This window comes from Cryptomeria japonica, chromosome 3, assembly GCF_030272615.1.
Source record: "Cryptomeria japonica chromosome 3, Sugi_1.0, whole genome shotgun sequence".
NCBI classification, from domain to species: Eukaryota; Viridiplantae; Streptophyta; class Pinopsida; order Cupressales; family Cupressaceae; genus Cryptomeria; species Cryptomeria japonica.
Window position 1 is genome coordinate 655,794,510 of NC_081407.1, and position 72,089 is coordinate 655,866,598.

A 72,089-nucleotide genomic window follows, 5' to 3' on the forward strand; every position below is an offset into this window, starting at 1 on the left:
TGCGGGTGCCTACCCCTATACCTGCCCCTATACCTGTACTGGTGCCTGAATGGGTACCTGTCTCGGTACATGCCTAGGTCCCTGTACCTGTCTCTGTCCCTGTGCCTATACTGGCACCTGTCCCTGTCTCTGTCCCTATGCTCTAGGACCCTATGCTGTTGGTACCTGCAGGGGCACTCCACCGCGACCCCTCACCACCTGGGCCTGTCCCTCCTGTCCACCCTCTCTCCGAGGTGCCACCCTCCTCTCCCCAACTACTCCCCTCCGTCTCCGTCGGCGTCGGCGTCGGCCTCCATCACCCCCACCATCCTCATCATCATCTCCTCCTCCATCGCCCTCCAGTAGCTTTCCTGGATCTGTCAGTCGAGGGAATGGATGCTCGGCCCAATATGCTGAATACTCTGCATCCATCCCGGCATCCTCGATCTTCGGCCACATATCCCAAGGTAGGGGCACCATCTCTGCCAGCTGTGTGACTGCCTGATCATATGACAATAAAGGCCCAAACTGTGCCTGATCCCTAACTGTACGGGCATACATACCCGAGCCTCATGGCATCCTCTGGATCCTGCCATACTGCCTGCATACTCTATCCACTAGCTGCCTCTCCAGTATATAGGGCGTCCGCCCAATCAAATACCTGCTCCGGAAGGTGTAAGGCAGCTCCACTGCGTTATCCTCCCACTCCTCACATCCCAGATACGGCCTCCAGATGACTATGTCAATGTCATCTATCACTTGCCGCCAATGCTCTAGCCTGCCAATCTGAGGCTGAGAAGTGATCATGTCATACAGATGAACAAAGCTCCGTCCATGACCTCTCCCTCTGAAGTGTATCGGTCGCGTGATAGGCAGATGCTCGTACGCCCAAACCTGCAATAGTGTCACTCCACAACCCAGTCCCACTGATCCATGGTAGACAAACTGGTGAAGCTCATAATATAGGTGGGCCAACACACATGGACCCCACGCATATCTGGTGTGCTGCGTCACCAATATCTCCAGTGTTCCTCCCCAGCCCACTGCCAACCCCCGTGTCGCTCTGTCTGGACATAGGAACCCACTGATAGCTCCTCCAATCACAGCTGGCAAGGCTAACCCTGTCGCAGTCATGGTATCCCATGCCACATGTCCTGCTCTCATCTCTAGGCTGGGATCCTGAAACACCCGTCTCAAAGCCTCTCTGTCTCCGTCGCGATCGTATGGAATCAGCTCTCCATCGATCGGCACCCGCAGAATCCTATTAACATCCTCAAGGGTGACTGTCATCTCACCCATCGGCAAATGAAATGTGCATGTCTCTGAATGCCATCTCTCGGCCAGCGCAGTCAGCAAACCCATGTTTGCCCGAAACTCAGGCACATACAATACGTGTCTCAAACCCATCTCCTCGATGGCAGCTCTATCCTGAAAAGACAACTCCGGTCGCAACCTCTGTGTGGACGGGAATCTCTCCCGTGACTCTAGCATCGGCAAATACTTTTGCAGTCAAACAAATCAATCATGTCAGTTATAGTGGCATTCACTGTTTATCACAAAATGCTACTTTTTATCTAAATGCATAAGGCTATCTATCCTAGCGGTACTCCCTGTTCATCACAAAGTACTACGTGTGTGACATTCCCTATTCATCACAAAGTGTTACTCACATTCGCACTCCCTGTTCATCACAAAGTGCTGCTCATATTTTAATACTCCCTGTTCATCACAAAGTACTCTATCTTGGTACTCACTGTTCATCACAAAGTGCCTTGATCTATCCTAGTCTTCCTAGAGGACCTGCTTGAGTGTATCCTCTCAGCAGCTTATCCAATCGACAGAGTATGTTTATCACAGAACTGTCGATTTGACCTAGAAGACCAAAACCTTGCATTTTCAGACATAAACGCGTTTCTACCTCACAAACGCGCCTATTGACTGCACAAGCGCGCCTAAACAACGCAGACGCGCCTGTTTGACATAAACGTGCCTACATTTGTCACAAACACGACTTTGCAACATAAACGCCCCTGAAAGACGTAAACGCACCCACATTCAACACAAACGCGGTTCCAGACACAGACGTGCCTAGCACCGACACAGATGCGCCTGTCCGACACAGACGCGCCTGGCACTGACGCAGACGCAATTTCACATTTTTGCACTTTTTTGTACACTATTCCTAGGCGCATTTATTGCTCTATTCGACATGCATTAATGACAAAAGCCAATGCGTCAAAGTACGTGGAGGTTTGGTGGTACTCACCAGCTCTCCTGCCTCTGCTGGCCTCTCAAATCGGCGAACGCAGTCGAATCTGTGAATGAAAGCCATCGCTACTGACTGCTGCTACTCTTTTCTCTCTTTGCACTCTAATCTCGTGGATGTGTAGATGACAATGAGGATGTATTTTCCCTCGTGGTCTATCTTATAGATTACCCTAGCCCTAGCCCTCGCATTCATTTCCCGAGTCAGTCTTCGTTATCCCGTGACTTTGTCACTTTATCCGGTCAATCCATTCTAGCCTTTCTTTCTTATCGAGAGATTGTCTGCAATCTTTTCAAACATTTTCATCCAATCTCTCGAGGGGGCATATCATTCCCATTCTGGGGCAACTCTGTATCAGTTCATCTTATCTTCTTTGAAACAACGCGACAAGCCGCATTGTCTCAAAGAGGGGCAAAATGTAGACACCTAAAATTGTCATGTCTAATTAAATAAATATTTTATTTATTTAATTATCTAAGCTTAATTCTTCTATTAATTAAATAAATCCTTATTTATTTAATTAATTCATTTATCCTCTTCTAGCCTTATTTCTCATTTAAATAAATACATTTATTTATTTAAATTATCATTTTCCTAAATTAAATAAATATCTTATTTATTTAATTGATCCCACTTCTTCTATTAATTAAATAAATCTTTATTTATTTAATCAATTCATTAGCCTTTTCTACCTATGACACATGTCATTCATCTCTTAATTCATACACTACCTACCCCTCTCATTATTTTATTATTTCCTTTACCTACCCTCTAATCCTAGCCGACCTCCTTTTTACACCTCTCAATCTTATCCCTCCATTTCATATTGTGTCTTCTATTTAAGGAGATGCCTTCTTCATTATCAAACCCTAACAACTTGATCAATTGGCTACACTACGATCCTACTTGCAACCACATTCCGTTCTTTGTTGAGCTCTTGTGCACATAAAATCTGAGAGCAAATATATCAAGCAAGATCAATGGAGATAGGAAGAATGGAGATCAAAACCCTATTGGACATGTGATGGTATAATCTTTGTGATTTCTGGTGATTTGCATTGTCTTAGGTAATCTTCATATGTTATGGTGGATCTTTGTTGTTGTTAGGCTAGGGTTTTGTGGTTGAATTCATTTAGCCTTTCAATATTGTTATTTTTGTATCCATTTTCACCATATACACCGACCATAAATTATTTGGGTTTTGACTCTAATCCTCCCCAAATTTGAATCATAGATACCCATTTGGTTGTTTTATAAGATGGAATGCCTCCAAAAAACCTATTTTTAGTGAATTTATGGATTTTTGAGGTATGAATAACTAACTAAGGACATGGGAGAAACACATAGCGAATAACATATATTGACTTCATGACCCTTATGAACTATCTCAGATTGGTTATTTATGAAGGATTGTGCAATTGCAACTTCAAGGGGAAGGGACTTAAGAAAAAAGGGACATGTAAATTTGAGTCCCAACAAGATCACTATATGAAGCTTGTATATGTATTAAGGAATTGGTGAATATGTACGACATGAGATTATAATAATTATAAGAAGAATATTGAATCTATTGCATATATGAATGGTGTGAGTGTGAGTGTGAATTCTTTTTTTTATATTTTGTGCATAAATCTAACAACTTATTTTGATCATTTTTCTTGTGTATCACACTAGAGTATAAAAGTACAACATTAAAGTGAATTAGCTTAGAATTGTGCAATCTATACTTCCTCTTGTCAATAGTGTGTAACCTCTAGTTTAAAAATCCATTAGATTGTTGGTGTGAATAAGATTTTTTCCTATCAAATTTATCCCTTTCTAGTTTGAGCCCTATCTCTTTCACCTCTCTACCTCCCTCCCCTCTCCCTCCCTTCCTCTCTCACCTTTCTACCTCACTAACTCCATCCCCTCTTTACCTCCTTCCCTCTCCCTCTCCCTATCTATCTCTCTCACCTCTCTACCTACCTACCTCCCTCCCTCCTTTCCTCCCCCTCTCTACCTCCCTCCCTCCCTCCCTCTCTCTCCCTCCCATTTCTACCTCTATCCCCACTCTTTAGTTTTATAACTTTATTATGGTCAAATACCATAACATGAGTGTACTATAACATGTTTGCATTATGGTTGGAATTGACCACAATGTGAGTGCAATATAACACACTTGATTATGGTTTGAATTTACCAAGATTGAGGCTTGATCACTCTAAAGCATAACAAAAACACATTATAATGTGAGCATGTTATGGTCTCTAGGGGGGCAAAAAGTGGGTTGGACACTTTTTGGACTCCCATCTCTGTGCACTTACTCTTCTCCAAGACTTTAGACCTTAGTCCGGCTTGATCTAGGATATATAATATTCCTTCAAATATTAATAGACCATCCACCTCAACCCTATATCCCTCAAATTGAGGGTGAGTGGAATTTTCATCTAAAGCTATTTTGACTCTAATATGGTGTTCATCATTTTGAATTTGATCAATTACGTATTGCCTAAAAGTTGAAAGCAAAGTTATGATAATATAAATATTCCTTCTTCTGCTATTTGTATCAACAACTCTATTTTCCTTTCCATAGATCTAATCAATGTCAAATTTATATTCTCTCAAAAACTCTAACCATCATCTTTTTTGATGAGTATTGTGGTTGGGTTCAATGAAGATGTATTTGAGACCCATGTGACCCATCTTGAGTTCAAAAGGTCTTCTTATGAGGCAATGTCTCCACTTTTGTAGAGAATGAACAATAAATGCTATCTCTAAGTCATAGGGTGCATAATTTAATTCATAGGATTTTAATTTAATAGATTCATATACCACAGTTGCCCATTTTTCATTAATATCCCACCCAATATTCACCTAAATCATCAATGATAATAGAGAACCTACCATTTGGATCAGATATAATTAAAATCGGTGCAGTTATAAGTTTTTGCTTCAATAATTGAAATTATTGCTCATATTTATATATCTATTAAAAAAAAATGCCCCTTTTTCTATAGATTGGTGATGGGTTTATTGTAGTGTCCACCCTTGATTTGACTTGTTTTGACTAGATTTGACTTTTATATTATGCTTGATAGACTTATCTAGACTATATTCCAATGATTTGGATGATGATTACTCATGTGCCTCAGTGACTTATGATTGATGTTAGACACTATTGGACATATGCTATTTTGATTATCTATATGGATGTTGGTACTATCATGATTGATCATGTGATTTGATGATATATGTACTCGATGGATTTTATATGCTCACTATGTGATGGATTATTAAAAGATTATATTTATCATGGTTTTGATGATGATTATGATTACGCTAACCCTACTTCACGATTACATATGATGAGATGTTTATGAGATGTGTTTGACTATTGTTTGATTGTCCTCGTGATAGAGACGATTCCACATCACTCATTGCGAGCGGGATGTGTTGTCGTGATTCTCTATCGCTTGCTTGTTCTATATATGTACATGTATATGTGGTATTGTCGTTTTGTGGTTGCAGGATTTTGCAAGTACTAGACATCGACTCCACCTGGCTTCACAGGTCTGAGCGTGTCTTTAGTTCCAATGGCTTATGTGGTTCAGAGATGGCATGAGTTTCCCCTCACATACTCTAGGTCTAAGTTGTTCACCATGAGTAGTCAGTGTCTTGGCATAATTCGCCACGTCAGTTAGTAAGCTTGGTCTTTTGGTACGGCGAGTTCAGTTTATGTCGGTTGATTTACTTGTTTATGTTAGAGTAATTGTGGCTCTGGATGTGTAATTTTATATTTGGCAACATTTATTTTAAAAGTATTTAATTTATAAGTTTTGAGTATTTAATTATTTGGTATTTATATTTATTTGATAATTAACGTTTATTGATTTTATGATTATTTAATGATTGATGAGCTTTATTGTTGTTTAATATTTGTTTAATATTTGTGATTTAATCTTTAAGGGTATTTGATTATTTAATTATTTATTTGACTTTCTATGGTTTAATATCTTAATTGATATCTTACATTTATTTGGTTCTTTAATTTATTTTATTAGCTTTTGGTTTATTTGATTTTAATCCCCATTTGGCTTATTTATTTACAACTTATATTTATTTAATAGTTTGACTTTTATTCCTAAGTGGGGTGTATGAACACATTAAATTAAATAAAGAAATAAAACAATTCCACTTAGTTGGATAAGTATATTTTATTTACTTTACCTACCCTTCACTCTCATTGGTTAAATTCAAAATGGGTGAATAAATTATGTTATATGGTGGGTTGGTAAAATATACTCCAAAATGGAATATTTTGATTGGCCTAAATTGAGGCTAGGGTTTTTGGATTATTGTTGCTTTTTATTTTCTTTCCTGTGAGGTTTTTCGGGTTGGTTGGCTCTTCTCTAGAAAATTTCTCCAACAAGTTTTCTTCTTGGTTTTGGATTTCTTCTCTCTTGGATTTGGCTGGAGCTTGGATTGGATTTGGTTTGGCTTGTGAGAGCTCTTCTTCAGCTTCAAACCATTACTTCAAGTTGCAGGTTGGAGTTCTTTACTTTGCATTTTGGTTTTCAATGGCTTCTCTGTGTATGCATTGTGTCTGCATCATTTTTGGGTATTGGGTTGAAATATTATTTATTCTATAGTTTTTAATATTGTTGAAGGTTAATATTTGGGGAGGAAACATTATATTATTTGGGTTTTGTATAGTTGTTGGAAAATATATGAGTTTGGTATTACCTGTATATGTCGTTCCTGGTTCTGTGAAAACTCTTGTGAAGACATTTGATTTAATCTTATTTTTTAGTCTGAGTTGATTTATTTCATTTATACTTATGTATTCCTTGTTTCTAGGTGTCTCTTTCCATATGTTTTTCGAGCCCTTTCATTGAGTCTGGATTTTATTATTTTACCCAAAAAATTTCTAAGTTTTTCATAAGTTCTAGGCAAAAGTGTTGTTCCTGCAAAAGCGTTGTTCTGTATTGCATTTGCGCTGCTTTGCGCACCATAAGCATTGTTTTAGGATGCATATGCGCGATTTTGGAATGCATAAGCGTTGTTCTTCTTGACAGAAGCGTTGTTCTTTTTGGCAAAAGCGCTAACCTGCAAAGTAAAAGCACTAACCTGTCTGTGTTTTGTATTTTCTCAGTTCTGGTCATTTTTGAGTTATTTTTCCGAATTGATTTTTGTACCAGAGGCTTTATTTGAGGTCTATTAATATTTCCCAGTTTTGGGTTTGATCAGTTTTGATGCATTTTGATGGTTTGAGTTTTTTTTTTTCTCTATCTATTGTGTATATTTTAGATTCTCTTCCATGTGGATAGGCCATGGATGATTGAGATGATTTCTATGTTGTTTTGGACCAGCAAGTGAGTAGGCCTTGCTGTGATGTTATTCTTTATTTGATGGGAGCATTTGATGGCTTGATATGTCTTTGTTATTGCTAGCCAAGAGGCTCATTTCGCTATATTGATGTTGTATATGTTGTTGTAGCCTTGTTTATGTTGTAAGAGTATGTGTGGAAGTTGTTGGCTGCTTTGAGTATTATTTTTATGTAATTATGTTGGTAGAGCCTCTTGTGATTTATTGTTGGGCCATGTTAGGAGGAGTGGGCTTCCTTGTGATGACCGGGGTCATGAGAGATAGGCTTGCATGAGGTTCCTTCTAAGGATGCATGAAGCCTAGACCACCAGGGCACATTGGAGTTTTCCGTGATTTGTAAATAAGTGATAACCTAATAATTGATGGGTTGGGTAGTTAGATTAATTAATAAGATGATAAATTGATTTGTGCCTCATGAATTAGTCCTAGGGAGGATGTTTTAGGATAAGCATGAGAAGGTCATGAAGACGGTAAGCTAATCTCCCTTATTCTCTCATAGGTTGAGATGGCTCCACATGTTCATCAGGCTAGTGCCTTGTGTTATTATGTTATTATGTTATGAGGATGGCATGTGATGACACTCCACTCCTACATGTGTTTTCCCTTTATGATTTATGATTATTCTTATTGGATGCATTTATGTGTTGATGAGTTTTATGCCTCTGGGAGTTCATTCTTGTTGTATGTGTGAGTTCTTGCTTGAGAGTCCTTGTGTGGTTAGTCTCCTTGGTTATAGGTGTCAGCTTAAGTTTAGAATGTGTGTTGGGACCTTGTGTCGTCTCCTAGCACGGGGGGTGGTTCCTTTGGTTCCACATGGTTGGGAGGTTGGTGCTTTTTAGCCATTGGGATGTTCTCTTGGATTCTTCTTGCATGGATGTGGATTCTTCTTCATGATGTACTATGGATGTACCTTGTAGCAGATCTATGTAATGGATAAGATGGAATGTATGTAATGTAATATCTTTGTATATAGTAGATGGATTCTTGTAGTAGAAAGAGCTATGTTCATGTTGTATTTAATGCACTCGTATTTGTAAGATGAATTGTAGTTGGAGATTGGAATTTAGAGATATTATATTTGTACTATTGTAGAGATGTGATTTTATGAATCATGGAAATAAAGTGGATTATAGTTAGAATAGAATGGAATTGATTTATGGATTAATTGTATTATTTCATAGAATGTTTAGAGGCTAGTTAGAATGTTAAATAATCTTGAAAGAGGAATATTCATAGATTAATAAGTGAATATGTTAGAAGATGTTAATTGGATCTAGTAAATAGGAATGATTCACATAGATGCATTGGTAGAAAGGAAATTATGCATATCATGAGGAATAAGTAATGTTGTAGGTTTCATATCTCATGGTTAAAGAATTATAATATGATGCATTAATGAAGGTGAAATATACCTATCGTGTGTGTAGTATGTTATTGTGGAAATGAATTAAGTAATGATGTTAAAGTACCCTAAAGAAAGATTATTAATGTTGTGTTATTTCAGCTTGTGTTATTTGATGAAATGAGCAATGATGTATGTTCATATTGGTTAATTGGTTAATGAATGTAAAAAGATGGAGACGTTATATGTTACATTAGTTGTTATTAGATGTTAAATAAATAAAAATATCTCCATTTGTATATTATTGTTTAGTTTCTTTAGGGTATTTTGGCGGGCATTACATTTATAATGTTTGAAAAATAATCCATAGGCATGCTATAAGAACCTACTAGACCTATGAAGCTATGGAAATCTTAAAAATTTCTTGGATTTTGCCATTTCATGATGGCTTTGATATTATATAGGTCTATTGAAATCCCTTCAACTAAAATAATATGTCTTAGATAATGCACCTTCCTTTGGTAAAAAGAGCATTTGCAAACCTTTTCATAGAATTGATGCATATGCAAACATCACAACACTATTCTCAAATTTTCTTCATAGTCCTTTTTATTTTTGAAATAGATTATATGCCATCAATAAAAACTATGACAAAGTCATCTAAGTATTCCTTGAATATACTATTCATCAAATTCATGAAGGCTTCCACTACATTTGTGAGCCCAAGGAAGTATGGTTAAATCACAATGCCCATATTAGAATCTAAAAGTAGTTTTTGGAATACCATATTCCTTAATGCTTAACTAAAGATATATTGATCTCAAGTCAATCTTAGAGAAGACCGCTACTCCTTTCATTAGATTAAAGAGGTCATTAATCCTAGGCAGTGGATATCTATTCTTTATGGCCACCTTATTAAGCATATTGTAGTAAATGCACATGCAAAGTGTGTCATCTTTAATCTTTACAAAAATTACTAGTGCTCCCCGTGGTGACACAGTTGGCCCAATTAGACCCTTGTCTAACAACTCTTGCAATTATACTTTCAACTCATAGAAGTCAATGGTGGTCATTTTATATGGAACATTGGATTGTGGCTTAGTACTAGGTAATATGTTGATAGAAAAAAAATTCTCTTTCTAGTTGTAGTGCTCGAAATTATTTAGGAAATACATCTCAAAATTACTGAAGAATGCGATAATCTTCAATTGTTGGCACCTTATCATTTCCAATGTATATCAACAATAATTGAATACAAAGTGCATCATTTTAGTTGTTCCCTTTTCACTTACATAAAATATGTTTTCCTAAGACTCATGAGTTTTTGAATACCATAAATCTTAGTTGGAATTCCATATTTATCCAAATAGGTTACTATTTTCTCTGTCTATTTAACTATGACATTAGTTTGAATTCAAAATGGGAGGTTTTTTACTCGAAAAATATGTAATAGGCTTATGTATACCTTCATTTTATTGAAAGGGGGGAATTATTACATGGAAATTTATCATCCTCACATGTTTTTTATATTTTAAAAATATTAATTTTTCTTTTCTTAAGAAATACTTAGACATGGTTGCAATTAATGATAAAATCATTGGGACCAATGTTGGTGCAGTTGGTGTTATTAAATTCAAAGACCTTTCTCTTGATGACTATGAAGATTACAATCAACTGGACACATACAAGAACTTGTTTATTTGGTGCAAGACTTTCTATCTTCCTCATGTTTATTATTCTATAATTGGATCACAAGAACGAATTGTTACCATGATCATAGGAGAAGAATAAATGTGTCAAGGTGTGATTTCAATGGTACATCACACTAGATTATAAAAAATGAATTTGAAATAAATAGATAATTCAAATAAATTGGTTCTTGACTTGATGTGTCTCATGTTGTGTACTTATGTGTTGATGAAGATTGTATTAGCACACGTGAAAGTAGTGTATGTTGGCTACCTATTTTCCTAATGTTAATAAAAGATATTACTAATTATGAGGATTTCCTTTTCAAAGGTCAAGCTTCAATTGTTTTAGATAATAATGTGTCTAAATTAGCATCCTTTTTGTGTGTCCAACATATGAGTGATGGTGAGGTTGACTAGAAACACATGTGCCAAGTTGATGATCAACATGTTTCCAGCCAACTTGAAATTGTCCCAAAGATTGAGGTACTCCAATTTGGAGTGCAAGAAGATTATTTCTTTGTGTTGAGAAATTTTACACTTAGCTATAAATTTCTTTATATCTTGTGAAGTAGTTTACTTATTTTAAATAGAGAGGTTAATATATATAGTAAGGTTGAATAATTAGATCATGTATGTTTCTTTTCATCTACATATGATGTTCACTTAGCTTTAAGTTGTATACCCCTTATTGCCATGGACATGATGGTTGTATTGTGGAACTGGTCATGCACCTAGTACTTATGGTTTCCTTGTGGTGGTAAAATTGATGGTAAAGTAGCACTTCGCTTCTTAGGTAGTGTTCATAAATTGATGTATCTAGATAAAAGACAATATTTGTTGTAGTCGGGTGGTGAGTAAAATTGGGATTTAAGGAATATTATCTCCTTCAATAATATTATCTTTGATAGAGACATATGATCACATTATATTCTTTATGGCCTTTTGTCATGGATCTTCTATATAGGGTATAATTTTTAATCATGTTAGTAAGTTTTACTTGTAATTTTATATTTAAATTATTTTTTCTTTCATGCATTGGTCGTAAGTTATCCTACCTTGTATAGATTCATATCTTTGTTTTGTGTTGTGTTTTGTCTGTTATATATCATGGTGTGTTTGTGTAGTCACGATTCTTATGCTCTCATGATGTAGTATAGTTTTCTTAATCATCTCCCTTTTTTCTCTAGGAGAGTTGGATTCTCATTGTCCTTACAAGGGGCACATGTCCCTGACTAGAACCACTATTAGTGCCAATATTTGTAGGACTAAAAATTTATAAAATTGATCCATGTCCTTTCCTTTTTGTGTTCTCATTCTATATTTCTCATCAATTATACCCAATCTAAGAGATCTTTAGTGGGTCCCCATGTTCAAAGTGTCTATGTGTGTGTTGGTTTCCTCTTTATACTTATGTTATTAGCCCAAATTGTCAGATCCAAAATTGGATGTGTGTACCTTTATGCCTTTATTACAAAATTTTAAAATCATATGAGTTTGAAAACCTCTTAGAACATCGAAAAAGGAACAAGTAAAATCTCAAGATTCTAAATTTCAATAAATTTGACAATTTCAAAGTTGACAAAAATTTAGCAAGGTTATAAATGCCAATAGGTTTGTGATTTCACAAACTTGATAAAAGTGCAAAAACTGGTAGGGCCAAGGTCAAAAGGCTCACAAGTTCAAAAGTTTGTGTCAAACCCATCAAAAGTGTGACAAGGTTCCACACAAGCCTAAAATTGTAACAAAGAAGAAAGATGGGAGGAAATGCCTTAAAGAGTTTGCTATTCCATGAACTCACAAGAATAATTCAAAGATATGAAATATTTCCAAAGGAATGTTCAACTTAGAGGCCATAATGATCCATTATTTCACCTATCTTCTTGTAACTCCTGGGCATTTCAAATACCAAAATTAATGGCATGTGATCTTCTAGAGTTATTCCCACAAATTTTGTGTGTTCTCCCATGCCATAGTACTTTGGCTCCGATCATCATTACTATACAAGACATTTGTAGGTCTTAGAAGAACATTACTCAATGTCTTCTAGGTACACCCATTTAGTTATAATTTTATGTTTGATTCAAGGAGAAGAAACACCTAAGAGGTATGAATGTCCTATGTATCATACCACTTTAAGGATATCTAAGTTTTACTTTGACATTAGTTGTATATTTTTCTACATGAGAAATATAAATATGAGTTTATTATATATTCAAGGGGCACTGAGATAACTTCTAGGCTAGAAAGGTTTATAGGTGATTAGAAGGCATCAAAAGTTGAATGTATGAATTGTAAATAAAGGAAAACATTTGGTGAAGAGTGGGAAGGGCTTGTAATAACACATTTCTATGTAATGGTACATCTTCATGGCAGTTTATAATGATTTGGGGAATGTATAGAGACAATTGTGCATTTTCTCTCATCACATTTGAAGATATGATTATAATAGGGGTTTTATTATAAGTGTAATAGCTTCTAATGTATTAAAATTTTATTTTCCTATTTTCTATATAGGATTATAGTTTCTAGATGGAGTATTAATTATGCATATAACATGGAATATAATCTTTGATTTGCATATAGATAAAATCTATTTCTATTGATATTTTTCTTAATGGCATTTCTTCCATCTTTGTTGCTCATGACTCTATTTCCTAATGGAGTACGCACCAATCGAAATTAATAGAGAATTAAATGTCTACCATTTAAATACCCTCCATCCTTGTTTTTTTAAGAGTAGAGTGGTTTAAATTTAGCAATGCATGATACTCAAGACTCATTGATAGAACCAATGAATAATCCTAAGCATGCCTATATAAGTTAAGCCACCAAAAAATCATGTCTAGAATATCTACATCTTTCTACTATGTATGAAATATTAAATGAAATCATATTTTGGAGTTATAATATTGTTCCCATCTATAGGTGTATGTGCAAGGTGTTAAAATTAGCTACATTAAAGGTTTTAATTAGATAGTGTATCTTGACCTAGTAACATATAGAGGATGAAGTGTAAATTTGGTATGGCTATTTATTGTTAAAATAATGCTACATCTTAACTGGTTCAAAACTATATTAAGAGTGCCTCTAAGAATACCTTCCTAAGTCTAAGCTTAGTCTACAATATAGGAGAAACTACCAATTCTCGTTAATTATCCATTAACATGTTGAATATCCCAGACAACTAAGAGGGGGGTGAATCAGTTGTCAATTAAAAAACTTTTACTTATTCCACAGAAATAAATCCAATGACCAAACTTCTGATTAATTAACCATAAATAGATATAAGCATGAGAAAGCACACACATAAATCATACACATGAAACACCACATTTTACGTGGAGAACCCAAGAAGGGAAAAACCACAAAGAATGATAATTATCAATAATGAAACACATGTTAGGGTGACACTGGTTAAGGTAATTTCTTCAAAGGCTGGCTCATTGCTAGAATGCTCACTGTAGGTGGGCTCACTGCCTAGCTAAAACCGCCAAAAAAGGGCTCATTTCTCAGAAGAAGAAGGAAAAAGAAAGAATCCACCACTGAAGCACAATTGCCACAATGCTACAATATCGAAAGAAATCTTTGACTCATTTCCTCCGATACCAAACAACAACAACACACTATCACACTACTCAACCACACCTTCACATAACCTCGCACAAATTCGCACCAATAGATCATCTTTTTCAATCCGCTTGCTTCTATATCTTCTTCATTATAATCATCCTTTATATATACTGATCGAGCTTGAATTAGGAATCTCCCAAGTTGGCCAAAAATAATTCACCAGAACACAATTTGAAATAGGTCTACATGATAATTCCCATGGTGGAAAGGAATGAGAAGTGGACCATATTACAATAAAATAGATCGATCAAAACAACATGTTATCCATACACCACAATCATTAGAGCAAAAATAGAAACATTTAAGGTCAACTAGACCCAGAATGAATATATCAACGACCATAACTCTAGAGAACATCATCACATCCCAAATCAGAATAACAAAGATAAAGATATGAACAACATAATCCAAAATATTATCATCACAAATATAAATGCGAAGAAATGCAAAGCACTACAAACACTGTCAAAGTATCATCATCACTGAGCATAATTTTCAGAGCACCAAATCATGAGTATGACATCCCAAGGCAACATCCAACAACATACCAAAACCTTATGATTACAACTGCAACATATCATAAATGTGAAGCACAAATCAATCACTAAAACATAGAATCAGTATGGTGACATCAATGACAACCATACCGACACACTATCATCATCACATTTACAACTTTAGCGTCGTAAATTACAAACCCTTAATTGGGTGGTACAATTTCACACTTAGGTTAGCATCCACCTTAGTGAGTTGCATTCTACATTTTAAAATTACCTTTACACATTTAATTAATTAATTTAATTAAATCTAAAGTCCTCTTTTATCACTCCACACATCATAAAATTGGTCCCTTGACCCTAAGCGTGCCCCTTTTTTATTTTATCCTTTTGATTAATTAATTCACCTGAGCCCTAATTAGGTCATATTTCCACCTTCAAGGCCTGATTTCACATATCTAAACACCTTGAATTGTCACACCAACTTGGGGATCACCTTATAAGCACATACCTTGCATCCTTATAAGTTTAGAAAAAAGTTGATAGGACCGATGTCAATCACACTAGTCCCAACTTTTTCTCCCTGAATTTCGGGATCATGTTTGGGTGGTATTATAATGTTTAAATCCAAATGTGTGCAAAAATATATCAATTATAGGTTAGCCTAAAGGTGATTTCAATTATGAAATGCCTATATAAGTCATCCTTCTTAACTCATTTTGAATCTAAGACTCTAAGCAATCAATCTCTCCAAGAAATCAAGCATTGAAGTATTCATCATCAAGCATTTCTAGAGGTCTTCAAGGATGCATTCTTCATTCATCAATTGTGGAGAAACATTACATCATTAATTTGCAAGCATGTGTGTGTGATTAGGGTTTTGTCATGTTCATTTCATACAAATATGTGATTACATTCAAGAAGCAACATATTGTTATTAGTCATTGCAGATATGAGGTATACCTTTCCATCATTTATTTCAGTATTTGCAATATTTATGTCTCCTAAACCAGGGTTTGACTTAGGTAAACCCCTATTCCCAACCTATTTCCCTTCCTTTCTGTGTGCAAGAAATAGGTATGAAGTTGTACTCTTTAGAATAGGCATTATTTGCAGAGACGAATCGACACTCTTTGGCGTGCAAAAAAGTAGGATGACCAGGGCGATGGGCACACTGGTCTCAACATTTTTGGAGATTTTTCAGGGATTAGATTTGAATCTGCATATACTACTTAGATCAGGGTGTGTGCAAAAATTTGATGACTGTAGCTCACTGTTTCCACATTTTTACCTTCATTTCCAACACTTTTCCCTAATTTCAACATTTCAACTTACAAAAGAGGGCAATCAATTCACTACCCCTTTAATCCAATTAATATTCAATCCTTGTCATTACTAATTTGTGATAGAATCTATTGGATCCACCCCTCTTTTGAATGTAATGGTAAATTAGTGGATTTCATACATCCAATGGTGAAACCCATAATTTTTCACCATTACAACAACAATCTCCCCCTTTTTCATTGATGTCAACATTCATCAACGATAAACACAAATTAAGATTCACCTCTTCCACAAACATCTCCAATCTCTTATAACTCTCCCCCTTTGACATCAAAGACAAAGGTGAACAACAACTCAACCATCTTTAGATTCCACACAACTCCCACTAAGAGGAAGCCCCAATCATTAGTCCAAACTAAAATATGCATGAAGTTGCCTTGACTAATGCACTGCTAAACGCACAAATTCAACTAGGAAGGGGTAATATCCTCAACTATTGTTGGAGATACTCAATATTATCTTTGCACAAAGCTTTCGTAAAGATATCCGCAACCTGCTCTTTTATAGGAACACTCAAGTTTTACATCATTGTCCAACACCTTCTCCCTTAAGAAGTGATACAAATAAAGATATGCTTTATTCTGGAATGCAGTACCAGATTCTTAGAGATATTTATCACACTTGTATTATCACACATGATTGAGATCAGTTCATCAAACATCACACCAATATCCTTTAATGTCTATTTCATCCAAAGTATTTGTGTGCAACATGATGTGGTTGTAATGTATTCAGCTTCTATGGTTGATAATGACACAAAATCTTGCTTTTTTCTTAACCATGCAACTAACTGGGATCCAAGGAAAAATGCTCTTTCACTAGTAATCTCTCTATCATCAACACTTCCTACCCAATCTGCATCAGCATAAGCTTTTAGAGTAAAATCTGATCCTTTAGGATACAACAGTCCAAAATCTTCTTTACCTTTTAGATATCTAAAAAATTCTCTTTACTGCAACAACATGAGACTCTTTTGGATCTTGCTAAAATCTAGCTGCAAGGCAAACAACATACACGATATATGGTCTGGTAGCAGTCAGGTATAATATTCCTCCAATCATTTATCTATACTTTCTTGCATCATTCTTAGGAGATTTATCATCATTAGTAAACTTGCATCCTGTTGTCATAGGAGTACATACTGGTTTATAATTCTCCAATCCAAACTTTTACAACAACTCTCTAACATATTTTGACTAAGAAATAAAAATAACTTTACTATTTTGATTCACTTGCAATCCAAGAAAGAAATTCAACTCACCAATCATAGACATTTAAAACCCTTTTTACATTTCACCAACAAACTTCTTGTACATGCCATTATTTCCTCCAAATATTATGTCATACACATATACAACAACAATTAGGATCTTATTTAATTTGACTTTAAAGTAAAGAGTGTTGTCAACAGACCCTTTTTGAAAACCTTGATTCAATGAATACTTGTTTAGCCTTCCATACCAAGCTCTAGGTGCTTGCTTCAACCCATACAATGCCTTCTTCAATCTGTAGATAATATTTGGATCATCTGACAACTTAAATTCTTCTGGTGGCTCAATGTATACTTCTTCTTTTAGTTCCCCATTCAAAAATGTTGACTTGACATCCATTTGATAAACTTTGAAATCTTTACATGCTACAAGAATAAAAAATATAATAATAGCTTCCATTCGAGAAACAGGAGCATAAGTCTCTTCAAAATCAAAACCTTCAACTTCAGTGTAACCTCTGCATACCAATATTGCCTTGTTTGTTACAACGTGGCCATCTTCACCTAGCTTATTCTAGAACACCCACTTTGTTCCAATGACATCTTATCTGTTAGTCTAGGGAGTAGTTCCCAAGTCTAATTCTTCTCAATCTGATCTAACTCTTCCTTCATAGTCTTTATCCAGTTTTGATCTTTACAAGCTTCTTCAACTGTCTTAGGTTCAACTTCAGAAAGTAAACACAGTAGAGCTTGTTCTTTAGCATCTTTACTTCTTGTAATAACACCTATGTTCTTGTCTCCTATAATTTGGTTTTAAGAGGGATTCTTTTGTACATACCTTAGAGTTTTAGATACAATTGCCAGAGAAACCTGAGTTTCTTTCTGCTTATCTTCTTCTCTTCTCTTCTCTTCTCTTCTCTTCTCTTCTTATCTCCTTGCAGACTCATCAAATTCATATCCTGCTTGTATACCAGAGTCTTTAGAAAAAAATTCACCAACCTTCACATTTTCACTTTCAATAATTTTATTCAATCTCTTGTTGTAACATCGATAAGCCTTTCTCTTTGTAGAATATCCTAGGAATATACCTTCATCTACTATGTTGTCAAACTTTCCAAGATTTCCTTCATCTCTACAAATGTAGCATTTACTTCCAAATACTTTGAAATACGTCACTGATGGAATCCTTCCATGCCATAACTCATATGATGTCTTCCCAGATTTCTTCTAAAATAAAACTCTATTGAGAGTGTAAATTGTAGTTTGTATTACCCCTCTCCAATAAACTTCTTGTAGGTTTATTTCTTTGATCATAGTTCTTTCTGCTTCTTGTATAGTCCTGTTCATTCTTTCCACTACACCATTCTGCTAAGGTGTCCTAGGGGCAAACAAATATCTCCTAATCCCATATTTCTCACAAAAAGTGTCAAATTCATTAGAAACAAACTCTCCTCCTCTATCAAATCTTAAGCATTTGATTCTTATATCAATTTGATTTTCAACTCTAGCTTTGAATATCTTAAACGTTTCTAATGCCTCCAACTTCTCTCTTAAAAATTCAACCCAAGTCATTCTAGAATGATCATCAATTCAGAGCATGAAATACCTCTCACCTTGTAAACTCCTTGTTTTGGTCAGACCGCATAAGTCTATGTGTACCAAATGTAACAATAAAATAGAAGATTGTTCCTTTCCTTTGAACACTCCCTTTGTCTGTTTTCCCACTTGACATTCTTTGCAAACATTGTTATCCAATTTAGTTAGTCTTGGTAAATCTATCATAACTCTTGTCAAACTAATCTTCACCAAATTTTCAAAATTGATGTGACATATCCTCTAATGCCATAGCCAACTTTCATTGATTTGATATAACAATCAATGTCCTGTAGCATCCTCCAATTGATACATGTTTCCACTTGTCCTTTTTCCTGCAACAATAATAGTTCCAGATATCACAACCACCATCTTGAAAAACAACATTGTAGCCATTCTCGCACATTTTTCTAACACTTAAAGAGATTATGATGCAATCCTTTCACATAGTATATATTGCTAGTGTTATGTTTTCCATCAATCTGTGCAGTCTGATCATCTCCAAATCTAATAGAGCCACCATCATACTTTTCAATTTTTACAAACTTACTTTTGTCACTGGTCATGTGACTTGAACATCCACTATCAATCAACCATTCATTTTTATCTTCTAACATGGAATGTTGATGCACAATTTCAACAACCTTAGATATCTCCTTATTATTGCTAGGTTTAGATTCATCTTTTTCTACCAAGAACAAACAATCACCATCTTCATAATCTGACTCATCATCTGAAATACCAACATCATCTTTAACATAGTAGGCTTTCTTATTGAACTTCCCTTTGTTTTCTTTAAACTTTTGTTTTGTTCCTCCCTCTGGATATCTAGATACATAATGGCCAATCTTTATGCACTTAAAACATTTAAAAGGTAACATACCTTTATACTTGTCGATTCCTCTATTCAACTTTCTTACAAAGTTTTCTTCCATTTCATCCAAGCCCTCATCATCCAAATCTTAATTTTAAGCTTTTGTAGCTTTAAATATTGTCTTAGTTCTTCCTTTTTCTTTACCAAACTTCCTCATCTCGAATGCAACCAATGTGCCATACAATTGTTCTCTGGTGAATTTGGACAAACCATAAGTTTCTTCAATAGCTGAAATCTTATCAGTGTAACATTCTGGTAAAGTCCTCATAATTTTTTCTATCACATCCTTATCATCCAAGGTGTCACCAAGATCTTTGATCTCATTCATTTTACTATCAACTTTATGAAAATAACATGTTATGTCTTCACCTTTGTCCATCCTCAAGTTCTCATATCTACCTTTAGAAGTTTGTATCTTAGCTAGCTTAACTTTGTTATTGCCTTCATAAATGTTTTTCAATCTTTCCCAGACTTCATAAGTAGTATCTAATGCAACAACTTTCGCCATTTCAGTTTTAGATAGGGCACTTCAATCTCATCCGAGGTAGTAAAGTTATAGATAGGGCACTAAAGAAATAGAGACAAAAATGAACTAAGAAAATTACATCTACACATGCATGGGATTAGTTCTTGATAAGATCAGATATATGTGTAAAGTTCTGATGCCAACAACTAACAAGATGAGAGGGGGGGGGGGGGGGGGTGAATCATACAAACTTAATCTTCTATAAAATCAACAGATTCAACCTCGGTAACTTATACTTCAGCAATATAACCAAAAACTGCTAAACATGCAAACTCATAAACACATAATCATCATAACACATATAACACCAGATTTAACGTGGAAACCCAAATAGGGAAAAACCATTGTGGGATTTCAGACCCACTAAGAAATATACTCTTCTAGAGTATGCTCGATTAAAAGCAAATCCTGTTAAAGATTACAAACACATTGCTCGCTGTGACCCGATTAAGGGATTTCCCTCAGATCTGTTAGGATCTTCACTTTGTTAGAAGTGACCTTGTCAAAGGATTTCAAACACTCATTTAGAATGTTACCTTGCTAGAGGGTTTACAAATAAGACTGTTAAGTCCACTTGGTTAAGAGATTTTCTGTCACTTACAAAATAACAGTAATAAAATATATCTGCAACTTCACATCTAAAATGCTAAAGCAGATTCTTATTTGCTCAAAACAATCTTGTCATAAGACTTATCTTGTCCCTCTGCTGGGCTCCCTACTCTGTTATTCAAATAGGTCTTCAAGCTTCTATGCTCGGTAATCACTATGTAGCATCCTTGTGCTTACACTTGCCCACATCCATTGTTCATCAATAATTTCTTATTTATAAACAATTTGCTAACTGCTCAATCTCCTTGATCACATTTCCCATGATCAATCTTAGCCATCAGATATTCAATATTGACTAGGTTCAATGTATCCTTCGATCTGAAAACGTTTTACCTCACCTTGGAACTTGTAGTCCTTCCTAGGAACTTATGCTAGGTTATTGCGGTTCAATCTGTGTTGTAGATCTTCCTCTTGATTTTTCATTGTTGTAGATCCTTAACAAACTTCATGCGCGGTATACCAATCATTTATACATCTCCAGCTCATCAGCATCCTTCATTAAATAATGCTTTTATCCATTCAATGCGATCTGTCATAACTCGGTTGCAACTCGGTAAATACTAAACTTTACTCGGTAGACATTCCACCTTCATTAACTGATATTGATAACCTTAGGGTTTACCGACTAGGTTCTTTGCTCGGTGTCATAGTATAGTATTAACCTTACAATCAACAACATATGTAGGATATCAAAACAATCTAAACATCATGATCTCATCATTGTCTAACTCGGTAATAGTTGCCCATTGAATATCTTATTTCTCCTCTTTCTTATCACATTCTTTCTATGTCTTTTACCGACATCTTAATTCTCTTCAAATCAATCTTCTCAAGATATGGCAACATCATACTGAATCAGAAAATCAATTTCTTGACATCAATGACAAAATAATATTATTAAGATAGTAATCATCCTTCTTCAGTTATATCAATAATCTTCAACAACCTTTTCAATATCCTTAATAAATATCAACAATCTTCTTCTCTTGAAATGCCAACAATATGAACAACTGCTTGCAGTAGATCTGGTCAAGAATCTCTACAACCCTAACTCAATCTTCCTTCTTCAATTACTATCACACCAATTCTGCCTTTCTCCTTCAACACATGAACATACGAACACTCTCACTTACACTTGCACTTCTCACACTTTCGCACTCTTCTTCTCCATACCAATCAAATAATAACATGTGTGCGTGTGACACACACACACATACACATACATATATATGTATATGTATATGTAATATATACATATATACATATATACATATACATATAAATATTTATACATATATATATATATATATATATACACACATATATACATATTTATACATATATATGTATATGTATATGTATATGTATATACATATATATATACTATCGGCATATGCATCATGTTAGCCTCAACAATTTTTTTCCCAAGAATGCTTATTCATCAATCTTCTACATGATTTCTTACAAGAATATTCCAATGGTTGTATCACATGTTACAAACACCGGAGCAAAACAAGATAAAAAACATTCAAAGTCGGAAGCACAAAAACATGATCCAACTTGACATAAGGAAAATAAGGTCATGAACAATGTATTTCCAAAAGATCATTACTAGAAACTAAAATGCGGAGCACTGCACTCACTGTTGAACACCATTAACACTGACTACACTTCCGGGGTGTAGTACCCCTCCCTTGATTAGACTTTTAGATACATGTTTTGACTTCAATTGACTTTTTCAGTGGATATTAGTGGATACATTATATTGTGATATTTTACTCAGACATTATGCTATGATGTGTTATACTTTAATTTGAGTATCAGTGTATGTTGTTCATGCAATATTTCCTTATTGATAGTTAAATGTTATTTTAATGGATTGCTGACATGGACTAACATATTTATTTTATGCATGCAATGCTTTATATACATGTTATCATGTTTGTAAGTGTATGGGGTGTGAGGAGATGATTTTCCTTCACTCACTTCAGTGAGACAGGGAACGTCATGATTCTCCTTCACCGGTGTGTCTACTGTGTTTGTATATATATGCATATGTGGTTTGTTGATGCAGAAATTATATGTACAAGTATCGTGTAGGTACGAGGTATCGTCTCCACCTGGCTTCATAGGTTTGAGCGTACCTTATTGACCCGATGGAAATGGAGGAGATAGTTGTAAGGCCCTACAATTAACCCTAGCCATGCTCAATAATGAGCATTGTCAATCATTCGTCAGTTCCCTATGTTTTGTATGTGGGTCATGTGCTTATTTGGTTTACTTGAGTTGTATGTTATGAATTTTGTGAAATTAATTATTAAACCTTAAAGTATTTATTAGTTAATGTGTTTATTATGCATATTTAAATAAGGGGATAAAAATTAGTTAGGACCCCTTAGTATTATAAATTGATAAATCAATTTGTTCAATTCATTAAATTAGGGAGTTTGATCAATTGTTATTTTCAAATTGTGAAATTGAATTATGTGTATGCTTTTTTTGAAAAGGTTAAATAGAAATTGGAAAATTAAAATATCTCCCTCATTGACTTTTTGAAATGGAAATTTTAGATTTTTATTAAATTTGGAAAATGAAATTGTGGAGAGAAAAGCATTTTTGAAAATTCACTTTATTGGAAATGTTTAGATTGGGTGGAAATAATTCCAACCTAGAATAGATATTTAGGTTAAAAATTTTCTATTTAACCAGGGTTTTCACGGGAAGGAGGGAGGTGGTTTTTGGATTGAAATTTGGTCTTCATCTTTGGTTGACAAATTTTTTCAGTTGAAGGATTTAGCTCTTCTCAAATTTATCTTCCAAGATAGCTTATTAAGGTTGGTGTTTGTAAAAACCTCTGTTTACAAAGTTTAATTGATTTGGAAAAAGAAAAAATATATGTGTGTGTTTGAAATCATATGTTTGCAAACTCATTAAAATCTTGTTGAAAAGGGTAAATATAGCATTCAAATTTGGAATTTAAATCCTATTTGGTTTCATTTCAATTCCCCAATCAATTTTTAATTTTTTGAAAGATTGGTTTCTGTTAGAACGTAATGTTATTAGGGATCACATCCTTATAACATTTATATATAATGTTCTAATATAAGGTTATAAAACCTTATATATTATATGCTTTATAAGCATATCCCATTTGAAATAATTATAATCTAATAACTATTAGATTATTAATTATTTATGAGTGGGGGTTATTGAAAAGGTGTGACTAGTGAAGTCACCCTTCCTCCTATATTTAAGGAGGTTCTCTCTCATTGGAGAGGTGTGTGAATTTGGAGCTTTATGGTAAGTTGTATCACTATGCATATGAGGTACTATTGGCCATGTGGAAGTATTGGAGGAGTGTCCCCAGGTTCATGTCTATTTTATGATAGACTATATTTGTAAGTATTTTAATTAAATGATGCTTTATGGGGTTTTTTTATCCGAAAGGGTTTTCCCCATGTATATCTTGTGTAATGTGTAAATTTATGCATGTATGTTTCTCATTTCATTTACTTCATGATCTTGTTTATAATGATTAGTATCCAAAGATCCTAATTTCTAACATGGTATCAGAGCTAGTTAGGCTATACTAATCATTTTTACAGGTTATACTAAAAGATATGTTGAACTTGATGGAATTCTGATTTATGTTGAATCAAAACATGTGCAAGGCCATTTGAGCTATTTATTTACTGTGCCTTCTCTATTGTTTTTTTAGAATCAATTTATCAAGGTCAAGTAAGGAAATTCTAACTATTCTTTGCCATAAGTGATTTTTTCAAGAATATTTCAATTTTTTTTCTAAAATATTTATAATGCATAGGATTGTGATTGGCAACTAGATAATTATTAGGCGGTTATGATTTTATAATCTAACTCAAGAATTGTTCTATTATAAAAAAACTATATTATCAAAACCTTTTAGTGTCAATTCTATAGAAAATTATGCTTCTTTTAATAAATTATTATCCCTTATTAAAATGTCAAATTATGTTTTTAAAAAGTCATGAATTGAATGTTCCTTCTCCATTAATACATTAAAAATCATCAAATTACATTCTTACTATCATTCAATTTATTTCTTTAAATCAACAAAAAATAGTAAGTGACATAATTGTTCACTGTTAATCTATTTTTTGAGGAAGAAATATATCGTGTATTACATTAGTTGAGCAACATGATTACAAGGACACCATTTTAGAAAAACAAAAAAAGGTTAATATTTTGGCTTGCATCTTAAAAGAAAAAATTGATACTCATCTATAGTATATATGGTAAGAAAAGTTTCAACAATCTCAATCATCATTATACCATTTTACATGAATTCATCAAGAAAGAATAATATCAAATGCTAACCAAAATTATATTCTTATAATAATAATTTCTTAATTTTCTTAAAATGACCATTCAATTAGTTTTCAAAAATTATTTAAAAAAATGTGATGTTTAATAAATCAAATAATCTTGCAACCATTAACAATATTTTATGACTATATTGATACTATTATAATCCATGAAGTGGTTATGGAGGACCTTCTACGTGGCTATACAATAAGTACATGTGACTATGAATTGTTTATAGACTACACAAAATGTGTATCCTTGATGTAGAAAAAGGTTGTGTCTTTCATTAGATACGTGACCATTCACCATTCAACATATGAAAGGACGTGTTTCTCTCATTAAAGAGATACAAAACATAAACGTGTGGAATTATGACGGGATTAACTATTTAGGGGAATCGATAGCTGACTGGACAAAGACGACGAACAAGAGTGGTGAATCCATCCTTACAGACAATAAGACCCGTGAAATAAATAAATCGATAAGAAGAGACAGCATCATCTTTCTCACAGCAATTAAGAATTATAATCAGTCATAGCGATTAGACTGAGACTGAGACTAGTGTCTCTCATACAAATACTCATGTGATTACATTAATATTAATCTAAGGCAGTGACTATCTATATAATTAATAGATCTGTTCATATATAGATATACATTCACAAATCCACACCATAGTATTGGCGTTTAGGAAGGATTGATTGGTAGATATGTTAGTCATCCTTCCCTTTCTCCGATTAAGATGCATATCAGATTTCTTACTGAGAGCAGAATCTATATTAAACTCAGATCTTGCCATCATAAGATCACTTAGCGATAATATTGATTGAATTCATCATTCCTTTACTAAGCCATTTGAAATCAGGGAAATGCTATTTTATATATAAATATATTCACCAGAAGATGTGGGCACAGAGACGGGAGGTTTGCATGATCCTTTTCTCTATGATATACTCCTAATGACTATGATGGAAACATACCTAAAAAGGCAACAACATTACTAATGAGGGCTCAGCCATTCCTAGAGGAACCTGCTATGTTTTTTCAACATAATTAACCTCCTCAAAAGAAGTTTCAATTTGTTATAGCATGGTCCTATGCTGGAGGCTACTGTTTTTATTTTGTTTATAAAAGTGACTCCTAGGATATTTCATTAAAAGCTAATAGGAATTTTAAAATTTTTCAGAATATAAAGAGTTACATTATTGTTTAAAACTTATAATTTTGGCAGTGAGCAAAAAGGTGGGAGCTGAAATCCACTTAACCGCAATTTTGCCAGTGGCTGAACATCATGCCTTTTCTCTTATTTGTAAAATTTTCCCTACAAAGTTTAACCTCCAAAATACCTCCGACAGATGCATAGAAATAAACAGCCAAGTAAAAAATCAACCATTGGCACACAAAAACAAACGTTAAAACTCTTAGTAATGATCTGATCAAAACATAAGCAAAGCAGCAGCATTGTACCCTGCTATTACTGTGTTTAACTTCGTTCCTACCCAATCTGTTTCATTTGGGAAATATAAACAAGGTTGCGGGTGGGTAGGATTTGGGAGAATTAGCTATAATAAGGGAAATAATGTTGGCACTCAAACCTTCTTTTAGAGGATGTGTCTAGGCATTTCCAGGACATCTGGACAGCATGGATGTCCCCTGGCCACCCTTGCGTCCCACCCTACCACCCCTCCAAGAAGCAAATTATGGAAACATCTTGGAGACAAATTCCATTTTAGGTTACAGCAGGAAACAATTAGAGAATGCTTAGCCATCCCTGCGGCAACCAGGGACGTCTCAGATGTCTCTCAACCATCCGAGGAATGGCCAGGCATCCCCTACGGTGAAACAATATTTTATAATGTTTTTCAAAAACAATCGTTCATAACATCAAGAAAAAGACTATTAAATATATTATATATTGTGACAACGTTATAACAGCAGCAATAAATATATCATTATAGCAGTATAATAACAATTAAATTAATGATGACAGCAGTGACAACAACAACTATAGTTTGGCAGCAATAAATATCAGTATTTTGATTCATAGTTAATGAATAAGTTATATAACAGTCAACACAAATAGCAATAATTCGGATTTGTGAATTCATTGTTCATAAAAGTCTCAAACTTATGAATTTGCTATAGCATGGTATTGTGCGAGAAGCACAAACAAACAAACAATTTATTTTTCAAATGTGGTTGGCATGCAAGCTTCTGCAGACATCACCCAACAACATTTTTACAGCTATTTTATATTGCCATTGTTATTATGTTGTTCATAAACTTGTAGAAATCTCTCTATATATATTATGTCTATTATCATATTCATAATAAATTTAAAGGCTGAAATATTTACCGATGAAATATAAAGACTATTAAATATTCATAAGTAAATTAAAAAATTTCTCATTAGCATCATTTTTTGGAGAACCAAGTGATTTGTTATTCTATTCTATAATTGATCCATTTTTTTTCAATCATACTATTTATAATGGGTGACTATCACCCTTATAAACTGTCTGGGGAGCAAACCTAGAAAGGATAGCTCACCTGTTGCCTAATTTTTTTTATGGATCATTACTATATGTAGTAGTATGTCTATTATTTAAACAAGACAACTCATGATTCATGCTTATTCTCATGAAAATATATGTTGATTTCCTTGCATTGGATTATATTCTAAATTTATGAGGAATATTATATGATCTTTGGCAAATGACCAAAAAATAATATTATGTTCTTTCTTTGCACCAAAAATGAAGTTTATTACTATGTTACTAACTATATTGTTTCTTCTATGGCGAGGTTATGCCTTCAAAACATATGGTGCAAGTTCTATTAAATGGATGGTGCAATACTTTGATAAGAAGACTATCTTCTATGTGTCTTTGAATCAAATGGACAAAATATGAATGTAGCTCTTGAAGAATCAATATAGCCTTGAAGATTTATGGAAGAGTTCCATTTGGATACATACAATGGATACATATGAAAGTACCATATTACTTGAAGTTACTTTACTCTTTCTAGATAATATCATTTCTAAAGATCAAAATGAACATTGAAGATCATGGGCACCTCACTCAAGTGAAAGCATTTTATAATAAAGGCACCTTGAAGATCATGGGCACCTCACTCAAGTAAAATCATTCTATAATAAAGATACTTTGAAGATCATGGGCACATACTATATATTATAATTTTAGCCATCACTTTGAAATCCTCTATGCAGTGATTGGCCTTGAGGTGATGCCATTAAGGGGGAGTGTACATGACACCACCCAGTGGCTAAATCCTAGATTTAAGACCTAATAGGCATAAGAGCTTTAGGCATTATATGCTCCAAATTCAAATAATGCTTGGCCTTAGGTGATGCCATTGAGGGGGAGTGTGCATGTCAATGACACCACCTTGTGGCTAAATCCTTTTATTTTTAAGTCCTATGGGCAGATTTTTTTTAAGTCATACGGGCATATTGTAAATTCTTCTCCTTGTAAATCTTCCACTTGTAAAAGCATTGTATTAAGACCTACGGGCACTATGTAATGAACCTGGGGAGAGGCTAATTTGAGGGGACCGCAGCTCCAATATAATTTTTAAGACCTCACAGCATCATTTTTAAAACACTGGGATCATAACTTATGACAAGATGACTTTCATGTAGTCCAGAATGCATGATCTTCATGTTGGCATATATTTGTGTCCCTATTTATCACTATCAAAGAAGACCTACGTTACTGGGGTGCTTCATTTTTTCTTCTATGGAAATTGACATGTGATCCCCTATTAACATTAAGGGGGAGTGTTAGAACATAATGTTATTAGGGATCACATCCTTATAACATTTATATATAATGTTCTAATATAAGGTTATAAAACCTTATATATTATATGCTTTATAAGCATATCCCATTTGAAATAATTATAATCTAATAACTATTAGATTATTAATTATTTATGAGTGGGGGTTATTGAAAAGGTGTGACTAGTGAAGTCACCCTTCCTCCTATATTTAAGGAGGTTCTCTCTCATTGGAGAGGTGTGTGAATTTGGAGCTTTATGGTAAGTTGTATCACTATGCATATGAGGTACTATTGGCCATGTGGAAGTATTGGAGGAGTGTCCCTAGGTTCATGTCTATTTTATGATAGACTATATTTGTAAGTGTTTTAATTAAATGATGCTTTATGGGGTTTTTTATCCGAAAGGGTTTTCCCCATGTATATCTTGTGTAATGTGTACATTTATGCATGTATGTTTCTCATTTCATTTACTTCATGATCTTGTTTATAATGATTAGTATCCTAAGATCCTAATTTCTAACAGTTTCAAATTAAAATTTGGGTGTGGCTGTTCACTATATTTTTTGTAAAAAAAATCCATATTTGAAGTATTCAATTTTGTTTATAGAATGGAAAATTAGTTTTCTTATTGTGATATTAATTTGGGGAAAGTTTAAAATTTGTTTAATTTCACCCCTGTATGGGGTTATGCTAGCAAAATTTGTCAAATTTTTGGGTTTCCTAGAAGTTGTCTTTTTGTTAAAAAATAAATGAAGTTCTAATATATTTTCCAGAATTGTGTTGTTGGTTTTGCTGTTAAAAAAAGTTTGAATTTGTGGGTTTGAATTTAAGTTCATTGTTGAAAAAGAAAGAAATTAAATTTAAATCTTAAATTTTGAACTCGGAAATTTTCTGAGTTTGTATCTATTCTGGAAATTTTGTTTTTAAAAAAATTAAAAAAAAAATTATAAGAAATTTTTATTTTTATTTATTTATAATGGTTTTTATGGGGGATGACGTGGTAAGCTAGCCACCATGTACCCCATGGGAGGGGAGCTATGGCTTCCCCTTCCCATGGGGAAGGGGGAGGCAACGACCGTGGCTGGGACCACGTCGTGGTCATCCAAAACCATGGGTTGTGGGGGGACCACGTCGTAGCCCCTAAGCCACTGCCTCCCCTTTTATATGGGGTTGTGTGGTTAGAAAAAATAAAATAAAGTTTTTTTTATTAGTTAATTTAAAAATTTGTGTTTAATTAATATGATATATATATATATATATATATATATATATGATGATGATGATGATGATGAAAAATTAATAAATAAATATGTTATTTTCAAAATTTGAAAAGTGGAAAAGAGAAAGAGTTTTTGGTATTGAGAATTAAATATTTTAATTTTAGTAAAACATAAATATTAGTTTAATAAATTAATTAATTAATTTAGATTTTTATATGTATTGTAAATATGTATAATTATATAAATGTAATTTTGGTTTTTTAATTTTTGATGAAATGATGATTTTTAAATGACGTATTTTGAAATTTAGAAGAATTAGAAAACCTTGGTCAATTTGCATTTTAAACAAAATGGAAAAATAATGTCATTCTAGATTAGCGAAGATGCGTGATTTAATTGACTGTATTCACATTTATTTTGAAACTACAAGTCCTTGGTTGAATATATTAGATGTTGTCATGTGGTTGTCTTCATGGTTGTTCATGTCACTAGTCAAGGATTTGTCAGTTAGTTAACATTGTGTAAGGGCTTATTTGGCCAAGTGGTTTTCTATTGTTTTGAACTCCATGTACAATTTCATGTTATACCTTGGTTTTGGGAGTTTGTTTGGTTATTTTGGTTAACTGTCATAAGGGAGAGTGGCTTTTGAGTGGGGGTTGCGCCCAAAGTGGTTAGCAGGGTAACCCATCGAAAGTTTGCTTAAGTAAGTGATAAATTAAAAATATATTAGGGGGTTTGGTAGATGAAACATTAAGTAAGATAATTATACCTCGCTCATGGTTGAGTGCTAGTACAGACCCAGGATGCAGTGAGAAGGCCTAGAATGGAAAACCAACAACCTTGTCCTCACGAAAGGATTGTTTGGGTCCACATGAGACTTGGATGGAGCCGGGGGTTCAGGAGAGGTTACCAAGATAACCCAAGATTGGGGTTGAGACCTATGGAGGCCTGCCAGGGAAACCATACCAAGCTATGTGATGATACTCTTCCCTTATGGTCACTAGTGTGTAGTCTTGTTGGTTTCACCTGAATTCTTTTGATGTGGAGTCATGTTCTGTGACTTTTTACTTCATGCGAGTCTTTCTGATGTTGTGATTTCGACCATGTGTGTGCATACCTTTTAGGTTGCTAGTGGTTCTTATTTCTATCTCCTAGCATGATGGGGTGGTTCTTTTTGAGCCACATGGTCAAGTGGTAGTGCCACTTTCCATCAGGTGTGTTTGTTCCTTCTTGCGGAGTTGACTTCACAGGTGTTCTAGTTGCGCTTGGATTCGAGCCTCTTGTTATCCATTTGTATCCCATCTGTTAAGGATCATTCTCTGTATATATTGGACCTTTTATGGTCAGTTGTTATTAATTTACATATGTATGCCTTCATGGCAAGATTTAAATTGTAATGTAAACATTATCCGAGCTTTGAAACTTAGTGATTTAATGGAATGCAATGTAATTTTTATCTTATGATGCAAGCAATGTATGAATGGAAATTAAATGTTAATGCATATATTTCATTTGAATATTAGATGTAATGTAATGGTTAGATCCCTAATGAATGAACTTAGACATGTTATCAATATTTTATACTATTGGATAAACTAATCATTGTTTAAATGTAATGATGTTTTTAAGTTTAATCAACTTAATTGGATAAATTAATGTTGAGAAAATTTAGTTGTAAACCAAGTTAACCAAGTTGGGAAACCCTTTAGGTGTTAATTTAAATCTTCTGTTGTGTAATCTCAGCTTAATGTTAACCCAATGTATCATTATACTTATTAAAGTTGATTTTATTTTTATTTGCACTCTTTTCTAGTGTTTAGTTTAATCCCTTCGGGGTTTCCTGGCGGGGCATTACAATTGGTATTAGAGCCCAAGTTTAAACACTAGGTACTCTGGTTTTAAATTGAGCCCATTCAACTAGACTTATTGTTAAGTCTTAGTGTTTGTGTTTCCCTTGTTAGTATCCTTGTTGTAGATCTAAACTTTTGCTCTTGTGTTGTGGTTAGGATTATGGCTAGGAAAGAAAAAGGTGGAGGTCATGGTGGTGGCTACGATTGTGGTAGAGGTAGGGGACATGGCCATAGTGCAGGACGTCATAGTCCTTCATCACAACCTACTCATGATAATGTTGAGCAGGTTCAGTCAATTCATCCTAGTGAGCAACACACTGTACAACAGGTTCCCGAAAGGGAGGAGCTGCGATAGATGTTTCAAGAGGTAATAGCTCAACTTGGTCCTAGACCAGAGGCCGAACAATAGGGTAATGTTTAGTTTGGGGAGTCTCATCTTCAGGATCTTGATGAGAGAGAGAGAGAGGTATCCCAGGAGGAGAGAGGTTCTAGTGGATCATGATTCAGTCACCATGGGTCATATGAGGAATTTCTTGAGATCTCATCCTCCTTCTTTTGAGGGTTTGGGTACCAGATTCGAGGCTGAGACTTGGCTTATTGACTTGGATAGGTGTTTTGCCATGCATCCGTATGGTAGTAACACCGAGGCGAGGTGTGCTATCATGCATCTCAGGAAATTTTCTTCTACTTGGTGGAGGCTGGAGGAGTAGAGGATCGACATAGACATTAGTACAATGTCTTGGGAGATTTTCCTAGAGAGGTTCAGAGCACGCTTCCTCTCAGTACAGTGGAGACAATGTTAGGCCGACGAGTTTCATGCATTGCGTCAGTTTGGCATGACCGTTGATCAGTATGAGCATAAATTTTAATGAGCTCAAACCATATGTCGATATTGGGAATGATGAGGCTATGTTGGTCCAACACTTCTTGAGAGGTCTTAATGACCGCATTAGTGGGGGAGTGCGAGTTTTCGAGCCTACATCAGTTGAGTTAGCCATGGTGAAATCCAGGCTAGTGGAGCATAGCCTTGCCCGAGCTCATGGTGGTCAGTTAGAAGTTTAGATTGGTAGTGTTCCTTTTAGTGGATCTAGATCTAGATGGAATCAGTCCTAGGTTGTTGTACCATATAGGAGTTCTTAGACACCCGTTAAGGGTGGGCAGCAGTAGCAACAAAAATTTCAAGCTAGGCCAAAATAGTTTTAGGGTTAGTATGGGGGAAACCCTTAGTCTAGGAGGAACATGAATTGGCATAGGAATAGATAGAGTTTCCCAAGACAATCCTCTCAGAGTGTTTCATAAGCCCCTAGTAGGGGAAGTTTCCAGTAGTCTAGCGGGCATACTGGAGGTAGAGGACCTGGTAGGGGAGATTGTTTCTCCTGTGGTCAATATGGCCATATAGCTACACATTGTCCACAACGTTCACAATAGAATGGTAGTCAGAGACTGATAGTGTCAAAGCCTACAATTGGGGATGCACGTCGATCCCACAAAGTTTTCACAACAGTTGATGACCACCAAGCCGAGCATCAAGGCACCGTGATCGATACTACAGGTGTGTTGGGTGGTATATCTATCTCAGTACTATTTGATTAGGGTGCTTCTGATTCCTTTATATCTTCCTCCATTGTGGAGCGGTGTGGGCTCGCATCTGCTAGACAGGAAGATAAGTGGCAAGTAGAGTTGGCTACTAGTTTTTGTGTGGCTGTATATTCCTTCATTCCCAGATGTGAGTTGGACCTAGGACCCTTTGCTACCATAGTTGACCTTAAAGTCATTCTTTTGGGGTCTTATGGTGTTGTGTTGGGGATGGATTGGTTAGCATCGCACGGTGCTAGTGTAGACTGTCGTCAGAAGACAATGGAGTGTCTAGATGATCATGGCAGGAAAGTTGTGATAGTTGGTATTCCTAAACCTATTTCACTTCATATGATCTCCGCTATGCAACTTAAGTGATGTATGCATAAGGGATGCTAGCTTTTTGCAGTTTCTCTTGAGGACATGGATGAGGAGAGAAGTAGGGAAGTTTCTCTTGATAGTCACCATCTTCTTCAGGAGTATGCCGATGTATTTCCTATTGACATTCCTGGTATGCTCCAAAGCGAGATAAAGACTTTCGCATTGATTTAGTTCCTAGAGAAGAACCTATTTCGAGAGCACCATATCAGATGACCACTCAGGAGTTGAGTGAGTTAAATTTGTAGATGGAGGAATTGTTAGCCAAGGGATTCATTCGTCCTAGTGTTTCTCCTTGGGGTGCACCAGTTATCTTCATGAAGAAGGATGGTTCTCTTCGATTATACATTGATTACCGACAATTGAATAAATTGACCATCAGGAATCGATATCCATTTCCTCATATAGATGATCTCTTTGATCGGGTAAAGGGAGCTAGGGTGTTCTCTAAGATTGATATGAAATCTGGGTATCATCAGTCGCGTATTCATGATGCAGATATTCATAGGATGGCTTTCGTACCCGTTATGGTCACTATGAGTTCACAGTGGTGCCATTTGGGTTGACGAACACACCTTCAGTTTTCATGAGCCTCATGAATGGGGTTTTTTGCACCTACCTTGATCCTTTTGTCCTTGTGTTCTTGGACTATATTTTGATTTATTCTAGAACTATGGAAGAGCATGAGGGCCACTTGCAATAGGTATTGCAGTGCTTGAGGGAGAATCAAGTTTATGCCAACTTGGCGAAGTGCGATTTCTTCCCATCTGAGGTGAACTATCTTGGTCGTGTAGTTTCAGGAGAAGGTGTATCTATGGATCCTTCTAAGATCCAAGCCATTGTAGATTGGCCAATGCTGACTAATGTTTCCGAGGTTCTGAGTTTTATGGGTTTGGTCGGATATTACCGTCACTTTGTTCAGAGTTTTTCCCAGATAGGTCACCCGATCACTTCTCTTCAGAGGAAAGGGAAGAAGTTTGTTTGGTCAGAACATTATGAGACTTTTCATACTTTGAAGGAACTCCTTGTTAGTGCTCCTATTTTAGTAGTTCTTGATCCATCCATAGATTTTATGGTTTACACAGATGCCTCTTTAGAAGGCATAGGAGAAGTGCTTATGTAGTATGGTCGTGTGGTAGCCTATGAGTCTCGCAAACTCAAGGACCATGAGATGAACTATCCAGTTCATGATTTAGAGTTGGCAGTTGTAGTTCATGCTTTAGTTAGGTGGCAACATTTTCTATTGGGGCGTCAGTTTGAGATGCACAATGATCATTGTAGTTTGCAGTATATTTTCACACAACCGAACTTGAATGCTCGATAGTGAAGATGGATGGAATTCCTCTGCGAGTATGATTTTGAGGTTCGTTATATTCAGGGGAAAGAGAATGTAGTGGGAGATGCTTTGAATCCTACATGACATGAGGTTGCACCATTGTCCCTTGGGGTGGATTTGAGAGATAGAATCCTTGGGATGCTTCCTCAGGACACATGATATGAGGAGGTTAGAGTCGTGACTAAGACTGGAAGGCCATTAGAGGGTAGATATTCTAGATATAACCTTGAGAAAGATGGTCTTCTTCGACATCTTGGGAAGATCTATGTACCTCCATTGGATGGACTTTGTACTTTGATCATGACTGAGGCCCATCATGCACCTTATTCAACACATCTTGGTGTCAAGAAGATGCATGCAGATCTTAGACAGATAAATCATTGGGCTGGAATGAAATGCAACATTGCTGATTTTGTGTCGAAGTGTTTAGAGTGTCAGTGGGTAAAGGTGGAGCATCAACACCCTGCAGGGCTTTTACAACCTAATTTGGTACCAGATTAGAAATGGGACATCATTTCCATGGATTTCATAGTTAGGTTGCCTATTTCTTCGCGTCATTTGATGCCATCATGGTCATTGTTGACAAATTGACCAAAGTTGCTCATTTTATTCCTATTCGATCTTCCTATACAACAAAAATGGTGGCATGAGTTTTCATGGAAGATGTGGTGAGGCTTCATGGGATTCCTAGGCGGATCATTTCAGATAAAGATCTCGTCTTTACTTCATCATTGTGGACTTCACTTCAACATGCTTTAGGGACCCAATTGAACTTTAGTTCAGCTTATCACCCAGAGACTGATGGTCATACCGAGCATGTGAATCAGGTTTTGGAGGACATGCTTCACATGTATGTTATGGACTAGCAGTCACACTGGGAGGAATATCTATATCTTGTGGAGGTTGCTTATAACAATGGATATCGTAGCTCCATAGGAATGTCTCCCTTCCAGGAATTGTATGGTTGTCCTTGCCGTACTCCTTTGAGTTGGGATCAGTTAGAGGATAGGGTGCGTATAGGACCGGATATGCTTCAAGAGATGGAGCAACAACTTGAGCAGATTTGTGGGCATTTGGTAGCAGCACAAGATAAGCATAAGAAGTATGTTGATTCTCACAGAGTGGATCATCAGTTTTTTGTTGACGACCGTTTATTCTTGAGAGTGCATCTGCAAAAGAGTTTGGTCCGTTATGGAAAGGGTTCTAAGTTAGCACTTCATTTTGTTGGCCCTTTTGAGATCCTTGAGAGGATAGGACCTGTTTCCTACCGTCTTACCTTGCCATCGAGCCTATCCCGCATCCATGATGTTTTTCATGTTTCAATTTTTATACCTTATCATCCAGATGTCACCCATGTTCTTCATTGCGTCGAGGTTTGACCCTCAGGGGTCTTACCATCAATTAGGTAAGGGTCTTATGGGACCTAAATGATGAGACCTCGACTACATGGGAGGATGCAATGAAGATGAGAGAGCTATACTCTTATCTGTTTTAGGCTTCCAGGAGTAACCCAATTTTTAGGGGGGGGGATGTAGTACCCCTCAATCGGACTTTTAGATACATGTTTTGACTTCAGTTGAATTTTTTAGTGGGTATTAGTGGATACATTATATTGTGATATTTTACTCAAACATTATGCTATGATGTGTTATACTTTAATTTGAGTTTCAGTGTATATTGTTCATGCAATATTTCCTTATTGATAGTTAAATGTTATTTTAATGGATTACTGACATGGACTAACACATTTATTTTATGCATGCAATGCGTTATAAACATGGTATCATGTTTGTAAGTGTATGGGGTGCGAGGAGATTATTTTCCTTCACTCATTTTAGTGAGACAGGGAATGTCACGATTCTCCTTCACTGGTGTGTCTACTATGTTTGTATATATATGCATATGCAGTTCATTGATGCAAGAATTGTAGGTACAAGTACTATGTAGGTACGAGGTATCATCTCCACCTGGCTTCACAGATCTGAGTGTACCTTATTGACCCGATGGAAATGGAGGAGATAGTCATAAGGCCCTACAATTAACCCTAGTCATGCTCAATAGTGAGCATTGTTAGTCGTCCGCTAGTTCCGTATGTTTGATATGTGGGTCATGTGCTTATTTGGTTTACTTGAGTTGTGTGTTATGTGTTTTGTGAAATTAATTATTAAACCTTAGAGTATTTATTAGTTAATGTGTTTATTATGCATATTTAAATAAAGGGATAAAAATTAGTTAAGACCCCTTAGTATTATAAATTGATAAATCAATTTGTTCAATTCATTAAATTAGGGAGTTTGATCAATTGTTATTTTCAAATTGTGAAATCCCCTTAGTATTATAAATTGATAAATCAATTTGTTCAATTCATTAAATTAGGGAGTTTGATCAATTGTTATTTTCGTATTGTGAAATTGAATTATGTGTATGCTTTTTTTGAAAAAGTTAAATAGAAATTGGAGAATTAAAATATCTCCCTCATTGACTTTTTGAAATGGAAATTTTAGATATTAATTAAATTTGGAAAATGAAATTGTGGAGAGAAAAGCATTTTTGAAAATTCACTTTATTGGAAATGTTTTGATTGGGTGGAAATAATTTCAACCTAGAATAGATATTTAGGTTAAAAAATTTCTATTTAACCCGAGTTTTCACGAGAAGGAGGGAGGTGGTTTTTGGATTGAAATTTGGTCTTCATCTCTGGTTGAGAAATTTTTCCAGTTGAAGGATTTAGCTCTTCTCAAATTTATCTTCTAGGATATCTTATTAAGGTTGGTGTTTGAAAAAACCTCTGTTTTCAAAGTTTAATTGATTTGGAAAAAGAAAAATTTGTGTGTGTGTTTGAAATCATTTGTTTGCAAACTCATTTAAATTTTGTTGAAAAAGGGAAAGATAGCATTTAAATTTGGAATTTAAATCCTATTTGGTTTCATTTCAATTCCCCAATCAATTTTTAATTTGTTTAAAGATTGGTTTCAAATTAAAATTTGGGTGTGGTTGTTCACTCTGTATTTGTAAAAAAATTCCATATTTGAAGTATTCAATTTTGTTTATAGAATGAAAAATTAGTTTGCTTATTGTGATATTGATTTGGGGAAAGTTTAAAATCTATTGAATTTCACCTCTATATGGGGTTATGCTGGTAAAATTTGTCCAGTTTTTGGGTTTCTGGAAGTTGTCTTTTTGTTAAAAAAAAATGAAGTTCTGATATATTTTCCAGAACTGCGTTTTTTGTTTGGATGTAAAAAAAAGTTTGAATTTTTTGGTTCGGATTTAAGTTCATTGTTGAAAAAGAAATTAAAAAAAGAAAGAAATTAAATTTAAGTCTTATATTTTTAACGCAGAAATTTTCTGAGTTTGTATGTGTTCTGGGAAATTTGTTTTCAAAATTTTTTAAAAATAAAATTATATTGAATTTTTTTTATTATTTTTTTAAATGGTTTTTATGGGGGATGATGTCATGGGCCAACCACCACATACCCCAAGGGGGGGTGGGCGATCATGGCCCCCAAGCCACCGCCGCCCCTTTATAATGGGGCTTTGTGGTTATAATAATTTTTTTTTAATTAGTTAATTTAATAAATTTTATTTTATATATATATATGATGATGATGATGATGATGATGATGATGATGATGAAGAAAAATTAATAAATAAATATGTTATTTGGAAAAATTGAAAAGTTAAAAAGAGAGAGTTTTTGGTATTGGGAATTTATTTTTTATTTTAGTAAAATATAAATATTAGTTTAATAAATAAACAAATTAATTTATATTTTTATATGTTTTTTTTTCGAGGTAAGTACTATCTTTATGGGGATAGCTCCCTATATTAGTAACAAGAAATATTTACAACATAAACTGCTAACTCTGGGCAATCCAAGTAGAGAAAATTTGCCCCACACATACTACCACCCACCTACAGACTAAGCAACAGAACAGAGAAACAACTACATTCACAGCAACAGAACAACTATCTATTGCACCCAACAAACTAAGCAACTTTGTCATCTACATAACCCACCACCCGAGCCACACACTAACACAGACCACAACCATACCATCATCTAATTACAATAGTCAAAAAATGGTAGATACTCAATTGTCCATAGATACTAATTTATATGTTCTATCTTCAATCATCCAGTTTTCTTCAACATTCATCATCCTCTGAAAAGGAGCCAAATCACTATTGATAACCCTAATCTGAAAGACCTCCCACGATTCATCCACAAAATTTTCCTTCCTCTTTCTCTCCTCTTTATGCCTTTCAATCTCCTTGTCATCAACATCAAAATTTTCTTCAACATCTGATAAGATAACTGCTAGATTAAAGTAAACCCTCCGAACACTAGCCCATTCCTCCAATTTCATAACTGCACTACCAACGACATCTACAATGACATCTTTGACAAAGCCAACAAGTCGCTCAACACACTTTTCCTTAGAGGCTAGGATATCTACCAAAATCGTAAGCACCGCTTCATACACATAGCCATCACACCAATGTCTGTCACCATTTTGTCCCTCCACATCTATATCAAATAACCTCTCGCATTGCTCCTCCAGTGATTCCTCTCTGCATATGCAACTCAGACCAAAATAATGACCCATTATTTAAATCTACTATGTTCTTCTCTTCTGTCAAGATCCATAACACCAACCTGCCTTAAATAACCTCCTTTCCACTAGAAGTTTCCCAGAAATTTCAGTTTAAATATGACCCCTTACCAAAAAAATCCCCAAGACTCCACCATGCTGCCATAAAAACCACTTTAGTAAATCTTATCAGGATCTATTTACTGTAAAATCCAGTTGACGTCCATTTCTGGCAGCGCACTTTGTACCAATTCCCTCCTACTACCTGACAAATTTCACAGGTCTCTTCCAGGTACAAGATATCACAATACAAACACATACAATGGACAAAATATATACAATCAACTCTGTTGCATTTGTCAAATCCACCAAATAATGACACTGAATCTACAGGACCACATCTACTGCAAATGCCAAACTACTGACATTCGTACTTATTCTGAAGGAATATCAAGGTGCACATGACTATCCAATTCCTTTCTTGACCATAATCTCTTTGTCCCTAAAAAGAATATCCCTAAAAGACTGATCCCAAGCATTACTTTTGTCATTGATTTGAACCACATCACCTTCAACCCCTTTATTTGCAAGGCAGTCTTTCACCCTATTGCCTTCTCTATATGTGTGCTGCATCCTATAATCCACTAGAGAAATCAACAATTGTTTGATCTTGTGTATCCACATTTGAAGTCTCCAATTAGGAAAGTGACCTTTTGAGATCCTGTTTAGTATCACCTATGAATCTCCTTCAACGACCACCTTCTCCATCCCTTTCTCCACACATATAGCTAAACCTTTTTCCAAGCCTTTTAATTTTGGTTCGTTATTTGAAGCAATTCTGTATGGACCTGCCACCGACCAAAGAAGTCTGCCATACTCATTTCTAATTACAGCCCCAAAGCCTGCTTTGCCTAGGTTACCCTTACTAGCACCATCAAAATTCATCTTTAGCCATCTAGCTGGGGGAGGCATCCAAACAACATCCTTTCTAGCTAACTTCTTGCAAGGAGAAATTGTACCATCTACCTCAGTCGCATTCCAATTATCCTCCATATCTCTATCCCAAGAAGAATAATATCTAAATTTTTTAAACTTGCTTTTAACATTTACTACTTCTTTGATCCCTACCTTCAATTTATTTATGACTACCTCCAAATAAAATTCTTCCTCTTTGAATATCCTACAGTTCCTCTCTCTCCATATATGCCAAACTAGCATCGATGGGCCAACAATCCAAAAATCTCCCCGTTTTGAAGAGCTCCTATTAACACGTCAAGATAAAAGAAATTCCAACAACCTAAGATTCCTAACAACTTTCAACTGAAGATTAGATAGTAACCAATCCCAACACGAAGCAACGAAAGGGCACCAAAATAAGAGATGATCTCAAGTTTCTTCTTCTTTCTTACAAAGAACACACCAACTCGGTCCTGCTATGCCAAATGTCCTCAATCTATCACCGGTAAGGACACACCCATGGAGAGCTATCTGAAGAAAAGCTCCCTCTTTTGGAAGAACTTTTTTATTCCAGCATAGCTTAGAAGGCCATTTAGCATCAGACAATATCTTCCTCCGAATGGCATAACCCAAATTAACCTTATACTCTCCATTTTTAGCTGCACTCCAAATCAAAGAATTCATTCCCCCTGAGCAACAAACCTTTCTGCTCCTAAGAATGTCTCCCAATAAGTTCTGATTTTCTATGCTACCAATCAAGATATCTTTCCAAATAATCTGTTGGTCATTTTGAGACTTGGGGTCAATATAATCACAAACCAAACTACCCATACCATCTTCCACCTCCCTAATCCAATCTTTGTTTGCTACAAGATCTACTATAATCTCTTCTCCATTCCAGGAATCCCAACAAAATTTAGATTTCTTCCCATCTCCTAACTTCTAAGAAAGGTGCTCGGTAATCAAATTCCTACTCTCCCAAATAAAATTCTGAGTAGGTAATCTTGATCTTGAGTTTGCAATCGTAAAGATTCTCTCTGGATTCCTCGAATTAAGCTATTTGCAACTAAGAATTCTACACCACAACCTGTTAGGATGCTTGTACATCTTCCACGATAATTTTGCACCTAAAGCCAAATTTTGAAGCTCCATTTTTCTGAGCCTTGCACCCCCTTCCTCCTTGACTAGACAAGCAATATCCCAATTAATAAGAGGAATTATTTTATCTGCCTTAGAACCCTCCCATAAAAACCTTTTCAAAATACCATCTAAAGCATGAACTGCTCTCAAAGATAATCTAAAACATGACATGTAGTATACAGGAATAGCCGACAACACCATTTTGATCATCTGAATCCTGCCTGCCAGAGATAACCACTTATTCTTCTACATCACCATTTTAGCTTTACACTTGTTAATAGTATCATCCCACAATTGAGTATAATTCATTCTATTAAACAAGGGTATGCCCAAATACTTCAGAGGGATTATCCAATGGGATAATCCAAAATCCTTGCAATCTTTTATTTTTTGGCCTCGCTTGTATTGAGAAAAAACACCTGTGATTTCTCCTTATTCATGCACTGACTCGTCCCTGCCTCATAATCCTCCAAGATTTTTTTAATCATGCTAGCTTCATTCTCTGAAGCCTCTCCAAATAGAATAGTATCATCTGCAAACTGAGAATGCGACAAAGGGTGGATGTCTCTATGAACCTTAACTCCTTTCCAAATTCCTTGAGCATATTTATTTTTGATATTTCTTCTAAGCACCTCTACTACTAAAACAAAAAGATACGACGACAAAGGATCACCCTATCTTAATCCATTTGAAGCCTTAAAAAATCCACAAACAACCCCATTAACCAGCAAGGAAAAACTTATAGTAGAGATACAATGGTTAATACACAAGATCCACTTATCATAGAAACCAAATTTCCTGAGAACACTAATCAGAAACTTCCAAACAATTCCGTCATAAGCTTTGCTGACATCTAATTTGACGAGCATGCCTTTCTTATTCTCACTGTGTAGCGAATGGATGACTTCCGAAGTAGGAATAATACTATCCGAGATTTCTCTACTGGGTGTAAAGCCATATTGTTCTTGTGATATAAATTTATGTAGAATTCCTTTTAACCTATTCACCATGGCCTTGGAGAGAATTTTATAAAGTGAATTACATAGGGATATGGGATGAAAATCTGCCATAGTATTGCACACTTGTTTCTTTAGAATAAGAGAAATAATGGTGTTATTGATCTCCTTTACAAATTTTCCTTTTTTCCTAAACTCTTCCACAACCCACCAAACATCCTCCCCAACAAAATCCCAACATTGTTGATAAAAATCAATGGTGAACCCATCCAATCCCGGGGCCTTGGTAGGATGGAGTTTGAAAGTTGCATCCTCGATTTCCTGCAGAGAGAAAGGTCTCATAACATTTCATTATTAGTCTCAGGTACACTCGGGGGAATCACTTGCAATAGTTCATCCTGCCCTCGAGAAATAGAGCATGTTGAAGTACCCAAAACACCAAAAAAATGGTCAATTGCAGTCCTCTCAATATCACAACCCTTAACACAAATTGTCCCATCTGAATTCTTGATCGAAGAAATTCTATTGCAAGCTCTTCTGGATTTCACTGAGGAATGAAATTTTTTGTATTAGAGTCACCAGCTTCCAACCATACTTCTCTTGATTTATCCCTACAAAATATATCTTCTCTACATAATAATTCCACAAGATGAGACCTAAGCATTTGTTATGATTCAAACTCTTGGGGTGACATACCATTAGCAGTAACTTTCTCATTGAGGTGCCTCAATTCTTCTTCAACTTGAGCTTCTAAACAAAAATATTTCTAAACAATACCATGTTCCAAGTTTTAATCATACTCTTGAGGAAATGGAGCCTTTTGACAAAACGAAAGCTAATCGAACTAGAGAAAATATTACTTTCTAACCACCACTAATTCAATAGATTTTTGAATTCCTTATCCCTCCACCACATACTAGGGAATTTGAAATGTCCTTTCACCTGAGAAGGGCCTCTATCAATTGATAATTCAATAGGGAAATGGTCTGATAGTAAATATGGAAGAATGGAAGATTCCAAACCAAATTTATCATCAAGCCACCTATCACCAACCAAGAATCTATCCAAACGTTCTGAGATATTAGAGAAATCCATTCTTCTATTGGTCCAGGTAAAGATATCGTTGTTGGGGACCACATCAAAAAAATTATTATCTGAAACAAATTCCACAAAATACTCCATGCTTTTATTAGGTCTACATATACCACCTCGCTTCTCCCTATGATCTAGAATGGCATTAAAATCCCCAGCAACAACTAACCATTCTCTATCACAAATCACCACTTTGTCTGAAATATCTTTCCATACTTTGACTTTGCCCTCACACGTAGAAGGACCGTAAACATTCATCAAGGGAAAAGAAAAATCCTCCAAAAGAACCTCCACATTACAGAGCATCCAATTATCTGATTTCTCAATCAAGGAAATATTAACAAACCAGGAATTCCACATAATTCCTAATCCCCGAGTTGAACCTCTAGATTCCTGGAAGCAACCTTCCTATTTTTCACATTTATGGAGAAAACTTAAAGCTTTATCCAAATTCAACTTGGTCTCGTGTAATAGAATCACATCAATACTAACACTGTCTAAAGCATGCTTGACCAAGCACTTTTTGTTAGGAGTCGAAAGACCCCTGACATTCCGTGAGGTTATCTTCATTTTCCTCCAAGGGAGGGCTTACCTCCCTTGGTCTTCTTCAAAAAGTCTAGAACGCTGATAATACTTGTCTTCTTGGCTTTGGCTTCTCTGATTTGTTTGCGACTCATCCTCCCTCGAGATCATTTTCCCTTCCCTAATAAAATATTAGTAGATTGGCTAATACTCCTAGGATCAATATTATCCAATTCATCCTCGGGGGAAAAATCTTCTTCAGAACTAGGCCCATAGTCAATTTTTGTATTGGATAGCTCCTTATGAATAACTAATTCAAGACCGCTATTAGCCTCGACTTCCCTGGCACTTGAATGCTTCACCATATGATTTGATGCAGAAGCATCTGCACTTGATTAGATAACTACTCTTTCCTTCTTCTTTTTATCATCCTGTGCCACAGAGGGCAACAAATTTTGAGAAGCCTGAGGATCAATAGTTTTATCTTTCTTCCTCCATTGTTTCTGCATTCTGCCACTTCGGCCCCTAAAAGCCCTACGCACAAAAATTCGGCACCTATCCAAAGTGTGGTTCGGAAAACCACATCGCTCACAAGCCACAAACACCTCTTCCACTTCCACATCTTGTAGCCATTTACAGTCTGCAGATTGCAATAACAAATTCAAAGGAATCCCCTTGATTGTTGTCAACTTTAACCTAGAATACAAATAAGAATCGCCTTCTATGATTTTCTCATCCACATCCAGCAGAGTACCTAGCGAATGCCCAATTTTCTCCAAACAAGACTCTCCCCAATATTCCATCGGGAAATTATAAAGTCTAATCCAAATTGGGTTGTTATACATAGCCAACGGGAAAGGGTTAAAATTTGGTTGCCATGGTTGTAAGTACAAAGGGATCCCTTCGAAAAACTAATTTTGTTGAGAAAATATTTTATTCCTAACCTCCTCTTCTACAAAAATAACCATAAAGAATCCTTTAGGAATAAATTTTATGATAGATTGAGCATTCCAATGAGAAGAAACCCAATGCTTAATGGTGCTCCTCTCAAACCATCTGCCCATGAATCTTCTAATGACCGCCAATTTTTGCCAAAGGCTAATGTCTCCTTCAACTTCTTCAGACATGTCTAGGGATAGAGGTTCGACATCCCTATTTGCAACATTACTCCTATCTACGTTCAAACCTCCTTCTGACCCTGAGAAAAAAGATCTCTCAAACCCTAACCCCCTACTCCTCTGCATCTCTCTCCTTCTTTAATTATTATAATTTTTTATTTTATATTTTTATATGTATTGTAAATATGTATAATTATATAAATGTAATTTTGGTTTTTTAAATTTTGATGAAATGATGCTTTTTAAATGGTGTATTTTGAAATTTAGAAGAATTAGAAAACCTTGGTCAATTTGCATTTTAAACGAAATGGAAAAATTATGTCATTCTAGATTAGTGAAGATGCGTGATTTAATTGATTGTATTCACATTTATTTTGAAATTACAAGTCCTTGGTTGAATGTATCAGATGTTGTCATGTGGTTGTCTTCATGGTTGTTCATGTCACTAGTCAAGGATTTGTCAGTTAGTTAACATTGTGTAAAGGCTTATTTGGTCAAGTGGCATTCTATTGTTTTGAACTCCGTGTACAATTTCATGTTATACCTTGGTTTTGGGAGTTCGTTTGGTCATTTTGGATAAGTTTCATAAGGGAGAGTGGATTTCGAGTGGGGGTTGCATCCAAAGTGGTTAGTAGGGTAACCCATCGAAAGTTTTCTTAAGTAAGTGATAACTTAAAAATATATTAGGGGGTTTGGTAGATGAAACATTAAGTAAGATAAGTATACATCGCTCATGGTTGAGTGCTAGTATAGACTCAAGATGCACTAGTGAGAAGGCTTGGAATGGAAAACCAACAACCTTGTCCTCACGAAAGGTTTGTTTGGTTCCACATGAGACTTGGATGGGGCCAGGGGTTCCAGAGAGGTTACCAGGGTAACCCAAGATGGGGGTTGGGACCTATGGAGGCCTTCTAGGGTAATCATACCAAGCTATGTGATGACACTTTTCCCTTATGGTCCCTAGTGTGTAGTCTTGTTGGTTTCACCTGAATTATTTTTATGTGGAGTCATGTTCTACGAGTTTTTACTTCATGTGAGTCTTTCCGATGTTGTGATTTTGACCATGTGTGTGCATACATTTAGGTTGCTAGTGGGTCTTATTTCTATCTCATAGCACAGTGGGGTGGTTCTTTTTGAGCCACATGGTCGGGTGGTAGTGCCACTTTCCATTGGGTGTGTTTGTTGCTTCTTGCGGAGTTGGCTTCATAGGTGTTCCAATTGCACTTGGATTCGAGCGTCTTGTTATCCAGTTGTATCCCATTTGTTATGGATCATTCTTTGTATATCTTGGACCTTTTATGGTCAACTGTTATTAATTTTGATATGTATGCCTTCATGGCAAGATGTAAATTGTAATTTAAACATTATCTGAGCTTTGAAACTTGGTTATTTAATGGAATGCAATGTAATTTTTATCTTATGATGCAAGCAATGTATGAATGGAAATTAAATGTTAATGCATATATTTCATTTGAATATTAGATGTAATGTAATGGTTAGATCTCTAATGAATGAACTTAGACATGCTATCAATATTTTATACTATTGGATAAATTAATCATTTTTTAAATGTAATGATGTTTTTAAGTTTAATCAACTTAATTGGATTAATTAATGTTGAGCAAAGTTAGTTGTAAACCATGTTAACCAAGTTGGAAACCGTTTAGGTGTTAAGTTAAGTCTTTAGTTGTGTAATCTAACCTTAATGTTAATTCAATGTATCATTATACTTATTAAAGTTTAAAAATTATTATTATTTGCACTCTTTTATAGTGTTTCAGTTTAATCCCTTTGGGGTCTCCTGGCAGGGCGTTACACAGAGCACAACTTCCAGAGCACCAAATCAATTTCCACAGTCGAATCTAATACTAATTCTATATGAAAACATATCCACATATTGGAAACACACATTTCCAAAGCAATCAACCTTTTGGAAAACACATTTGCAACATCTGTAACATACCTGTATCAACTGTAACAAATCTACAACCTGTCATATCAACAAGGTTCTTCATCTTCATACATACATACCTATCTTCCATTGTTCTACAACATCTATACTCAATACACTAACTCACTATATCCAGATCACTGGGTTTGACATCAATGACAACCAAACATATTTTTCTAACAATTTTTTATTTTGAGAGAACTTATATTATTCCTTCCCTTTCATCTCCTCAACCTCCTATAAGTCACAATTCTTATCATAATGAACAACACAGGTCACAAGATGAAGTAACTTCTTAAAGGGATCAAGCATTAATGGATAATACTCAATGGTTTAATCAAATAATTCAAGATAATAACATGTTGTTACAATAGCCAATTGATGATTTTACTTAGTCACCTTCAATATTAATCAAGTTACCTCATCCAAAGAAAGATCGAGTTAGATCCATAATTATCATATATACGTCTAGGGATCCTAATAGGATTAAATTGTAGCCCCTTTGAAATATGTTTTACAGAAATAATGCAACCATCAAATTATTTGATCACTGTAATTTTATTGGGAAATCTCTTGGAAAGGAGGTAAAAAATACTAAAAATTTATAAAAGTAATGGTTGATCTAGAAAATAATGAAGGATAAGACCACCAAACATTAATTGAAAACAAAGTTACTTGATTGCCTATATTGAAAGTTTGGTTGGATCAATTGATTCTTTAGCAATATCTTCTACCTCTTAGCCAAATTCACATATGGGAAGAAATGCCAATAGCTCATAAAGTGAAAAATGTAATAATAACTATATGTGCATAGAGAAATGAATTTGTTGTGCTTGGATATAGAAATATGAGAAAATTATACATAAATACAATAAATTCAAGAAAAGATAGCTCCAATGAAGATGTTTGAAATAAATATTGATCAATACTTAAATGACATTCTGATTGATCTTCACTATTTCATAAGTTTTCTAATGTGGATTCCCAAGTTTTGATCAATGAATGAATTTTAGATGGGAAAGATGAATTTATTTACGAGGTGGATAGAGACCTATAATTTTAGAAAGGGATTTAGACATCATATGATATGAATATCTCACCACATTAAAGGAGATTAATGATTATTGATTATGCAAACAAAATGAAATCCCGTATATAATGAACATAATACTCTTAAAAAATGCTCAAAATGAGGCTAATTAAAGTTGTGCAATATATTATTTTTTATATTACATTTTAATGTTTAAATGTGAAGGAGTACTCAAAATGACTCTTTATATTCCCTTGTATTTATTCTTATGTAACATTAAGAGGGAACAAATCTCTATTTTCTCTAGTCTTAGGAAGTGCTATATATACTTGTCGAAGGCTCATTGTAAGGGGTTCCTCTTTGGGGGTTCTTATTTTTTGGTTCTTTTTCTGGGATCATCTTTATAGCTTCTTTTTGGTAGAATTCCATGGACATGAAATGAATAAAAGATACATATTTTTCTCAAAAAATTATGGATTTTCATGTTTTACGTTTCACATTTTAAATATGTCTTCTCTTCATATGCTTTTCATTTAATTTATCAAGTCTTGACGAATTCAATATTTAGGGTCTTGAGTGGACACTTTTTTTTGAAATCGGGAAATATTGATCTTGAATGAGAAATTGAAGATAGTTACACTCAATTTTTGAAGACATAACAACATAGTTCTCTAAATCTACTTTTTAAATGGTGGATATTAAGGGGTTAGAATATGTGGAACAAGTAAAGTGATCTTATTTTAAAACGAAGAAAAAAAAAACATGACATCTAGTGTGCTCCCCCTAAAGTGTTAACCTTTTTTAGTATTTAAAAATTGCTTCAATTAAAAATTAGCAAACATTATATAGTTTGTGCTTCTTTTTTTGTTATTGTTTAATGAATATATGATTTTTTACTAATTTTCAAAGTGGACACATCTTTAAAAATAAAAAATTGAGCATGCATCCCCCTATTTTTTTTTGGAAACTAATGAAAAATCAAATTTGTTTACTATGTATGCAATAGAGTCTAGTTTCTAAAAATGCAATTTATTTCAAATTTTAATAAACATGTAAAAAAATGAAGCCATAAATACCATTTGTAGATTTTTGACAAAAATGGAGACACTATCAAAAGAAATTAAAAATCAAAACATCAACATAATTAAAACGTAGAAAAAATTACATAGTTATAAAGATAAGAGAGAGCTCAATGTTATTGTGTTATTGTTTTTAACTTGGCATTGAAAAACATACAATCCTATGGAGAGTACAATTGGGATTGTGTCATTTTTTAGAATTTGTTAAAAACATTCCTATGGGAAATGACATGTAAGTCCAACCCTTTAGGTTGGATTCCCAAGGCAAATCCAACTCTAATGATTGGAAATACCCAAAGAAAAAATAATATGAGAATACTCTCTCTCTCTCTCTCTCTCTATATATATATATATGTGTGTGTGTGTGTGTGTGTGTGTGTGTGTGTGTGTGTGTGTGTGTGTGTGTATTCTCCCCCTCTCCTATTAGAATTATCAAAGAAGGTTATAACATGTTGACAAAACGTAAATCATTGTGTAATAATTCCACCACCTTTTTTGTTTTGTCAATGTATAAGAACTAAATTGTATGCTTTTAGGCTGAATTTGATTCAATGAACTAATTTTTCCATGTTCCTACTGTATATGGTGAAAGTGGATACAACTATATTGAAAGACTAAATAGATTCAACCACAAAACCCTAGCCTAACAACAACAAAGATCCACCATAACATATGAAGATTACCTAAGACAATGCAAATCAAATGAAATCACAAAGATTATACCATCACATGTCCAATAGGGTTTGAATCTCCATTCTTCCTATCTCCATTGATCTTGCTTGATATATTTGCTCTCAGATTTTATGTGTGTACAAGAGCTCAACAAAGAATGGAAATGTGGTTGCAAGTAGGATCACATATGAAAAGCGTAGTGTAGTCAAGTGCATAATTGAGTTAGCCATTTAGGGTTTGATAATGAAGGAAGACACTATAAGAAATGGAGGGATAAGATTGAGAGATGTAAAAGAGGCTGGCTATGATTAGAGGTTAGGTAAAAGAAATAATAAAATAATGAGAGGGTAGGTAGTGTAGGAATTAAGAGATGAATGACATGTGTCATGGGCAGAAAAGGCTAATGAATTAAATAAATAAATAAAGATTTATTTAATTAATAGAAGAAGTGGGATCAATTAAATAAATAAGATATTTATTTAATTCAGGAAAAGGATAATTTAAATAAATAAATGTATTTATTTAAATGAGAAATAAAACTAGAAGAGAATAAATGAATTAATTAAATAAATAAATATTTATTTAATTAATAGAAGAATTAGGCTTAGAAAATTAAATAAATAAAATATTTATTTAATTAGACATGACAATTTTAGGTGTCTACATTTTGCCCCTCTTTGAGACAATGCAGCTTGTCACGTTGTTTCAAAGAAGACAAGATGAACTGATACAAAGTTGCCCCAAGATGGGAATGATATGCCCCCTCGAGAGATTGGATGAAGATGTCTGGAAAGATCACAAACAATCTCTCGATAAGAAAGAAAGGCTAGAATGGACTGACCAGATAGGATAGAGTGACAGAGTCACGAGATAAAGAAGACTGGCTCGGGAAATGAGGGCTAGGGCAGTTTATAAGATAGACCCCAAGGGGAATACATCCTCATTGTCATCCACACATCCAAGAGATCAGAGTGCAGAGAGAGAATAGAGTAGCAACAGTCAGCAGCGATGACATTGGTGCATAGATTCGACCGCGTTCGCTGACTTCAGAGGCCAGCAGATGCAAGAGAGCCGGTAAGTACCTCAAAACCTCCTTGTACTTTGTCACAATAAATGTTGTCATTAATGCATGTTAGGTATTGTAATAAATGTGCACTAGGCGCATTTGCGTCTTCAAGGTCAAATCGATAGTTCTGTGATGAATATACGCTATCAATTGGATAAACTGCTGAGAGGATACACTTAAGCAGGTCCTCTAGGAAAGACTAGGATAGATCGAGGCACTTTGTGATGAATAGTGAGTACCAAGACATACTACTTTGTGATGAATAGGGAGTACTAATATGAGTAGCACTTTGTGATGAACAGGGAGTGCAAAAACATGTAGTACTTTGTGATGAACAAGGAGTACCACTAGGATAGAAGCAACACTTTGTGATGAACAGTGAGTGTCACTAGGATAGAAGCAACACTTTGTGACGAACAATGAGCGTCACTAGGATAGAGTATCATATGATAGATATAAGCACTAGGATAATAAGCAGCATTTTGCGATGAACAATGAATGCCACTTTGACTAACATGATTGATTTGCTTGACTGCAGGAGTACCTACCTATGCTGGAGTCATGGGAGAGATTCCCGTCGACTCAGAGGTTATGACCAGAGCTGACATTTGAGGACCGGGCTGCCATTGAGGTTATGGGTTTGCGATACATTCTGTATGTGCCTGAGTTTTGGGCAAACATGGGTTTGTTGACTGCTTTAGCTGAGAGGTGGCATTCTGAGACATGCACATTTCATTTACCTATGGGTGAGATGACAGTCACCTTGGAGGATGTTTATTGAGGATATTGAGGATACCGATCGATAGGGAGTTGATACCCTACGATCAAGATGGAGACAGGGAGGCATTGAGACGAGTGTTCCGGGATCCGGTACTGGAGATGAGGGCTAGACACGTTGCTTGGGATACCATGACAGCGATAGGATTGGCGCTACCAACGGTGCTGGGAGGAGTGATTAGTGGGTTCCTCTGTCCGAATAGGGTGACACGAGGATTGGTTGTGTAGCCATATGCATTTTGACATCATTGTATCATGACACATGATTTTTGAGATATATATGAGATGATTCATCTTTGTGGTAGCTATATGCACGTGTACCTATGTGATGAGATGTTTCATCATGTATGTTTCTATGTGATGGTTATGATATGGATGCAAATATGTACATGATGAAATGCAATATTTTTTTTCTTTTATGTTTTTATATGTTATACCAATGCAAATGTGAATGTATGAAATCCAGATGAATATGATAATGCAAATGACTATTTTCATGATGAAATGTAAAATGTTCTAATATGTATTGTGTGCAGAATGTGATGCAATTGTGATAGCTATATGTATGTATGAAATGCTAATATGTGATGATGCAGGTGTAAACTACATGGAATGCAAATATTTTTGGTGTGTCATTATACTCAATCGTGTGATAGCAGGCTACACGGACTCAAGAAGGATGATGAAAGTCAATCAAGAACGGGGGATGGAAGATAGAAGATATAAAAGTGAAAGAGCTTCTTGTGCGTTATCATCATTGAGCTTTATTATGGCAAGTAGGTTATGACAATCGAGGCATATGTTCGACCCAGAAACTCATTGTACCTATTTGCATGGAGATAAGACAATCACAAACAAGGAATGCCCCAGTTCACACTAGACTCACAGTGTCCTCATATCCTTGGACAAGTCATAGCATTACTAAGAGACAATCCACAGACAGCAAAAGAAAAATAGGTGACGATACCCTATCCTCGCCTTTCTAGTCAAAGACATCCTGGAGATAAAAATCTCTAGTCAGAGACATCCTAGAAAAGCTAAAAGACATGTCACCAAAAGATAAAATCAAAAGAAAACCAAGACTCAACACCAACATCCACTGTAGTCCTCAAGTTTAGTGTCTCCTGTCACTTGTATAAGTCTATTTGATTGTGGTCACAATGTTTACTTTCGCAAAAAGGATAGATAGCACTAAACCATAATGTTGTCTGAGTCTGTTGAAAGCTTTGATTTGTTGAAGCCCATTGTTGCTATTGTGTCTCATCTGAAACTGACTAAATCCATGCAACTGATACTTTATTGCGGAGAAGATGAAACTTTATTGCGGATTGGCGATGCAGATGTTGCTTTATTGAGAATTGTGTGCATATAGACTAAAGAAAACTGGAAGAAACTATACTCCTCGAAACATGGGATATTCTTAGTTCCATGCCCATTACTAGACGTAGGATTTTCCTTAGCCACAAATAGGATCTGATTTATTATGGATTTAAATGAGCGAAAATGAATGTTTATTATGAATGGCTAACCAATCTTGGGTAGATCAATAACAAGCCATGATGGGAATGGGTAATTTTATTGTGGATGAAGAGGTTGTGAGTGTGTGCAAAGAGAAGGGATGAGATGGAATCCCGAAGGAGGGAGGAGCAATGTCTCTACGCATGGCGTCGGTGACCCGGTTTTCACCATGGTACTTGCCCAGGGTGCCACCGAAGTGATTTTCACCGTTGGACGAAATCATTTCTCTTTACTTTTTTCGATTTTTTCAATTTTTTTGTGTCACAAGGTGCTTGTTTGCCAGGTTTTCACCAAGTAATGATTTTTATTTTTTTTATGATTTTTTTTGTCTTTTTGAATTTTTTGATTTCTTTTTTTTGTATTTTTGAATTTTTTGATTTTTTTTTTGTATTTTTGAATTAGGATACTCTAAAGAGCTATGTGTAAAACCCACGAAGGTGCATGTTGTTGATAGGATCCTCCAAAGGTTCACCCTCTGTGGTTGAGAGTTGATATGCGCCAGATCCATATGTTGCTGTGATGATGTAAGGACCAAGCCAGTTTGGTTCAAACTTGCCCTTCTTCTCTCTGTCTTGTTGATTTTTAGGATTTTCTCTAAGAACCAAGTCACCCACCTCAAATGTGCGAGGCTTGACTTTATGATTGTAGCTACATTGTTTCTTGACTGAATGATGTGTAGCTCGAGTGACTATCTTCCTTGATAAAAGAACTAAGATAGAATTACTAATGTGTGGACTATACAGGCCCATATACGTGTCACCTAAAGAAGTTTGGGCATCCCTGATAACAAAGTCCTTTTAGGAAGCTCCATTAAAGGTCCATGATGTATCACCAGAAGGGAAGGGATGTCCAGAACAAGTGGATGTGGAATGAAGGCTTATGATTGTGAAAATAAGTGAAAGTAGGATAGCATGATGGAGACTTAGGATCAACAAGTAAGCTTTTTGATTTGAAATTTTAGAACTTTTGCCCCCAGTTATTTTGATATTAGGGGAGATCAACTCTTTCTCTTTTTGCTTCATAGGATTTTTATCCTTGAATTTAATTTTTGTAGAGTCTAATAGCTTTTGATTTTGATTTGTATTGAAGGAATTTTCTTTAATTTTTACTTTTGAATTTTTCTTTTCAAAGCTTGATTTTTGATCCCCAATTAGTAAGGGCTTTTGTAATTCTTGTTGATCCAAGTCTGGGAGCACAGTGGAAATGGAATGAGTGGATGAAATGGTAAGGCTATGTCAGTTATCAAGAGGGTTGGCGATATGCTCAATAGATTCTTCATTGGAACCACTCTTATGACTATTGATATCAAGAGTTGCTTGCACCACTAGAGGAGATTTGCATTCAGACTTAGTAGCCACAACACGAGGTGGTTCACACCCAATTCCTTGGCATTGAAATTTGTTTGTAGGTTGTTCTTGTCGACTGAATACCTAGACAATGGGAGTTGATCAACATGAAAGATATACTCACCACATCCCATGTCTTTAATCTTAAATTTTTCTTTTAGCTCTTCTTGTTTTGATGTAGAAGCTTTCAAGGATTCTGGATCCACATATGCTGATGATGGAATTGCTTCTCGATTGGTTAGAATTGTTATTTCTAATCTAGGTCGCAGATTGTTGCAACATATGAATGGATTTGGGTTACCTTTGACAGTCACTTCAACTCCATTGTGTGGAAACTTGATACATTGATGATATGTAGATGGTACTACGCTCATCTCTTGAATCCATGGATGTCCTAGCAATATGTTGTATGTGAGATCCAAGTCTAGGACTCGAGTAACCGCATCCTTTGTAATTGGCCCAACTCTGAGAGGTAAGGTGATTGTTCCCTTGGATGAGCGCTCTTTGTCATCATATGCCTTGATGGTAATTTTGTTTGTAGAATTCATAGCTTTATCAGAATATCCCAATTGTTTAATAGTGCTCAATGTAAAAATGTTTAGACCAGCTCCTCCATCTATTAGGACTCGTTTTATTCGATGTTTGTGTAGGAAGGCTTCAATGTGTAAAGGTGCATTATGTGGCTGACTTACGGAGGCATCATCAGCTTCTGTGAATGTAAGGGAGTGTAGAATGGAAAGGTATCCCACCATGGCTTGAAACTGGTCCACGTTCAGATCAGTAGGGATAGAGGTGTCTCTCAAGATTTTGTTAAGAATAGCTTTATGTGCGGGGGATATGCATAAGAGCTCAAGGATTGAGATAAGTGCGGGTGTCTTCCTTAACTGTTCTACAAGGTCATACTCAGGTTTGGTTGATGAGAAAGCGGTGTTTTTAGTTGGAGCACCTTCCAAGGTGAATTTATCTCAGCGAGTTGTAACATTACATTCAGAGGTAGGTTTCGAAGAAGATCCAATGCCTTTTAGGACAATCTTGGGTCTTTGGGTAGAATTTTTAGGTGTTTTGTCCTTGATGATAATGGTAGAGACATAATTGTCCATTGAAATGTGATTGATAGGTGAATCATAGTTATAGGATGCTCTGGTATAGTTGGTTTGGTCATCTGTGGCTTTGGCTTTTCCCTTGTCATGTTTTGGGAATGGTTCCTTAAAAATCTCATGTTCTTGATATGATGAGTGTCCTTCAATCTCAATGTCACCTTTGTCAATGAGATCTTGTATGATGTTCTTCAGTCGATGACAATTTCCTATTTTATGACCCTTTCTCTTATGAAATTCACAATATTCATCATCATTCCACCAATTTGGTTTAACCTTTGGTTCATATGGAGGAAAATCTGGAATAGTGATTACTTTGTTTGCCACTAGTTTCTTGAAAACTGACTCAAGTGGTTCTCCCAATGGAGTGTACTTCCTTCGTGACTTTGAAGTTGTTTGAGTATTCACTTGATTATTTGTACAACTTGATCCAAAAAAAATGACTTTTGGTCGTATTGTATTGGCATCAACAACACCATCATTAACTGTGTTCTTCTTTTTGTTCCAAAATCTTGGCTTATCTTTTCCTTTAAAGTCATCTTTGTTTTCCTTGAATATCTTAATGACTCCTTGTTCAATTAGGACCTTCTCTATTGCTAAGCCTTTTTCAATGATGTCCTTGAAGGTGGACAAACAAGCTTTCCTTATATCATAGCCAATGTCTTTGTTAACATTTTGGGTGAACATCTCTACCATTTGTTTTTGTGGAATTTCACAAGAGCATCTGCTGGCTAGATTCCTCCATCCTTGTAAAAATGATGAAAAAGACTCTCCATCTTTTTGCTTGGTGTTGCACAAAGTAGTGATTGATATGTTTGTCTCTATGTTGTATGAAAAATGTTGGATAAATGCCTCAGCTAAGTCACCCCATGACTTAATTCTAGGTGGGAGTTGGGAGAACCATTCCATAGCTTCATAACCTAAGCTTTGTGGGAATAATCTCATCAAATATGTCTCTTCTGCTGCTACCTCAATGTAAGCTATGAAAAATTGTCTTATGTGTGCCTTAGGATCTCCTTTTCCTCTATACTTATGAAACTTAGGTGTCACAAAGTGTGTAGGGAATGGAGGCATTGGAATGCTTTTGTCAAATGGATAGGGACATATGTCTCTCATTGTGTAAGTTGACTTCGGTGTATTTATATCCTCCATTTTCTTTTGTAAGTCCTTGATTTGTTGTTCCAAATTGTTCTTAGGTGGAGACCAACTTCTCCCCATGCCTGAAGCACTGAGTGGAGGAGGAGCATGTTGCATATATGGATGATATTGATCATACACATGTTCATATGGAGGAGGTCTATAATGATGTTGTGTATATGGACCACTTGGTATAGAGTCATGGTGAGGAATGGAATATCTGTGTTTTCCAAGTATACCATACTCTATAGGGATTTCGTGAGTTTGTTCTAGTGTGTTGTCCCCAAATTTGACGCGGGGTTTCCTTGTGTCCAAATTTTGAGCATGTCTTTGAATATCCAATTGCTTTGGTGGTTGATCCTTAGCATTGGTATGTGGTTGAGCATATTTTTCTACATAAGACCTCCATAATGGTCTGCGAAGGTGAGTATCATATGCTTGACCATGTGAATGTGGGACCTCTGGTTTTTGAAACAAAGATGATGGTGATTCAGGCACTATATGTGGTCCTCTATTGCCTCCACTATTAGGCCTCCTTTGATCCATGTTGAGGTGAGGTTGTTGCAAAGGTCGATTTTCCATTATTTGAGACATGTCAAAATCATGAGGGATCTTGGCTCCACTTTGTGCCATCACTTGTAAGAAATATTGTCTATCTCTCCTCATTATTTCTTCAACCAATCGATTAAAATGGGGATCCATAATGGAGTCTTCCACTTCTGCTGAATGTACTGAAATGTTGTCCATATTGTCATTGTGTGTATCATTGTTGTTTATAGTGTCCATGTGCTCAACATTTGGAATGTTTCTATAGGCATCCATGTCAGGTAATGTAGTATGATCAGAATTGAAAAAGACATCATTGTCATACTCATAGGCACTCATGTTTACGGACTCTTGAGCCTCTTTAGCTTCTCTCCTAGATTTTTGGAAACGGGTTTCAACCATGAACTAGGTATTGACCGAGATGTTTGAGGCTAGATGAAAATGGAAAGAGTATGGAAGACCAAGAGTTGGATGGAATGTAAATGAATCTGAAGTTTACTTGCAATGTCCAAAGTGTAAGACCAAGTATGTATGTAGTAGAGTAGGTGTGGCTTCCAAAGAGATGATAGTTTCTCTTGATGAGGTAAGTTGACCTTGACTCTAAGTAAGACCAAATGAGACCCAAAGGTGATAGACCTTGATGAGGGACCACTTAGAAAAATGTTGTTGTATGTAATGTGTTGACAAAGTATGATGAGGACAAGCAAGTGACCTTTTGACTCAAGTTTAGACAAATGTGAATGTAATGTAAGGTGTAAAGCAATGATGGACTTTGTGAGACCCAAAGATAGGTTGAATGCTAGATGAAAACCTGAAGAGATAGCCTAGGAAGCTCAAGAATTCTGAAACTGATTGCTTTTGTTTGTTGGATTGTAAATTTTTCCAATTTGTGAACTTGTTGTTGTGACCAAATCTGAATTTTTTGACTGTTTTTTGTGACAAGAGGACACAATGATGATGACGACTCAATGTTTGCAAGTGTTTAGACTCCAAAATGACTCCAAAAAAAAAGTGTGTTGTTTGATGTAAAAAATTTTTGCATACACTTGAAGACACAAAAAACACAATATTTTGTTATTTGGTTTTGAATGTTTGATTGTTCAAAATAAGACAAGCACAATTCTTATGGTTGGCCAAGACAATAGTTGTTGATCCCACATGGAGTTTCCCCCGAGGCTACGCTATTCAAAGCGGATACTTAGATGCTTGACCCCACTGGCTCCACCCTCGCCACTCACTTCTCGGGGTAGCCAAGCATCAATCCCCATGAAAACTCCTCATGGTGAACTTTGTATCTCTACTAAGAACCGTATGTGTGTGGGCTGCTACCAGAGGTCCGACCTCTTGCCCAACAACTAGAAGGATTTTGGCTTCTAAAACAAAAAGGTGCTAGTAAAGGCATCTGCTCATGTGGCCATACATGTGGCACTTTCAGCTCTATAAATACAGAAGGCTTCCAGCCGGTAGGGGTTACGCCCTACAAATGATCAAATAAATTTGATCAAACGGGTTTATGAGGAGACATAGTGTTGGTATGAACTAATCAGCACACATTATCCATAGTTTTCACCATGAATACAGTTATTTATAGTGGTTTGGAAGAGGTGGGTTTTCCTCACTACCACTTGGGTCGTTCTCTCCTCACTAGTAGTCTTAATGACCACACGAGGAGACAGACCCTCTAAAGATGAAACAAAAAGAGTCTATTGCTCAAGACACAAAAGACAATGGTTCAATTTTAGTGCACCAATTGAAGTGTTTGATAATATATGAAAACAAAGCACACAATAAAGATCAAAAACCCTTGCCAAAATTCTACAACAAAGATTTGTTAGTAGTTTTGCAATAATACCCCTCCTGCAAGCACACAAGTTAGGTAAATTTTAGATTCAAAAGACTTTGTGAAATAGGGGTCTTCAAAAATGCATTTTGTTGACCAATGCAAAGATATTATTCATCATAAAAAAATACCACCTGTAAAATTTTAAGAGATTTCTAGAAATGTAAGAAAATCCAAAAAATTTGCTAATTTGCTCCAAAAATTAATTTTTTATGAAAAATCATAAAAAATTCATATAAAATGAAAAATTGATCCAAAAAATCTGAAATTTTTACTGGAGAGTCTTTATGGTCTTCTAAACCTTCATAAAATTTTTTTTACAACAAATCTAAGCAATTTGTGAGATATGAGTAAAATAATGCAAAACCCTAATTTTCAAAGATCTGATTTTTGAGGAATGATTTTGCATCAGATTTAAAATCACAAAGAACAAATCCTATGTATAATTATGAGAGATTTCCAAAAATGTAAGAAAATCCAAACAAATCACTAATTTTCTCCCAAAATTAATTTTTTATGAAAACTCATAAAAAATTCATATAAAATGAAAATTTGATCCAAAAACTCTAAAATTTTTAGTCCATCCTTCTGATACATTTTTTGACCTACAAAAAAAAGTTGATGCCATAATTTGAAGCTGTTTGTGAGATCTGAACAAAATAAGGAAAAACCCTAATTTTTAAAGATCCAATTTTTTAAGAAATATTTTGCATCAAAATTAAAATCACAAAGAACAGATCCTCTGTATAATTATGAGAGATTTCCAAAAATGTAAGAAAATCCAAAAAAATTGCTCATTTTCTCTCCAAATTAATTTTTTATGAAAATTCATAAAAAATTCATAGAAAATTAAAATATGCTCCAATAGATCTAAATTTTTTTTGAGAGTTTCTGATATTGTCTTCAACCTGCAAAAAAAAATTGGTACAAAATTTCCAAGTTGTTTGTGAGATATGATCAAATCTCTCTAAGATCTTGATTTTGTGTCCAAAACCCTAGCTGCACAAGGTTATTCTCCAAATTGTTTTACAAAACAGCAATATAGGGTTAGAAAAAACTGAAAAAAACATAGATCTAATAAAAATTCATGTCCCACCAGGCGTGCCAAAATGTATATGGTGAAAGTGGATTAACAATATTGAAAGACTAAATAGATTCAACCACAAAACCCTAGCCTAACAACAACAAAGATCCACCATTACATATGAAGATTACCTAAGACAATGCAAATCAAATGAAATCACAAAGATTATACCATTACATGTCCAATAGGGTTTGAATCTCCATTCTTCCTATCTCCATTGATCTTGCTTGATATATTTGCTCTCAGATTTTATGTGTGTACAAGAGCTCAACAAAGAACGGAAATGTGGTTGCAAGTAGGATCGCATATGAAAAGCGTAGTGTAGTCAAGTGCATAATTGAGTTAGCCAGTCAGGGTTTGATAATGAAGGAAGACACTATAAGAAATGGAGGGATAAGATTGAGAGATGTAAAAGAGGTTGGCTATGATTAAAGGGCAGGTAAAAGAAATAATAAAATAATGAGAGGGTAGGTAGTGTAGGAATTAAGAGATGAATGACATGTGTCATGGGTAGAAAAGGCTAATGAATTAATTAAATAAATAAAGATTTATTTAATTAATAGAAGAAGTGGGATCAATTAAATAAATAAGATATTTATTTGATTCAGGAAAAGGATAATTCAAATAAATAAATGTATTTATTTAAATGAGAAATAAGGCTAGAAGAGGATAAATGAATTAATTAAATAAATAAAATATTTATTTAATTAGACATGACAATTTTAGGTGTCTACACCTACTATTGTAATGATAACTATGAAGTTGTTTGTTTAAATTTGATAATATACAAATGTTTTTTTCATACTTTATACTAATTCTATTATATTGATATAGAATTGAATGTTGACTATCAAGGAAGTTGAAAAAATCTCAATTTTAGAGTTTAAAGTAAAAAATACACTAGAAAACATTGTGCAATTGGTGTAATCAAATCCTAGAGTTTAAGATACATTCTCTTTGTCTTTCTACCTTTTGTTTGAGCCACCTTGTCAACATAGTTTGTGTGCTACATATCATAGTGTTAATTCACTTTATTGTAGCCCAATTGCTAACCTAAAACACATAGCCATGAAGAAGAAAACAAGTGACCAAAGTCTCCACAGTATAAATCCCAAGGATGCAATGATCTCATTACACTCTATGGATAATTCAACATCTAATCTTCCCAACACTAATCCCACCTCTATTGCATCCCTTCAAAAGCCTGAATTCTCATATTCCAAAATCACCTATTTACACATTCTAATGTCTAACAGGCTAATCCTAAAGTAGATATCATTTAAAATTGGGTTCAATATTATGCATTTTTCTTATTTTTACTTAATAAATATCTTACAATGTTTTATCCTCGATATGCACCATTTCAATAATAGATGCCTCATTAGATGATTACATGATATGTGGTGATATAATTAGTACAAGATAACTCATTTCATCATATGCCAATTTTTAATCAAATATTGACTTCAATTCCTATGTCAAACAAAACATATTGAAATAGAAAAAAATGAATTAAAGAGGTAAGAGTAAATCAAAAAATGCATTTTAATATCATCCTTTATTTTCACAAAGTTCTTTCCAAATCATATATATTTTTTGATGATGATTATCACTTGACTATTCTATACTATAGGCTTCTGATAAAATATCTGAGAGACCTAAGTGCAAAAATTTGTCAAACTATGACAGATTGATTCTTGGAATCCATGGCATGTACGATTGTATGTAGGGTCCTTCTATAATAACATATCTCTCAATATGAATTATCTCCAAATGATTTGACCATGGAATGATGCATACAATGTTGAAAAAAGAATCATTTGCATTTAGCACAACCATGCTAGGATCCATATTTTGTGTACTTTATCTTGTGGGGCCTTATCAACTATGGAAAACATTGGGGTGGGTGGTTGAATTATAGGAGAGGATCCATTTTACACCCCAACTATCTAAATCATTTTGGATTATAAGCTTCCAACAAAGTCTCTTGAGAGACCTAAGTGTAAAAACTACCAAACTATGATGCACCAGTTCTTTGAATTTGTGGCACATACAATTTTTTTGTCTAAACCTAAGATTGCATATAGGTTCCCTCCACAATAACTTCTATTACTATGGTGAAAATGGATGCAATATAATAAATATTATAATTTGCATTTATCACAACCATGTCAGGAGCCATATTTTGCATTTTTTGTCTCATGAGGCCCAACCAACTATGCAAACATGTCAAGGTGGAGGGTGAATGCTAGGTAATAACCAATTCACATCCCAACTAACCTAATTGTTTTAGATATTGGGTTTCTAACAAAGTTTCTTAAGAGACCGAAGTGCAAAAAAATACCAAACTATGATGGACGAGTTCTTGGAATCTATGGAACCCATGAATGTTCTATCTAAACCTACAATTTCATGTATATTCCTCCATAATTACCTATCTCAATTTTTACTTGTGAGGGAAATTTTACTATGTGGGAAGATAGGATTTGGTAGTTTAATGTTAGGGGAATTATTGTTTGACACCCCAATTGTCTTGATCCTTTCAGGATACATTATTTTGGCAAAGTCTCTTAAGAGACCTAAGTGCAAAATATATCAAACTATGACATAGTAGTTCTCAAAATCTATGACACCTAAGAATAAATTATATAAGCCTATTGGTGGATATGAGATCCCTCTACATCACCCTATCTTGATTCTATTCAAAGTAACATTGTTTGAACATTCCAGCATTGAATGCATTCTTACAAAAAGTGTCAATTAAGAACAATGTAAATAAATTTGGATATAATATTTTTTGTACATTTCATGTGTCATGGATCCCAATCAATTGCACCAACATGTCAAGGTGAGTAGGTCAAATATATCAAAGGCCTTATTTTGTACCTCATCTATCTATTAGATCATTCCAAACTATAGGCTTCCATCAAAGTCTCTTAAGAAACCTAAGAATTTTTTGTCTATACCTATAGGTGGATATGGGGTCCTTCTATAATGCCCTATCTCAACTTTGTTCAACCTGATACCATTTCAGCATTCCAACAATCAATGCATTCTTGCAAAAATGTGTCAACTGAAAGTCATGTAAACATGAAAAAAAATTGCATCCCATGTGTTGTGGGTACCAACCAACTATGCCAACACATTGAGGTGGGTGGATCAATGTTAGAAAATTTCGTGTTTGCATCTAATGTTGGTATGATAGTCTTATACATTTCTCCTTCTAAAACTCAAGGAATTTAATAACATTTGTTCCTTCCAAACATGATTACCCTTCATTAGATTTCATGAAAAAGGATTGGTATGCAAGACTAAGGCTCTACTGGTGTGACAGCCCTAAGGATAGAAAGATGGCAATTTTTAGTGATTTGCATATGCCATCTTTCTTATACCAAAATATTTGGATAGGTGTTGATAGAATGAAAATTTTTAGGGATTATAATGAAATTATTACATATTGTGTATATCTATTAACCTTAAATATTTCACAATAATCCTCTTTATGATTGTACCGATCTTCCTATATGATGAAAAATTAAGTTATATAAGGTGAAATGAGAATAGGAAAAACACTATAATCATGACGTAAATAATATAGAAGGTGAAATGAGAATATAAATGCACAATAAGAATAACACAAGGAAAGGTCAAAATGTGAAAACACATAGAAAACTCTAAAACAAAAATGAGATGGAAAATACATATAGAATATGTAATAAAGATTAACAAGTACATAATTCTGAATATACGTGGAAAAAAGAGAGGTCTCATGCAATTTCTTTAGGATAATTTCTCAAAAGGTCACTCTCATCCCCATAAATAGCAACATACCCTTCTTCCTCTACTACATGAGTTTCATCTTTAATTACATGTGTTTCTTCTTGGTAGTAGTTAGTACTTTTGAGGAATACACTATCAATGAGTAGAATTGTACGATCTTCTTTTGGTGCAGTCATGGTAGGAGTAAGTCCTCAAAGAGAAAAATTTGGACTGTGCAACAAGAGATAACACAATAGAAGTGACACAATGTGATGGAGGCAATGCATAATAGACTTGATTATATCATGAAAATCAATTACAACTACCGACAAAATGTGGCTTACAAGATTCAGAACACAGGCCTGACTACTTGCATGCTCAAATACAATATCTAAGCTTAAGCAAGAATGTGATCCAACTTCAAACCCCTTAACCTTTAAGATTTATCCTCTATGTGCTAAGAAATGATTCACATATGCTAAATTACATTGATTTATATGATCAAGAATGATCTGCGTTGGTCGAAGATGAAACAATGTCAACGAACAAGATGAAACGTGTAAAACAACCAAGTCGGCCTCTGCCAAAGAGATCCTTCCAGAAAATCCATAAAATGAAGTGCAAACCCAAGAGAAGTTCGGACACACCCCAAGGAACATTGGAAAAAAATGAATTGAAGCTCTGCAAGCTACGGAAGTGATCCACAAGATTTGCCAATAGACAAATAGGTCCAAGCGGTTCCAGTGTTCCAAGCCAGAAAACTGTCTCGGATTCCGGAAGTGACAACTTGCCAGAAAAAAGATCCAAACATCCCACTAACTTAGGATAAGGTTGATGAACATGTCCACAATCAAAATCTAGCTATGCAAGATGTGGTGAGAAAATTCCAAGAAACACAGAAAGAAATGTTGAAATTGCAAAACATGAAACAAACTGAAAAGAAAATGTTTTTGGTTGATGCAAGATTGCCAAGAACCAGGGATGCTCCTGCATCAAACATTCGGGGTTGTTGAAAAAAGTGAGTCCTTCACTTTGATGGGGTTAGAGGAAAACCAAGAAGGTCGACCTTTGCTTGAGAAATCTAAGATGGATTTTTAATTAGTCTACCCTTCCACTTCACAAGATACTCTCTATATTGGTTGGTATGGGTGTCATGCCCAATCCTACTATCCAAAATGTCTTCAATCTGGTCCGGTTCCCTTCGGGGTATTTGTTTCTCCAAATCCGCTACATTGTCCTCACTGAATTCTACCTCAGGTACTGATGTAGATCTGCAATTTTGAATATAGGTGAAATACCCAAACTATCCAATAACTCCACTTCATATGCATTTTTGGAACTGAATTTCCTCAAGATCTTACAAGGTCCAAACTTCCTCATCTTCAACTTATTATGGGTTCCAACTATAAATCTCTCTTTTCTCAGATACACCATCACTTCATCTCCCACTTCAAATTCCTTATGTCTCCTCTTTTCATCTGCTTTCTCTTTGTACTTGTTTTTCATGTCTTCCAAATCCTGTTTGACTTGAGTATGTATTGTCTTCATATGATCTACAAATTATTATGCTTCTACACTTCTTTTGTCTTCAACACTGATATCTCTCAATTCTGATATTCTTCTGGTAACAATATCAAAAGATGTTCTTCTGGTACTCTTGTTCACTGAATTATTGTAGGCAAATTTTGCTTGCGCAAGAATCAAGTCCCAACTTCGAGTTTTCTCTCCAACTAAGCATCTCAATAAATTTCCCAAACTCCTATTCACTACTTTTGTCTGTTCATCAGTCTATGGGTGAAAAGTAGAACTGAACTTCAAATCTATCTTCATCTTCTTCCAAAGTGTTCTCCAAAATATCCAACAAACTTCGTGTCTATGTCTGAAACTATTCTTTTAGGTAATCCATGCAATCTCGCCACCTCCTTGAAAAATAGATCAGCTATATGTACTGCATATATTGTCTTCTTACAGGGTATGAAATGTGCCATCTTCGAGAATCTATCCACCACCACAAATATAGAATCATTTCCTCTCTGTATCTTAGGCATGCCAAGTATAAAATCCATGCTTATGTCCTCCTAAGGTTTCTCTGGAACTATCAAAGGCTTATACAATCCAACATTCTGACTACTACCTTTTCCAAGTTGACAAATCCTACAACTCTACACAAATTTCTTGATATCCTTATGAATCTCAGGCCAAAAATAACTCTCACTAATCAATGCCACTGTCTTATCAAAACCAAAGTGTCTAGCTAATCCTCCACTATGCTTATCCTTTATTAGATTCTGTCTCATAGAACTCCTAAGTATACACAATTGAAATCCTCTAAAAAGAATCTCATCTTGAATGAAATAATCTAACCACTTACTTATGTCCACCATAGCTGGTTCCTTACAAGATTTCCAAGGTTCTACAAAATCCGGGTCTTCCTCATACAAGTTCTTCAATTCTTCAAAAGCGAATACCTCCACTCTCATCTCTATCAGCAGTTTCCTCCTTCTACTCAATGCATCAACAACTCTATTTGACTTTCCACTTTTATGCTTCAACACAAAGGTATAACTCTGCAAGAACTCTACCCATCTCATATGTCTTTGATTCAACTTACTCTGACTATTCAAATACTGCAAAGCTTGATGATCAGTATATAACACAAACTTCTTAGGTGATAAATAATGTCTTCATTTCTTCAATGCTTGAACTATGGCATAGAATTCTTGATCATACACAGAATATATTCTCCTTGCATCATTCAACTTCTCACTAAAATAAGATATTGGTCTACCTTCCTAACTTAACACTACTCCAATTGCATTCCCACTTGCATCACAGTCTACTTGAAATACTTTGCTAAAATCCAGTAAATCTAACACAGACTACTCTGTCACCTTATGCTTCAACAATTCAAAGCTCTTATTTGTTCTGGTTGTCTGCTTGAAATATTTTGTCTCTGGTCATTGCTTCTATCATAGGGCTACAAACTGAAATTAAATTTCTAATAAACTTCTGGTAGAAGCTAGCCAATCCATGAAATGATATTACCTCTCCAGTGCTTTCCGATGTAGGTCATTCAACAATTTCTCTTACCTTCTCAAGATCCATCTCCAATCCATTTGTGGATATCACAAATCCCAAATAGACTAACTCTTATGTCATGAAACTACACTTCTTAATGTTTATCAACAACTTCTCTTATCTTAACCTCTACAAAACTTGTCTCAAATGCAACATATGTTCTTCCTTGGTCTTACAGAAAATCAAGATGTCATCTAAGTACACAATAACAAACTTACCCAAGAATTTCTTCAATACCTTGTTCATCAATATCATGAAAGTACTTGGCGTTAGTCAATCCAAAAGGCATCACCAACCATTCATGCAGTCCTTCATTTGTCTTGAATGTTGTCTTCCACTCATCTCCTTTTCTGATTCTGATATGATGGTATCCACTTTTCAAGTCTATCTTTGTGTAGTATCTGGCTCCACTCAAACAATCCATTATGTCATTCATCCTAGGCAAAGGAAATCTGTACTTTACTGTGATCTTGTTTATTGCTCTAGAATTAGTACACATCCTCCATTGTCCATCCTTCTTAGGTTCCAACACTATTGGTACTGCACAATGACTCAAACTTTCTCTAATCAAACCTTTCCTCAACAAATATTGTACTTTTCTATTGGGTTCCTCATTCTCTTTCGGATGTGCTACTTTATTAGGCAAACTAGCTCTGGGAATCAAGTCCATGCAATGACTGATACTCCTCACAGGGGGTAATCCATCAGGTATATTATCTTAAATGATGTCTCTATACTCTATCAACAACTCCTTTATTTCTTTCGGTTGTTCTCCTTCATGCTCCAGATTGTCAGTCTTCTTAGGAACTAGGAAAAAACATACATTCTCATGTCTCATCCCATCCAAGATTTTTCTTCCATCCACCAAACAAATTCTAGCACATGTACAAACTTTAGTTTTCAGAGGCTCCTCCAAGGGTAACAAAGTCTACTTCATCCCATTTGCAACAATAGTGTATATGTTCTTCCTCCCATCATGCATTGCTTGTCTATCAAATTGCCAAGGTCTAGCCAACCAGATATGACATATATCCATAGACATAATATCACACAAGAATTCATTATGATAAGATCCAATTTTCAATTTTACGAAACATTGTTCACTTACTAGTATCTTATGATCATCCTGAATCCATGCTATATGATAAGGCTTAGGGTGCTTCAATATTTCCAACTTTATCTTATTCACCATCTCCTTTGAAACAAGATTATTTGAACTACCACTATCAATAATAACTTTACAACACTTACCAGAAACCTTACATCTGGTCTTGAACAAATTCCTCCTCTACAAGGGCTCTTCATCTTCTCCGGTATGACACAAATCTCTCCTCATCACCAGTAATTCTCCATCTTTCGATTTATTAGTTGATTCGGTATGGTCTTCTTCTACCAATGCTACTCTCCCACTACTCTTTGCCTTCCTACATTCAAAAGCACGATGTCCTTGTCTTCATTTCCATGCACTCCACCACTTCTAACATTTCCTCTTCGCACCATCTCTACACTAGTCCTCTGCAGCAACAGGTCAGATCCTTAATTCACCACCCTACAACCAAAATCTTCTAGGACAACGCAATCTTCGAAATGAAAACTCGCTCTGATACCACTTGGTGCAGTCATGGTAGGAGTAAGTCCTCAAAGAGAACAATCTGGACCGTGCAGCAAGAGATAACACAACAAAAGCAACATAATGTGATGGAGGCAATGCAGAATAGACTTGATTATATCATGAAAATCAATTACAACTATCGACAACATACGGATTACAAGATTCGGCACACCAACCTGACTACTTACATGCTCATATACAACATTCGGGCTTAAGCAAGAATGCGAGCCAACTTCGGATCCCTTAACCTTCAAATTTATCCTCTATATTCTAAGAACTGATTTCCATATGCTAAATTATATTGATTTATATGATAAAAAATGATCCATGTCGGTCCAAGATGAAACAATTTTGACGAACAAGATGAAACGTGTAAAACAACTAGGTCAGCCTCCACCAAAGAGATCCTTCTGAAAAATACATAGAATGAAGTGCAAACCCAAGGGAAGGTTGGACACATGCCAAGGAATGTTAGAAATAATAAATTGAAGCTCTACAAGCAAAGGAAGTGATCCGCAAGGTTTACCAATAGCCAAATAGGTTCAAGTTATTCTGGTGTTCCAAGCCAGAAAATTGTCTCAGATTCCAGAAGTGATAAATTGCTAGAAAAAAGATCCAAATGTCCCACTGACTTAGGATAAGGTAGATGAACATGTCCACAATCAAAATCCAGCTCTACAAGATCCAATGAGAAAATTCCAAGAAACGAAGAAAGAAATGTTGAAACTGCAAAACAAGAAACAAACTGAAAAGAAAATGTTTTTGGTTGATGCAAGATTGCCAAGAACCAGGGATGCTCTTGCATCATCTTTCCTTATATATTTCTCTTGCTTTTTTAGATTGATGGTCTCATAGAAATATTTTTCACTTGTTGAACCATAACAATTTTGTTTGGAATCCATAGAGTAGTACATTTAGCATGAAATACAAACTTTTGTAATAGATGGCCCTTATACTTATTAGGTGGAATAGGGGATTAAAAAATAATATGATTGTATGTCATTTAGTAATATTTTGTCTTTGTTTTGTTATTCTAATCTATGTTGATATGCCTCATTAATTAATTTCTCACTCTCATAAGAAGGTTATCTGGGAGTGTATATGTTAGTATCCATGGTAAAATGAATTGCATCAATAAGAGGATCATATGGATCTATGTAATATTTATACTTTTAACCTCATGAACATATTTAATTCATTAATGTATAATATAATAGATGTCCTTTAATTTCTCATGTCATGGTATACCAAATAATATGGAATATATATCCAAAGAAAGAATAATATGAAATAATGCCCTTAGGATCCACCTTAAGAGGTAAAATAATAGATTCCAAAGTGTGAATCAAGAGTTTTTTAGTCATATTTGATAATACTCTTGAATGAGCATAAGGACTTGGCTTCAAGTATTCATTTTATAAAAAATATTTAATGAATGTGTTAAATTGATTTGTGGCATCAGTGAGAAATATGTCATTGATAGTTATGTTTTTTAAATATAGATCATCAATTTTAAGCCCAAAAGTAATTTTAAAATGAGTTCAATTTTTTTCATTATGACTTCAAGTTTGGTGCCAAAGTTTCCTTTTATGGTTTTTAGGACTTATTAATAGTTTATGGTTGTTTAAAGGTGAAAAAATACAACTTAAACCCGTAAATATCTCAATAATTGGATTTTAACCTTGAATAAGTATCCTCTACATGATTTATACACTCACAATGCGTCTAGAGATACTAAATGGAATTGATACAACTTAAACTTTTCACTTGTACAAGTAATATAAATTTTTATTCTTATGATGCAATGTGGTACATGATCCTAAACATGAAGCATGCCTCATCATGAAAAAAATAATATCAATACATGAATCCATCTTACCACATCAAAATTCAATCTTCCAAGTTAAGGTACAAACTATAAGAAGTATGATCACACAAACTCTTCGTCAAGATACACCAAGAATGAATCCCATTCACATCTAGTCAAAGCCATCTCAAAATAGAGACAAGTTAGTCAATCAACCAAACTCACTCCATACTACATATTAGGACAAATAATTCATCTATACCATTCCATCCAATCGAGCCCCTACATGACCAATCCGCAATGACCAACCAACACCTAGACTAGGATCCTACTTATTTGACAAGATGAAAGACTAAAAGAATTGGGAATATATTTAATTTTCCAAATCAAAATATCTCCATTTTAGTAGTGTAATTATTCATTAGTTTAATAATGTATAACAAATATGGACAACATTGGTAAAACATATTTGTTTAACTAAAAATCCATATAGGCATGCAATGCTATATGTTGGTAAAGATACAATAATTGTATAAGAAATCCATATAGGCTTGCAACAAAGTTATACATTGATATAATTTGCATATCTATAATACAAAAATATAAGTACAAAACTTTCATATCAGCATACAACAAAGTCATAATGCAATCACTTCCCTTCAGGGAAAGCGAAGATATCACGAGCCACCTTTTCCTATCGAGTGGATGAATAGGAAAGCAATAATGGTTGAACCTAATCTACTAACTTAACCCCCTCTCTAATTTTGTTTGGGGCTCCACCTAATACAATAAAAAATACGCATTAATATAAAAAAATCGAATCATAGAATGACATGTATTGGAGTAATCACTTACTACCATCTCATAATCTTTTTGAAG